Source organism: Chenopodium album, chromosome 2, assembly GCF_948465745.1.
Source record: "Chenopodium album chromosome 2, dcCheAlbu1.1, whole genome shotgun sequence".
NCBI classification, from domain to species: domain Eukaryota; kingdom Viridiplantae; phylum Streptophyta; class Magnoliopsida; order Caryophyllales; family Amaranthaceae; genus Chenopodium; species Chenopodium album.
This window is the reverse complement of record NC_137835.1, coordinates 6551630-6623718: the sequence shown is the minus strand read 5'-3', so window position 1 is coordinate 6623718 and position 72089 is coordinate 6551630. Positions and strand designations below refer to the sequence as shown.

The 72089-nt window shown below is 33.4% G+C and overlaps 2 protein-coding genes and 3 long non-coding RNA genes across 10 annotated transcripts; 3 read left to right on the top strand and 2 right to left on the bottom strand.

Moving 5' to 3' along the window:
* Positions 1 to 469: 469 nt before the first annotated feature.
* LOC145581241 (deoxyuridine 5'-triphosphate nucleotidohydrolase-like) lies at positions 470 to 1760 on the bottom strand. Its single transcript, XM_081638286.1, has 3 exons — positions 1436 to 1760; positions 1257 to 1348; positions 470 to 870 (listed from the first exon to the last, which is right to left on the bottom strand). Exons 1-3 carry the CDS (start codon positions 1735 to 1737, stop codon positions 626 to 628), a joined length of 639 nt encoding a protein of 212 aa, XP_081494412.1. The 5' UTR covers positions 1738 to 1760; the 3' UTR covers positions 470 to 625.
* Positions 1761 to 23167: 21407 nt separating this feature from the next.
* On the top strand, positions 23168 to 23779 carry LOC145581235 (uncharacterized). The gene is made up of 3 exons (XR_014099613.1): positions 23168 to 23215; positions 23447 to 23550; positions 23721 to 23779. It is a non-coding gene; the product is annotated as an uncharacterized LOC145581235 (long non-coding RNA).
* A 6557-nt stretch (positions 23780 to 30336) lies between these two features.
* LOC145594608 (uncharacterized) lies at positions 30337 to 45578 on the top strand. 3 transcript variants are annotated; one of them, XM_081650933.1, is made up of 23 exons: positions 30344 to 30489; positions 31481 to 31760; positions 32150 to 32218; positions 32301 to 32438; positions 32574 to 32691; positions 33890 to 33972; positions 34212 to 34307; positions 35030 to 35198; positions 35938 to 36080; positions 36180 to 36266; positions 36369 to 36554; positions 37291 to 37458; positions 38024 to 38144; positions 38229 to 38298; positions 39167 to 39254; positions 39342 to 39462; positions 39947 to 40140; positions 40247 to 40355; positions 40648 to 40803; positions 41997 to 42099; positions 43130 to 43303; positions 44840 to 44985; positions 45109 to 45578. In XM_081650933.1, exons 1-23 carry the CDS (start codon positions 30368 to 30370, stop codon positions 45297 to 45299), a joined length of 3132 nt encoding a protein of 1043 aa, XP_081507059.1. In that variant the 5' UTR covers positions 30344 to 30367; the 3' UTR covers positions 45300 to 45578. The 3 variants fall into 3 exon arrangements, with proteins under 3 accessions (XP_081507075.1, XP_081507059.1, XP_081507066.1); XM_081650940.1 differs by having other exon boundaries at positions 30353 to 30489; positions 31496 to 31760; XM_081650949.1 differs by lacking the exons at positions 41997 to 42099; positions 43130 to 43303; positions 44840 to 44985; positions 45109 to 45578 and adding an exon at positions 40966 to 41087 and having other exon boundaries at positions 30337 to 30489.
* Positions 45579 to 48340: 2762 nt separating this feature from the next.
* LOC145581231 (uncharacterized) lies at positions 48341 to 49562 on the bottom strand. Its single transcript, XR_014099612.1, has 3 exons — positions 49167 to 49562; positions 48911 to 49060; positions 48341 to 48829 (listed from the first exon to the last, which is right to left on the bottom strand). It is a non-coding gene; the product is annotated as an uncharacterized LOC145581231 (long non-coding RNA).
* A 13055-nt stretch (positions 49563 to 62617) lies between these two features.
* Positions 62618 to 65400, top strand: LOC145581212 (uncharacterized). 4 transcript variants are annotated; one of them, XR_014099610.1, is made up of 5 exons: positions 62618 to 62758; positions 63350 to 63412; positions 63722 to 63787; positions 64428 to 64573; positions 65128 to 65400. It is a non-coding gene; the product is annotated as an uncharacterized LOC145581212 (long non-coding RNA). The 4 variants fall into 4 exon arrangements; XR_014099608.1 differs by having other exon boundaries at positions 63350 to 63522; positions 64428 to 64555; XR_014099607.1 differs by having other exon boundaries at positions 63350 to 63522.
* The last annotated feature ends 6689 nt before the right edge of the window (positions 65401 to 72089 follow it).

Sequence of the window (72089 nt, the reverse complement as noted above, 5' to 3'; positions counted from 1 at the left end):
TCGGCAGTGTAGTGATATTTTATGGTTTTACCTTATTATTGCTCAGGCATTACTAGATTACTGTAAACCTTGCCTATAATAACCTGTATAAAGTGTATGTTGGCATGATTCTGTTGTCTATACAACAAATGGAAGACGAAACACGATTTGCAGAGTCTAATGACAATAATTATGCTCGTTTCTTATATTCTATAACCAGAAACAGCCCGCGGAAGTAGTGATTGTTTCAGTACTAAACAACTGAGAATCCGAAATTCAAAACACCTAGCTTGAAATGCAATTTTCAACCAGTGGCGAGACTGGTGACCTAAACTAGTGAGGCAATATTTGACACTTTCGGAACAAGTGTATAAACGAAGTTAAACAAGCACAATAGAGTAAACGAGTGGCGAGACTGGTGACCTGATATATGAGGCAATATTCGGAACAAAAGTGTAAACAAAGTTATAGAAGCACAATAGAGTAAGCGGACATTGGTAAAAATACTCGATTACGATGATCAATGCTCTACCATGAGCCATTACTAGAATACCAAGTTCAAAGGTACAATTAAACTAGTAATATACGCAAAATGGTTCACAGATTCACAGCATTCAGCAATTTCAATGCTAATTCCTAAGCCAGTTCAAACACCAGTAGAACCAAACCCACCAGCACCCCTGACAGTAGAGTCTAAATCTTCGACCTCCAAAACATCTGGAGTTATAATCTTTTCAATGATCAACTGTGCAATACGATCACCTATTTTCACCTCGAAATCAACATCAGAGTGATTGAACAGGATAACCCCAACTGGTCCTCTGTAATCTGCATCAATCACTCCTGCTCCCACATCAATGGAGTGTTTCCATGTCAGTCCTGACCTCGGTGCTGCAAATGTTACAAAAATTAAACAGAATTTCAGAAGATTTGGATCATGGTTGAATTGAATGTGGGCAAATAAAATGTGCCATTTAATTAGGTTAAATTTGGGCAAAATTGAGAATTTAAAATAAATACCAATTGAGGTCCAATTCCAAATACATACAATCATTATCAAACAAAACGTAAATCAAATTGGGAATTTTCGTTTATGCCAAAAGAGGCAAACAAGCAGTTGAAATGTTCGTTCTATCAAAAGAGAAGCAAGAAAGTTTATCATGCACACAATATGTTCGACGAAATGCTTCAAAGAATAACAACGGAAAACAGAGATGTCTTCAATCAAATTATCATGGGTATTTTCTGGGAAATTGAATGAGAGAGAAAAAACTTACCAACTCTGGCGTAAGTTCCTTGAGGAACAGCAATACTCAAATCAGTAGGAACCAGTGCTTTTCCTCTAGCAGGCACCTTCAATTCAACCGCACTGCAAAACCATTCAATAATTTCCCAGATTAAACAAAAAAATGGGGGTTTCAAATCAATAATATTATCCTAAAGAAGAGAGAGAAACCTGGAGAGATCGTAACCAGCAGCAAAAGGGGATCCTCTAGAAGGAACAACAGCCTTATCTGAGAGCTTCTTGACCTTGAAGAAAGAGGATTCATCGCCATTTTCATGGGGTTGAAGCTTTTGAAGCTTGGTTGAAGGTTCCTTGATTTCTGGGCTTTGGGTGTTTGAGTTGTTTTTTGCCATTTTTATGAGTTTGTGATGAATGAAGCGACGATTAATACGGAAAAGAGGGTTTTGCAGTTTAAATAGGGTTTGGGTTTGGGGAATTTTATTCCAAATTATGGCGCCAATATTTCCCGCCATTTTACCTGTGTTTTTCGGGAGTAGTTGGTATGTACCGGTTTTAACAAAACGGATACTGATGAGTTGTTGTTATAGGGGGCATAGGGATGACCGGCCGAGCATTTTCGAAATCTCCGATATTCAATTCCAATTTGAAATTTTTTGATATTTGATTGAGTATAAAGTAAGGAGCCTTGTTAAATTAGCTTATTAAATAATTAACTTTTATTTATTACATACATTAAAAGAACTACTTTACCTATTTTTTTTTTTAATTAGATGTATCACTATTTAAGAATAAAAGTTTCAAATTAAATGTAATACTTTTCCTTTTAGTTAATAAACTAGTTTGGGCTGGATGATCCCAGGTCAAAATTTCTAATGTCATTTTTTTTAAGTGATTCAATAATATTCTTAAACTAGTTTTTAAACCAAATTATCTCTCATTTTCTGTTTTCTGATTTGCATTTAGATATGGGGTACAAGTATTTTTTAGGGATAAATCATGATTTTATTTTATTTTTTGACACAAGGGATAAATCATTATTTTATTTTATTTTTCGACACAAGGGATAAATCATTCTACTATTCCATGTTGGGGTATTTGTAAGTTGTAACTTTATAAAAAAGATGACGGGGTATTTGTAAAATAATGTAGGTTAAAGAAATACAATAAGAAATCGGAGTACAATTAGATGTTGGATTGAACTAAACTAGTTGATTTATTTGGGCCAATTAAAGACCAGGTACAATTGGTTTATATGGCCCAGTAAACTTGTCCAACTCTTACAGGCTTACCACATGCAATAGGCCCCCTAGTTCACATAAATAACCAACAAAACCAAAAAATAAAAAAATAAAAAAACAAAAAGAGAGAAAAGAAAACATTAACAATTGTTAGGGTTTTTGAAGAAAGAGAAAAACAAGAACCGAAGAGAGAAAGAGAAACATTAACAGGTCGAAGCTAGGGAATCGCCGTTCACAATTTTTAGGGTTTTTGAGAATTTGGGGAACTCGAAAATTAGGTTAGTAATTCACTGATTTTGGGTTTTTTTCATAAAAATACGGGCCTACAAATTCTGTTGTAATACAAATTTTACATACGCGAAGAGCGAAAATTTTGGGAAATGGACTGCACTAATGAAGTTCCGGTAGAGTTGCTGGAAGCCGAGCTTCAAGATGTTCAAGGTTTTTTCTTTTCTTGTTTATTTTTCTGGTTTTATATTGCAGTATAATTTTGCATTTTATTTATGAGTAATTTAATTATTAGTATTTGGGTATATTTTTGTATGAAAATTTCCATCGTTCATGTCAAGTTTTGCATAACCAGAAAATGTGAAGAAAGAGTACATTTTAGTTGAAGAAGACGATGATTTTTGGGCAATTGCCTTTTGGGTTAATGAAGCTTAGATAATTGATAGAAATTAGTTTTGGGGGTATGGTTTTTTTGTGTTTGCAATTGTTTGCAAATAGTGTATAAATGAACATGTTAGAAGGACCCATTAAATAATTGGGGTATGATATGATTTCTGAATTTCGAAATTTAGCTCATTTGATATGTTTATATATATGGACTTATTCCAAGAACTTTAAAATGTACTCTAAATAACAAAAAGAAGCATTAAGATTCTTCCAAGTTCTAATATTATACCCATGTTAAGGCTTTGCTAGTTATTGCGTTGATAGTTAAAATTGAAGAATAATATTGCATTGGTCATTACTTATAGAGTGTTGCTATTTGATTTTGAAGTGACAAATATTGCATGATAGGAAAAATTGGGTAAGTAGACAGATAATGAGAATTGGAGTGAGTAACAATGACTAAGGTAATCATGAGGTTTTTTGTACGTGTAACCTAAGAGGAAGGGCCTCACAAAAGGCATTGTGTTACTTGTCTAACTGCTTGTATGATGATGTACTGTTTGAAGATTGGTAGAGTTTATTTTTAGAATTTGGTTTTTATATATAGTAGAGAGAGGCCTTTAGCACTGGCTAGAGACCTAAAGTGAGCAAGAGACCGAAGCAGTGTATCGAGCTGTTTTCGAAATGTAAAAAGAAGAAAGTGAGAATTTTATGCAGTGATGCTATATATCCCAAAGGGAAATGAAAAAAATCCATTTGACTCCTCCATCTTGTTTCTTGTAGTCTATCCTTGTCCATCTAGGTCTTGATTTGAATTTTGTAATATTAGCTTATCGGTAGGGGTGTTCAAAAAAACCCAACCCGATTGTCCCGTCCTGATTACCCGATTACCCGCAAAAAACTCGATGAGAAATTAGCTTTTTTTTTAGTTTTTTCCGGGTCGGGTACCCGGATTCCCGCTAATAAATTAAAACATAAAAAAAAAAAAAAAAAAAAAAAAAAAAAACCTGTTACTAATCTTCTCTTACTGCCCAGATTAGTAAAAAATAAAATAAAAAAAATACCCGGATTCCCACTGCCCAGCCCACTTCACTTACTCACTTTCACTTAGGAAGTTAGGGTTTTAGTTCTAACTTCTAATCTTCTCTTCTCTCACGCCTCCACTGCACCTTCCTCCCTAAAAAAAACACTCACCTTCTTCTCTATTCTCGACTCCATTCATCCTCACGAATTCGACTCGATCTAAGGTTAGTTTTAATACTGTAATTCGTAGTTTATTCTTGGTATTTTTGTAGTATTTTTTGTTGTAGTTTTGAATCTAATTATTTGATTTATCATCAATTGATAGATCTAAATCATTTCGTGTCTACTCTGCTCAATTTTCATTATTTCGTGGAGTCACGGTCACGATTCACTCATTCAAGTTAGTTTGTTGATTTTTTTTCATTGTTCACGATTCACTCAATTAATAATTCACGATTCACTCAGTTATTTGCATTGTTCTGGTTAAATTAATTCACTCATCTGTTTTCTTTTTGTAACCAGAGAATGTCATCATCAGATTCCGATGACTTGATGGAGACAAATTCAAGTCAAGCACCAGCACAAGATCACCAAATTTTAGGTTAAAAAAACTGATTAAAAATAAATGAAAATGAATCGGGTACCCGTGTCCCGTCCCGGATAATTCGGGTACCCGATATATATATATATATATATATATAAAACAATCCAACACTTCTAGAATTTTTTTTTTTTTTTTTTTTTTTTTTGAAAGACGATTGTCTATTTGAAATTTTTATTAAGGTGAAACTATGAGATCAATTATAACTTGATGTGATATATTTTCTACATTAGTTATCGAAGATAAAACTATAACAACTTTTTAATCATAAAACAATATTGAATTCTCTTATTTAGCATCATACGTGTTAGATTTTAGTCATATATACATATATTCTATGTTGCATGAAGGAAATACAATTATACAAATGCAAGTGGTGGGTTGATGATGCTATAACTTATGTAGTATAAACCATCAGACAAAGCTTTGAAGGTCATGAAATCAAATTTAACTAGAAACTTTTGGTGCAGTGATGCCAAGATTTCTTATTTATTATTTCTCCTCATTCTCAATGAGTGTGACTTCTCCTTAGCCTATAAAATATTATATGATGTATACGAGATTCAATCTAAACTAAACTACTTGTCATCTACAACTATAACGTGTTTCAATTCGGTGAATAAAGTAATGACATCTTTGTAACCTACAGTAGTAGTAAGCATTGATGTTCATTCCATGATATTTATAGTCAACATAATAGGTTTTAGTAAGTGTCTTAGGACTCCAGAGTTAAAATGTTGAGGTGCTTATGCATTTAAGGTGTTTATACACCGAGGGATAGGTTTTGAAGTGCTTGTGCACTTAGTTAAAGAATTCCACATAAAGATTGATTATATGGTCACTCATTATTAAAGATTAATTAATTTGATTTGCTTGAATCATTGTGTTGAGTATGTTAATGAATGTTTGTATTGGATTATGTTTAAGTTATGAGTCTCACCAATTAATTAAAAAGTAAATCACGTAATGTGAAAAAGGAAGACGCACCAAAAATTTTGGAACGTATATACCTTGAGTATGAACGTATAGGGCATATTTGACCATATATAACTTCTAAGGGGGTACAAGACATTGTACTTTCCTTTTTATATTATTATTAAGTGACATAGGTGCCTATTCGATTAGCTCCCAGGTAATTTACCCCTATTCTTTGGGGCAATGATTTGGATAGAAACCTGTTTAATGCATTATCTAAAATTATAATGAACTAATATTGAGTCAAGTGAGTCATGTTGGTGTTGTTTATTGACTTATTTGGCTACTAGGTAAGTTTTATTGATCTGATGTTGCTTAGGATGATGCATGTTATTGTATTTTTCTATGTGTTTATGTACCCAACTTTGTTGGTGAGTGCTTTATTTGTGTTTGTTGGCCTTGGCCTTGCCTTGTGATAACCCATTTGTGGTGAGCACAGTTTAAGGCTTTTTCAGGTATGTAAAGAAGCGTGAAGCATGTTAAGGGATTTTGGGTGGAGAGCTACTTGTTTTTACCAATGTCTTTAGAACTGTTTTATTGTATTGTTTATTGGAATTCTATCACTGGTACCCTCAAAGATTTGACTTTTATCAATGGTGCACATCATTAAGTTTTGATTATCAGCAGTGCTCCCAATATTTTCACTAATTTGCTCCAGTGATCATAATTGATCAAAATGTTTAGTAAACGTTAAGTGTGGGTATTTTGTTTTTGGGGCCATTATGGTTCCAATTAGTATTTTGGTTGATAGTTTATTTTGGTTTGAAGTTTGGTTTTGAAATTTTTGGTTCGAAATGATTTTAAGTCTTCCGTTGTGTTCTTTAATAAAGCCTAAGCCATTAACTCAGTGGTAGTACTAATACTTTAGACTTTCCTAATGTTTTTTAAATTTTTGGTTGGAAATGATTTTAAGTCTTCCGCTGTCGCTAGTCCATGAAGTCAACCTTGCAAGAGGAATATCACACTGACATTATTTCATCTGTTTGAAGGAAAAGAGGTGTTGAAAGCCATTATTAATGGCGATTACAACTCAAATAAAGTTAATGTCCTTCGTCACATATGAATTATGAATTACCAATTATAATAATGCAAACCAATAGCAAATTGTTTAAAACTAAAAATCACCAATTTCTATTCAACATGAACCTTAACTTTCATATTCAGAAATTAGCTAGTAATAAATCAATTAAAACAGTAACATAGTTACACTAGGATTGTTAATGTATTTAAATATTAGATATATACTATATAGCCATATTTAACACAATTATACTTGAATTTACGAGTTTCAATTTTGAAAAGGGTGTACCCCGTACGATGCACCGGGTTTTACTTTGAATATTAACAAATATTACTTGACCTATAAAATATAAATTATATAACAAATTAATAATTAAAATAAAAGTGAACAATAATAACTATATTTTTTTTGATAGGTAACAATAATAACTATATAACTAAATAAGTGCTCTCAAATTGATGTTTAATAAAAAAGTATTTAGTATATATTAATTGATTATAAATTTAATTAAAAGATAGCAAAGATGGTTAAAACATTAGTTTATTTCTTATTGGTCTTGTGTTCAAACCTTGTAATTAATATTTTTATTAAGGGTGCCATGTGACACATATTCCGTTTTAGAAATGCTTTTTAATATATAAGTAATAATTTCAGCAAAAATAAACATTAATTACCTGCCTAATTACATATTGTTTGCAAATTAATCTCCTTCTTCAATGTACCTTGTTGCTCAAATTGCTTTCCCAAACAAAAGACAAAACCCCTCAAAGATGGTTAAAACATTATTTGGCCGGTAGATTGTTAAGGGTTTTTTTTTTTTTTTTTTTTCTTTTTGAAACAATTGTTAAGGGTTTATATACACTCAAGTTGGAGGTTTTCGGTTAAACAAGGCCAAAACTAACCGTTATGTAGACCCCTAACATTTTCTTCGATTAAATCTGTCAAATGGTAATTAGAATAAAAGTTCTTATTTTTACGTGGTCAAATACAATAAAAATCTATTAAGGTGGTTTTTTACAAAAGGTAAGTTTTTTAAGATATTTTTCTTTTTTTGAGGGGAAGTTTTTTAAGATAGTTATTCAAATTTCCATTTTATATTCACTTTGTTGTAAAATTGGATAATTTATTAAAAATAAATAAATAAAATAAATAAATTGGCAAAGACCAAACCAAAAAAAAAAAGTGGGACCTTTGACCGAAAAGCGGAAGTTGACTCCAACAATCTAACGTTGACCAAAAAATGGTAATTTTTGGGAGGATGAATCCCCTACGACTTTGAGATCAATTGTTTTTTTTTTTTTTTGACAGCCTTGGGATCACTTGTTACTAGGGCTGTTCATTGGTCCAAGACCGAACCGGACCGAAGACCGAATATTAAATTTTAAGAACCGAAGACCGGACCGATTAAGTTAGGACCGAATTCGGACCGGACCGAAAGAATCGGTCCAAAACCCAGACCGGACCGCTTTGACCGATTTAAGATTTTTTTAAAAAAAGAATATTAAATTTTTAATAAAGTTAAGGAAAACACAAAAAAATTATTGAAAAAACTATATTGTAACGTCATTTTTACGTCTTTTTTGTATGTTTAGTGCAAAAAAACTTATAAATTTAAAGTTTACTAAGTTTATTAAGGATAATTTTAACCATTATTTAAAGTTTCACCCATATTTTTAATAAAAAATCGGTCTGGTCTAAAACCGGTTTTTATAGGGTTTTGGACCGGACCGAAAACCGAAAAAATGAATTTCAAGACCCGAAGACCGGACCGATTAATTCGGTCTGGTCCGGTCCGGGTGGTTCGGTCCATTTTTTTGATCCGGACCGATTTGTGAACACCCCTAATTGTTACTCAGGATTGCATTCTAGTTGATATGAATGTTATGAAAATGAAGCTTTCAAGGTTTTTTTTTTCTTTTTTCCACAAAGAGTACTACTCTCTCCGTTTTTAAATACTTGCTTCATTTTTTCATGTGCGGAGTTTTAGGAGAAATTGAATAAAGTAATAAAATATGGAGGTAGTGGGGTTGGTAGAAGAATATAAAATTAGTTCGGCACTGGAGCACCTAAGGACCTAAGGACCGCTTCTTGTGGAGTTTGGTATTCTAAATTTCTAGGGTGTGATGTCCACTCTGTCTTTGCAAGTTCGCCTTTGCAGGCAAAAGCTCTGGCAGTTTTATGGGGTTTGAATAGGGGTGCTTATAAAGCGAGTTGATCACGAGCTTAGGGGTGCTCGACTCAACTTGAAAACTTTTTACATGTACTCAACTCGTGCTCGCTAAAGTTTCGAGCAAATAAATTCTGCTCGACTCGTGCTCGTTAAAGTTTCGAGTCGAGTAGCTCACGATATGCTCTTTAAAATTTTGGTCCTTCTATTATTATATGCCTTTATTTATTTTTTGTTCAATTTATGCTGTTTTCCTTATTATATATTTATTAAAGATTTACTTTTTTTATATATATATATATAAATTAAGACTTAATAAGTGTCAAATTTGTTTAAACATAGTAACTTTGTTTGTAAATTCTATATTAATAATATATTATCGAGTTACTCACGAGCTTATCGAGTCGAGTTAGAACTTGCTCAACTCGTGCTCGAGTTGAGCTAACTCGAGTCAAGTTTTGACCGACCATTGACCGAGTCGAGTACGAGTTGCTCGTGAGCTGCTCAACTCAATTAGCACACCTAGGTTTGAAGATTGTAGATAGAGGTGTCAATTCGGATAACCGGATGGAGTTTGGGTCGGGTCTATTCGGGCCGGGTCTGTTCAGGTCGGATATGTTCGGATCAAAATTATCCTTTTAACTCGGATCGGGTTAAATTCGGGTCATGGTCTATCGAGTCCGGGTCGGATACGGGTCGGGTCAACTTCAGATCGATTCACTTTCGGTTCGGATATATTTGGATCGGGTTTAAAACGGGTTTAGCCGGGTAACTTCGCGTCAGATGAATTTGGGTCGGGTTGATTTCGGTTCGGTCAAGTTCAGTTCGGTCAATTTCGGTTCAATTCCTTTTTGTGTTTAGCTGAATTTTTTTTGGAAGTGCAAGACTTTTGTTATTTTTGAGGAAGTCGTACCCATAACATATTATTGGAGTCGAAACATTGCAATGATATTATATGCAGCGTATTTTGTATATGAAAACTACTGAAAATACCTAAGTTTGAATCATTGGATTATGTATATGTAATATATTTAATTATTATAATGAAAATGTAAGCGCTTGATATATCCTTTAAAACTTTATTTATTTTGCTTTCATAATTGTTTCTTATAGGTTGCATCAGACTAGTAGTAATGTGATTTATATTGATATTATTGGTTGTATGTGTTAGAGAAAAGAATTATTAGTTCATAAAATATAATAGAATGGGAGGAAATTCATTAAAAATGACAATAGGCTTTAGGCAGCATTTAACTAGAGCTTTACAAGCAAATCAATTAACTCTCGCTTATTTTTCGGGTCAATTTTGGATCGGGTTGAGCTCGGGTCGGGTCAAATCGGTTTGGTTTGAGTTCAGGTCGGGTCAAATCGGATTCGGGTTGAGTTAAGGTCGGATCAAATCGGTGCCGGGTTAAGTTTAGATCAGGTCAAGTTCGGATTCGGGTTGAGTTCAGTTCGGTTATAGATCGGGTTTGGGTCTTGAATTTCTCGGATCAAATCGGATCGGTTACAGTTCGAAACGGATTATTTTTTTCGGGTCGGTTCGGTTTTGATACCTCTAATTGTAGATGCTGACGTAGTCTTCACAAACAGCCGGCAATTCACAAATTAAATCTGAGCGTTTCAAGTCTTTCACATTTTGCAACATACGTAGTAAAGCTTCTGTTAGTTCGCTACTTTTTGTTAGCTTTAATAAGAAAAGGAGATTTAAGGAGCTCATGTTAGAGATAGAGCTAGGAAAGACTTTCTGTTGCATACATGCCTATGTGGTGTTGATATAGTACACTTGACCATGGAGACAGAAGTGTGCGTGGAGACTTTTTCTGTTCAATTACTTTTCTTTTGCCAATTACAAAGATTAAAGGTAAATTAGAGTACTACAACCTAGCCCGTCGATGTCAAAGTTGAATGTTTGGTGTCCAGCCGCATGTTGGCTATTACATGTCTCGCACTCTTGCTGATAAAATACACTCGGGGAGAATCCAAAGGAGCTACATAACCAAAAACATACACAAGCACTCAGATCATTGAATAATTAATATGTGGCAACAATCCTATATTATCATTTTGTAGAATGAACCTGACTAATAGAACAAAAAGAATAATGTAAACAATAATGACAATTGCTCTAATGGGACCCCGTAGTCCCATACTATAGGCAATAAAGGGAAGTTGAGGACTAAGTGGCAACACATGAACTTAACAATATGAGAATAATCATGCTAGAGAGACAGGCAAGACCAAAGAAATCAACCCCACCCTTGCTCACTGTAAAGTAACCTTCGATCCATTTGGTGGAAAAGATGATCTTTCGCCTCAAATGGTACCACCAGAGCCTTCGCAGCTCAATCTCCTAGATTCTTCCGTGAAGCTCTGTCATCAATGATTTTTCTGCAATCCATCCCTCCCTCCGTCCATCCTACCCACATCCAGTTCCTCACCAAACCTTTCATTCCTTTGCCCTCTTCTATCCATTTTACGTGCTCTTAGGGATTTTAATAGAGCCTTAGAATTCTGGAAACTCAACAGTGTCCGTCCCCCACTCCAACCCTCAATTCTACAGCGACGATCTCTCTTCTCAGCTAAAACACAATTTGAAGGATCAAAATGTCATACATTTAAAGACACCCTAGCACATTTGGTTTCTCTTTTGCCTATCGAGAACTTGGATTTGTAGGAACAAATGGGTTTTTGAAAGGGAAAAAATCCAAAGTTTGTCCAAGATTCACATTGGCTGATTCAAGAATTTTCCTACCTAAGTCCTAACTCTAACCCAAATCCTTTTTTGGACAAAATGCTGATTGTTTAGAAAAAGAACTAAACTGTGTTATCCTTGTTGAGTTGTTGATGCTTATTTCTCCCAAGAGACTCCATGGAGGTATAGCTGGTATATCAGTCTTTGTAAACAGGGCAATGTTTTGGACGATTTTCCAAAAAGTAATGAGGCAAAATGCTACAGCAACTCAGTTAAAGCAACCCAGCAAGCAACTCACAATTATGAATGATTCAAAAATCGACGCAGAGGGCATTCAGGACATGACATCTCTTCTTCATGCACATGGATTTCAGGGAACTCCTATGCAACCAACTGAAACTTGAATGGAGAAACATAGAAAGAATGAAAGAGGTGGATGTCATAGCTCGATCTACTAGAAAGGCAAAGATAAAGGAAGCTTTTTTTTTGTTATGTTTAATGAACAAACTCAATGTAATAATACTGACCTAATCCTTTTTTGGTCTGGTTCCTCAAAAGGTCAACCAGAATAGCACCTTTAAAGAATTACGATTAGCAAGAGACATTTGATGAAGCTTAATTCTATGAATACCATTAGTTGCACTTTTCTTTATGTATTCAGTTCATTTTCAACAACAACAACAACGATAAAAAGTCACTATCACACAAATCGGGAGTTAATAATACAACAATTACTTGCAATGAACCCATATATAGAACAATAGAAAGTTCATTAACAATAGAAAATAAAAGTATTAGGTTGGTACTTGAATTAGTACCTTTGAAATTCAAACTAAACTGTGTATTAAATTATATATGCACCAAACTTCAACTTTAGACTATAACACATATTTCACAGACAATACCCATTGAGAATGCAATTACAAGCACCGAGATCTTTGAATAATTAATATGTGGTAACAATCCTAAGATATCATTTTGTAGATTGAACCTGACTAATAGAACAAAAAGAATAATGTAAACAATAATTACAATTGCTCTAATGTGACCCCATAGTCCCATACTTTAGGCAATAAAGGGAAGCTGAGGACTAAGCGGCAACACCTGAACTTAACAATATAAGAATTATCATGCTAAAGAGACAGGCAGACCAAAGAAATCAACCCCACCCTTGGGCACCGAAAAGTAAGTATCGGTCCACCAACCCATCTGGTGGAAAAGATAATCCTTCGCCTGAAATGGTACCAGAGCCTTCACCAGCTCAATCTCCTAGATTCTTCTATGATGCTCTGTCATCAATGACTTTTCCGCAATCCATCCATCCCTCCCTCCCTCCCTCCATCCTACCCACATCTAGTTCCTCAGCAAAGCTTTCATTCCTTTGCCCTCTTCTACCCTCTAAGCCTTGTCAATAGAATGGAAAAACTTTATTCTATTCAAAGTAGTATGGAAATTGATTTCCTCTGACTATGTCATCACCAAGGTCAAGAAGTTACGTGTTCTCAGCAATGCTTGTAAATGGTCGATTTTGGGGAAGGGTTTTTACTCCATTAAAACATCTAAATAAAAGAAGTCTTAACAAAATTCCCAATTTCATCTCTGTCCAGCCATGGACACCAGGTTAAAGCCTCACAAGCCCTCTATAACAAAATTCCCGGCTTGATTCTTCTATCCAGAACTTCCATTGGACTTCCCCAAGATTATCAATTCCTGCTATCCATAGGAAGTGCAGTGGGGTCTTTTGTTAGAGGTGGAATAAGATGTTGGGGTAAGGAAAATTCAGAAAGATAGAGTCATGGTGATGATTGACTCAGAGTCCCCAATTCAAATATGTCTATGGATCGAATTTCTCAAACAGAAAATCCATTGGGATAACATCCCAACTTGGCTTTCTTTTTGTGCAAGTATTGATCATAATACTCTGCAATGTGGTACTGGTATGTGGTATCTATCCTGAAACCTGAAAAAGAGTAAGGTCTAACATTTATATGGGGGATAAGGTGAATTAGGAGAAAAGATCAACTTCATCGGCAAGTTTGTATGAAGATGGTGGGACAAAAGTTGGAAACAAGAATATGAAGAGAAGAATTCAATATTAAAAAGAAAATAAAAAATAATTGCTTTTATGCTAGGAAAATATCATCATTAATCTGTTAAAAAGAAAATAATCGAAATTTAAAATATTTTCAAAAGAAATGTACTTACAGTTTTTCTCTTGATAGTAAAAGGAAATTGGTATCTTTTGGGTTGAATAGCACTAAGATTATAAGTGTGGTTGATATGGCTACTTTTACTATTGGCGATGTCAGCTCAAGCTGCTCAACATTTTTGGTGGTTGAATCATTCCAAACTGTGGAAGCTTATTCTACTTTATTACGTGATAAATGGAGTAAAGATCAAGATTCCAGTTTGGGTGATGAAGAAAGTAAGAAGGTTATAGGTGAATGGTGGAATTTTATCAAATTTGACTTCAAGAAAATATTTCGGTATGTTTTTCTTGTTCTTATTTGAAATTTTGGAAAATATTTTATTGTAACATATATTTTATTGAATAATCTTTTTAATTTACAGTGACATACTAGATGACATAGTGTTTCTATACTCAAGAGATGTCACATGCGGCCGTTTACTATATGGGGCATTTGTCAATGCCAAGGGTTATGGAAGACTATTGTCGTCGACGGATTTGAAGGGCACCCATGATGACCCTTTTCATAATAAATTATTTAATATTGATTTTTTTTTTTGAATAGCTAATATTGAATTATTTAATATGAGAAATGTGATATAAAATTATTATTGATGTATCAAAATTAATAATTATATATATATGTATCAATAATGTCCAATATAATATATACATAGTTTCATGTAATTTGTTAATTTGTAATTATAAATAAATTACAAATGTAATTTGTTAATTTATCTATAATTATAATAGTAAGTATATACGATACCATATTGTTGCATGTCGTGTTTTAAATTACTTTAACTTATTAAAATTCTATGTTAGTGATGTACATTGCTAACATTAGATGATAGTTGGATCAACGTCTTACTTACCATTGTGTCCAATTAATAGGACATTGACATTGCGTTTAGATTTATATATTATGAAAAAAAATAATTACAGTTTCTAGTTAGTTTTACTTTTTTTGTTTCTCACATTAAACAAATATGTGAATCCACGTCTTACATTGTAATAACCACTATTATTTTATGTCACTAAATAGGCTCACTACTCTGGTGTTAATACAACAAATTAGTGTTCAACAGTAACACTAGAAAAATGTCTTTTCGTAGCGATTATTTCGTAGCGATTGTACATTCGCTACAATATGCAAGTCTGTTTGTGAAATAATTAAGGAAGTCGTATCATTTTACAATCGCCATGGTTTTCCCATTTAAAATCGATACGGAAAACATAATAATACATATCCACACTATTTTTACACATTTATATAATTTTGTGAAATCGTATCATTTACAATCGCCACTAAATCCTAAAAATCGATACGAAAAACCTTTTCAACACTAGATATATAAATATTGTTTGACAAAAAATACATACAATATGTCATAGATTATTGGTGAAACATTTAATATAAGAGTTTGAGGTTGCATGTTCGAATCTTGTAAAGATCATACGCATGTTTTTTTATTTTCTTGTAGTACAAAGGAACCACAATGCAGTGGCTCACGAACTGGCTGCAATTGGTTTGGAGATGAGTGTTGGCCACCGTCTGCACATGGCATGTCCTGAGAATATTAGGCCTATATACAATGTGGAATTGGCTGTCATTGCTGCTGCACAAGAGGAGGCTCAGGAAGTGCAGGTGGATGATTGAATCCCCCGCCAATCTAAATTATAACTGTAGTTCAGCTTTGTTTAATTTTCTGTTCTTTGCTGCTTTGCGGAGGGGCACTGTCTATTCAGAAGGATAAGTGTTTACTAGTTTTCAGTGGTATAGGTGTTCGTTTTCTTTCTTCTGTTGTATTAGCCTCAGATTTTGTGATCGGATTGAGGCTTTACTTACTAAGTTTGGTTGTTTGTGTTGTAAACACTATAATTAATTAATAAATCGTCTTTTATGTGTTAAAAAAAAGTAAACTTATACTAGTACAACCCAAATTATCAATTTGTTTAAAAATACACTTAGGGATTGTTCACATTTACTGAATATTTACAAGATTTGAACACGAAATACCACTCTAATTCTATAACTAATTATCTTACTACTTTTCTTCCATGATAAATAATTCGAGCGCTCCTGCTGTTATAGTGATGAAACAACAGAGTTTGAATCAGAATTAATGAAATAAATAAAATTGATTAGATATAATGAAATACACATGAACAAATTGATAATTGATTAAAAGTAATCTTATCAGGCTCAAGGTCTAAATCCATAGGGATATGTAATTCAATTATAAAATTTCTAGCAACATAATCGCTGGTTATGATATTTCATAATCTTAATATCTAATTCAGATTCATACACTTAGTCCACTGACAATTAAATTAAATTAAATTAAATTAGATGAAAGATAAACCCTAGATTGTGAAATTGATATGATGATTACTGAAAGAAACAACAATTTACCTCAGAAGCTGCTGAGAACCAATAATTTGTGATGAAGAACGTCAAGGCGATGTTGAGTGCGCTTCAATGGAAAACTGAGAGAGAGATGGAGAGAGAGAGAGAAAAATAGAGGGGAAGATTGGAGGCCTATTAAGAAAAACCCTAACTTGCCCCACTTATAAACGGGTCGGTTCCATCCAATTATTTAATGGGTCGAATCCATCCAATTATTTAATGGTTCGGGTCTTTATACACTTGCCTAATATTTTATTTCCGTTGTTCTTTTTTACTTGACCGGTTTTGACTTTTACACTATTTTTCACTTCTCTTTTAACCTTTTTTATTAATAATATGCAAGAAAAAATATATTCATGTAAGACTCTTTTGAATTCGTCTCTATAAGTAGTATCATAATATGTAAATTTTATAATTTTTACTTATGAAGAATTAAAATTATTAATCGTTAAAGTTTTGCATTGACAAACGTGATAAAAGAAACAGGCCAAGTAAAAAAGAACAAATGAAGTGTAAGGTAAGGAGAAAGTATATAACATCCACAAAGTATATACGGAGTAACATAACTTTTATTCATTCGGTTCCTAATTAATTTGTAAATATTATTTGAGTTTTGCGACCTATAGAGAATAAGGATATTGTACATTGGTACGTCTTAGGCTTCCATCACATACCATGTCAAGAGGATTTCCCCGTAATGCCAACAGTGAGTTTTTATTTAACTTGTTTTAGCAAGAATCCAATACTTACAACCCAGTCGAATTTCGAGAATGATCTAATTGTGTGCCCAGCTACTTAGCAATTGTGCCTTTTTGAAAAAACATATTAAGCTTAATAAAGAGAGACCATTGATGTATATAATATGATTGTGGTTCTTAACTTGTTGAGGTTTTGAATTAAGCTGTAATTTGTATAAATAAACAATTTCTCTATTTGAAGTTTTATTTTACTTGTAATATGATTGTGGTTATTAAGGTTTTAAATTAAGTTGTGTATTGTTACTTTCTCCTATGGGTGATTGAATTTTGTAATTGAAGGTTTTTTACTCGCTCCTTTTGTTTTGTAGAAATTCTCAAATTCTAAATTTTTTCACTGTAAAATAGCATACAGATAAAAAAGAAAAACATCGTAGATAAATAAAACCAATATAAATTTTCATAAAATAAAGTTGGTTTTCGAAAACAGAAAGAATGATTTTAATAAAAACTAACCGCAACACTTGACTTTTCACACTTTCACTTCATTCAATTATGGTTCGACGCGAAAGGTATTCATTACTGGGTTTGGTTTATGGGAGACACAAATGGGTGTTTACAATGACCCCGAGATATATCCGTTATGGTCTCAAGGCTTTTCGCCACCGGACCCCGAAACCTCAAATTTTCCTCAAAAAGCGTGGATTAGCCTTCAATTTTGTAAGTTTTTTGACCTTTTTTTCACCTGAAAATAAAAAGGAAAAATTGTCAAGAATATTATGACCTTTGCTCGGTATTCCGAAAATAAAACGACCTTTTAATTATTTCTTAATAAAACGACCTTTGACATGCATTTCTATATATAGGATGAAATCGGTTGGTGACCTGCTTAATAAGTTAGTGTGACACGTGTCACTTAGTGATTGATAGATTGTTTTTTTTTAATTACAACTAGCCTTTTGGCCCGTTCAACGAACGGGTTGTAGCTCATTTTATTGTTCTTGAAATGTGTTGCTTATTTGTTTTGTATGTGTCGGTGATTTTTTGTAATAATTTGCTTAATTTTCTTACTTATAATTTTCAAGTTAGGAATACATAAAGATTTTAACATTAAATAATTTGTTATTTTAACTTTTACATTAAAAGGGGTATAGAGAGGAGTACAACTTTTTTTTATAGTGAAAATGAAACACTTCATTTCGTACTCAAATTTGCAGGTTAGGAATACATAAAGACTTTAGCATTCAATAACATTTTATTTTATCTTTTACTTTGAAAGGGAGTATAAAGAGGAAATATTAATGGATGTGTTATGTGGTATATGAGTGAATTATGATGACATGTGTCATATAGGTGATTGTGGTTTGTCTTTTTAAATACTAAAGTATAGATTTTATATTAATTAAATGATATGATTTTTTTTTTTAAAAAAAGAAAAACAACTGCCCTACCCTCAACCACCACTGCAACCGAAGCCTCCACCTTCACCCCTACCATGGCCACCAACAACCGAAGCCTCCACCTTCACCCCCTCCATGTTTTTCTCTTTCTTCAAACCTTCTGTTTTCTTTTCTCTCTTTTTGTTTTTTTTTATTTTTTTAATTTTTGGTTTTGTTGGTTATTTATGTGAACTAGGGGGGCCAGGGTGTCAAAAACTTACCCGACCCGAAAGGTTTACTTGAAATCGAACTGTTTTCGAACTGGTTGGACTCGGATATATTTTATCCGAATTCGATCTGGAGTCGACTCGACGTTATCTCGAAACCGACTCCACCTGGTAATTTATGATCCAAACCCAATTTGAAATCGACTCATATTAAAACCGAAACCAATAAGACCCGATAATATAAGATCTGAATTCGATCTAGCTCGAAATGAAATCTACCTGTAACCATTTAGACCCGAAAAAATACCACTTTTTACCCGACCTTTAATTATCCGATTTAAAACTTCCTATGACCAAATTAAAACCGACACGAAATTACTCATAATTCAATTAAACCCAACTTGCTTTTAAACATATATAACTTTTTGTTCTATCTTGAAATCAAATTCTTTACCACTATACATTTGTGGTAGAGAATGGTTGATGGCTCAACCTTATAATCATATATCCTTACATTTGAGTTACGTTGTTTGATGAAGTCTTTCTTAAGTCAACATTCAAGTTGTGAATTATAGAAGTTGTAGAGAGAACAAAGAAGGGAGTCATAGAAAAAAATGATAATTGATTAATTGATACGGAGTATTATAATAAAATGGTAAAAGAATAAATAAACAAATGAATAGTAACAATTGAGATACCACAAAAGTAACGCAAAGCAATAAGAATATGTTTGAATCGAGTCAACATTATAGTAATAGTACATTGATCGATATATTAGTGAATTAATCCATGATTTTAGCACTCTAAAGTCAAAAAATCCAATACTATCATGATATACCATAAAATATACTTCCAATGGATAAAATTTGAAATTTATAATATAAATATATATGTATGATATATTAATGTAATTTGGTGTGTTATATTCACCTGATTTTGATGAATATGTATTTATTTCAGCTTAATTGAACTTCTAAATTTATATAAAACAATTCTAAATTTATTTGAATTTATATAACCGTATCTAAATTTATCTAAACTCATACTCTGTATCAATTTGAAACTATCTGAATTTATTGAAGTTAGCTGAAATTATTTGAATTTATAAGAAAATATCATAATTATATGAAATAATCTGAACATATATTAATTCATCTTAATGTATATGAAATTATTCGAACTTATCTGAATTTATTTAAACTAATGTGAATTTATCTGAACTAATATGAATTTGTATAAAATTATCTAAAATTATATGATATAATCGATCTGAACTTAGGGCTTGTTCACTTCAGATTAATTTCAGTTCAGTTCTAATCAGTTCAGCTCCTAATTTCCCAAATTTAAATTATTCGACCCAAAACCAAAACTAAAGTATTATAACTGAGAATGAGCTAATAATCGAAGCAACCACATTCAAATTTTAATCAGAACTGAAGTGATTTGAACCAAGATCTAATCAAATTCGAAATAACCCGATCCAAAGTCAAATAAATTCACTTTGACCCAAATAAACCCAATAAAATCCGGATCCGAGTTCATCTTAACTCGATATGACTCGACTTGAATTTGACTCGACTCAATTCGATTTGTATCCGACCATACTTGAACTCAACTTTAACCCGAATCTGATGAAGCTCAACCCAATTTGATTTGGTTTGTAAGATTAAAATGACCCATCATTACCCGACCCAAACGTCCCGACCCATCGTGGGTCAACCCAAACTCCATTTGGGTACCCGATTTAACACCTCTGCATGCAAATCCTTGTAAATTATGTTGTCCACTAGTCCTAGTCCATGTTTTTTTTTTGACACAATAGTTCTAGTCCATGATAATCTACATTCTACAATAATTGAGTAAGTTTTTTTGTGACTGCTTTGCTGCTTTTATTAAAGTTCCGATTTACATGCTTTGATCTCCTTGGATAACAAAAACCATGCTTTGATCTCCATTTCTTAATTATTTTTAAAATGGATGGAGCATTCAACATTTCGATTTATTAATTTGTCTCATTATATATACAAATAGTTCTTTTTTTCTAATCTATAACTATTAAAAGTTGGCAAGTTGGAAACTCCTTAGTAATAGTGTGGTGACTCTTTTGCCCCTCAAAATATTCAATTACGGTTTTACCCCTTCCCTTCTTTTTCACCTTTTGCTTTGCCCCATTATTCAGTATTCACTTTTCCTCTCAGCCATATGTTTCTCTGACCTTCATTATTCACCTTTCAGTTTTCCTCCTCTTCTCTCCTCTCTTTTCACGTTCACAAGTTTTAACCATTTGGGGAAATCCAAAGCTAGGGTTTCGACACCTTCAGCAACGATGGCGGTGAGTTTGAAACCACCGATCATCGTTGGCGCCTTCTTCCTCTGCTTCTTCGCTCTCTCTCTTTCCTCGCAGTGTGAAGTAGTTTCCTCCTGTTTCTCTATTTTCTCTCTGAAATAGGCGGAAGGAGGAAGATGGAGCAAGGTTTGCTCGATTCGAGTTTGAAGTGAATAAACTCAGGTATTATTGGATGTTCGACCTGTTTTTTTTATTTAATTTCTAGATTTTTTTTTCTGTTGTTGATGTTTGTGTTTTGTGGAATTGATGGAATTTCACTTTGATTTATTGAGAAACAAGATCAGTTGAAGTTAATGCAATTTTTTTTTTGTGAAATTCGAACAGATTTGTAGGAAGTATTATTGGCGTTTTTTTTTTGGGTTTGCAGCAAGATGACGAGACTTCTTTAATGGAAGCAAGAGGGTTTTATTTGTGCAAATTAAATTGGTTAGTGAAGTTTTCTTAATCTAGGGTTTTAAAAGGGATTTATGGGTTTTATTTTGGATTAATTTTGCCGTTTATAGGGTCAGCCTTTTGTCAATTTTTTTCAGGTATCAAGTTTCAGGAATTATGGCTCGAGTATAAGTCGGTAATCTTGATCTTCAAGTCACTGGACGCAAGCTTGAGTTAATGGTGTCCTTGGCAGGTCCTGAAAAACTGTCTTCTAGGAATTTTTTTAATAGTTTTTTAATGAATTTTGATCAAGGTCAGGGTTTATTTGGATGTGATTCTAGAATTGAGATTTTAAGTTCTGGTTGCTACTAAATTAAACTTTTTTTTTTTTTTTTTGGAATTGTTGGGATCTGAGTCATCTAGCTAGATATTGTTTTGTGTACTAAAACGTGTTTTGACTTTGGTTGTGTGTTGATTTATTGCTGAATTAGTGTAGATTTTATGCGTTTTCTATGAATTATTGATTATGATTTGGGTGGGAATTTTGGAGAATGTAGAATGGGACTTTTGATTTTAATCTTTCATTCTTTTCATCGTTTTATTTTTCAGGACGATGCGCTTCGGAAACAGTTCGAGGCTACACAAAATGACTGGTAGATATTCATCTTTTTTGAATCGTACTACAATTTTTTATGTGCTATTGGTGTGCTTATGTTGCTCAATCTTCAAGAACTGAAAATTGATGTCACATGCTTAGAGTTCAGACTCCCCACATAAAACATTCTAACTTTTATGTGTGTTGATTACTCTATTTCTATTTGAGTATATATTGTGCGATTGAACCTATAGCTTAAGTGCTTATTTTATTTAAAAACTTCTATAAATCAGAATTTTCATATAACTAACGAGGAACATTATGTTATTTCTACCAAGCATATAATCCAGGGTTGTGAAATTTTGGTGCCATGATTGATATATTATATTTGCATTGGTAATGTTCAGTTTTTGAATTGGGGTTGAAGGTTTATAGTAGGGACAACAATTTGTGGGTTTGATTGGATAATGATATTAATGCAAAGAGTGATCCTGTTTTTCAATATTGGTTGAGTTATTGTTGATGGTCTCATTTGTATTGCTGAATATTCTTGAGTAGTTATTTTTGATGGTCTCATTTGTATTGCTGAATATCAAGTAAATTATCCTTTGGAGGATAAAAAAAATTTGTTGGATCATAAGACTAGGTTTTTTGTTTCTACATGGTGATTTGGCATCTTGCTTTAAAATATTAACTTGGACACATCTCATGGCTATTCAACACCTGATGATAATCTGAAACCAATATTATGTAAGTTGAAGCTTGAATGAGTTCAATTAACTTGATAATTGTATAAAATAATTACTCTTTTTTTCGTGGCAACAATTTATATTATCTTGTACTTTCTCCTGTAATGCAAGTTTTACTGTATTGCAAGTTTTGCTTATTGGTCTTTAAGTCTGCAGTCTTTAATTCATTGGTTTTTTTTTGTAATTTACAGCAAGGGTCATCACTAAGAGAAACACCAGAAGGTCTAGGGGATTTGGGTTTGTCAACTTTGCAGATGCTGAAGCCGCAAACAGTGCATTTGTCTGCCATGGATGGCCAGGTGAGAACATGTCAAGAACCGGTTTTCTCACGCACAATAAGTAAGATTAATTAACACTAATTTAAGGCAAGCTTGAGTGCTTTGATTAATAATGGAAGGTTACAAGGGTAACAATAGCTTTGGGCTATTAATCTCACTGTAGCTTTAGGCTACAAATCTCAAAACCTCATACAGCGTAATCAATAGGTCTATGGAGATAGGAATGCTCCTACTGATGGTGAGCTTTACATTTTATTCTGGTTCAGGTAATTCAAAGTGTTGAATGACACCTTTTGTTGGATTGGTTTTCTGATTCATTGTGATTCAGGTTCAGGTAGGTTCGGATGATCTTTGTGATTCATTATAGGCTGGTTTGAAGCGTATTCAGAGTTATCTTTCCTCCATTAGAGCTGAGGTAAGTTGTTTTTCTTCTGTTTCTGTCAATGATGAACTGTAATGGTTCTAATTATTGAATTTTGTTTATATATATGTAAATTTAAATACTGAAACATAAGTTTGGGTTTTTGTATTAAAGGAATCTTTAGGGTTCTTCCACTTTTTGAACCCCTTTTGATTTCTTGATTATACATTTTTAATTTTGATTTGAATTTCTCTATTTTAATTGGTTTCTTATGGTCGTGGTCAGATGGCTTTTTGCTGCTGCTCATGGGACGACTCTGGATGTCTAACTTTTCTTACAATCCCGGAGTGATTCCTTATGGAAACCAACTGCTTGAAGAGGGAAAATTTGTGAGTCGTGAAGTAGTTTAGAACTATTTTATAAACATGTAGATTACCTAATTGATTTGTTTAATTGTGTTTTAAGTTTCTCAAATTTAATTGATTCTGGGTTTCTGATGAGTTTTGTTTTTGGTTTGCATCTTATGAGGAGCATTTCGGCTTTTTGTCTCTATACACAGCTGCTGAGTAGGTAGGCGGCTATAGCAACAATGGTGGTGGCTTCGAAAAGGGGAGAGAGAGAACGAGAGAGAAAGAGAGTGGGGACTAGGGTGAAAAATTATGTAGTAATAATCAGAATCGAACAAGTACAAGAGGAGGATAAAGCTTATGCTCGATTGTTTGAAGCTATTCAATGGTAAATCCTCAAATTTTATTTTTGTTTTTCTTCTCCTCTATATTACATTATCGTTATTGCTTGAATTGAGGCTTTCTTTGCCTTTCAATTTCACCAGTTTTAAGTTTCGTGAACTCAATTTTAGGGTTTCTTTCTTTTGACAGGGCGAATATAATATGATTTTGTGTTTCACAATTTTCTATTTTAGACTAAAGTCATTCATATAATCAAAATTTTAGGGGTTTGGAGAATGAACTTTTTTTTTCTCTCTTTGAATCACGATTATGATGTTACTGGGCTTGGGATTTTTTGAAGATGAGTCTAATTGTTGCTGCTCTAACTCAAAAGATTCTACTCCAATTTGATCTTGTGACTCGGCTTAGTCTCCAAAACCTCTGGAAAGGTATGCTTCTAAACTTAGTATTTAGAATTAATGTCTAAATTATTCGTTTCTTTCAATTCAAAATTATTCATGAATTTGTAATTTTAATGGCCAAGTATTATTAAATTATTAATGCTCATGATTAATATTTTGAAATTATTAATGGTTGTTTGGTGCATGAATAAATTTTAGATGACTTTGCTATGGTTGATTGATGTTATGGTGGTTACATGACCAAATTAAGTGTTATATTTTTTGCTCTTTTGGTTACTGATAATTGGTATTAAAAGAGGTGTTATTGTTAAATGTCCGTTTTAGAATTTTGATGATATTTGCTTGAATTTTGATCTGGGTTAGAGTTATATGATTCTATGGTGGCTGTTACTAGGCTGCATCCGAATCGTCTGGTTGCTGCTCATGTATGTTGTATGCTTTTGATGTCTGTAGTGTTTGCCGCAATTTGAGAGTTCAAAAAGTGGAACATTTATTATTGTAATATTGCATTATTGATTAGGATGCCTTAAATATGTACATTGATAGGGTTGAGATTATACCACCAATTCATGTTTTATAATTCATAATGAATTTAAAGACTTGAACGCTACTCAACATTGTTAGATTTTCAATATATAAGAGTAAGATATGAAAGGGACCATAACATTCACATGAGGGTGTTTGCAATTAGTTTAGTTTTAAAGTATTAACAATCATTGTCATGACTTGAGATGCTTTAAAGTGTAATTTGATTTTAATTTTGCAAAGTCGAATTATATTTTTAAAGTACATGTGTAATCCATTGTAAATTTGTTCTAGGCTATTTTGGTATTGCCTTTTACTTGCCTATATTAATGGGATTTTATTAGGAATTGATAATGTGATTGATTGCGTTTTCGATTTGTTTGATTTACATCTTGTACTTAATTTAATTTGTATGATAAGTTTGGAAAATATGGGGGATTATATTGAATTTTATGTGGTTGGTTTTAATATGATCTGATGGGTCTATTTGATTTATATGATTTGATGCGTTGAATGGGCCTATTTCATTATAGGATCTAATAAGGTATGTTTCCTTATATGATCTAATGGGTTTGTTTGATTTTATATAACTAGGCGGTCACGAGATGTCAAAATGGAGAAAAGAAGAGGTCAATGTTGAGAAGCTGATATTCGGTTATGTCGTGTTTGAGAAAGTGGGCTTCCATGCTTTTTTTAACTCCATTGAAGTAGAGATAATGCTTTAATGTTGTCGGCTATAATTTGTATACTTTGTTGTTTGGTTTTGTAATTATAACCATTACTGTGGTAATATTTTTAGTTAACTAACCGCATAGACCAATGTTCTTTATGAAAATGTACATGGATAAAATTCAATAGTCAATAAATTTGTAAAATATATAGGGTGAGCAAAATATATATATGAGTGAACAAATTCTTTAGATGTGTATAAAATATTTAGGGGTGAGCAAATTATTCTGTGTAGTGGTGAAGTAATTTGTATATAATTTTTAGAGGTGAGAAAATTTTGTAGGGGTGGGGACCGTAGGGTGAGTAATGAGCAAACTATTAAGAGGTGGATTGTATACTTGTACAATAACATTCGTAAAATTCCACTCACAAGGTCACGTGTAGATTGTAATATTGTATACTTCATCTATTTTTAGGAGTGTGCAAATTATTTATTGGTAAGCAAATTCTGTAAGGGCAAGTGAACTATTTAGGGGTAAGCAAGTTATTGAGGAGAGATCATTTATATTGGATTTTTAAGGGTGAGTAAATTATTTAAGGGGAGAACAAATTATTTAGGACAAAGCAATTTACTTATGGGTGAGCTAATGGTATACTTTCTCTGTTTTTTTTAGTTAATATCTTTCTATTATCACATTTGCCAACTGGTAGAGGAATAATCGGTCGTTGGACAATCACCCTCAAGCCAAACACTATTTCTACCTAAACTAACCTAAGACAAGTCTAGGGCAAGTAAAGGATCGTATCCACAGGGAATGGGTATGAGTACACCGAGAATATGAAACGGTTGTAATCTAGTTCGGTCACAAATGGGAGGTTTGATTAAATAACTACTATATGGAGACAAACACTAGGGGGAAATGGGAATCGACACCAACCAAACCAATGAATCAAAACAATAGGCAAGCATGTACACAAATTGAGTGATAGAAAGGGCACTCAACATTGTCTTCTTTCGAAGCCACCACACTAAGCATTCTTAAACCAAACTCAACTAGCAAGATAGGCCAACCAAGTCTTAACAATAGGAAGTAGACTACTAACTCGGGTTCGTCTTTCGATCGATTCGAGATAGTACTAAGGCACAAATAATTGGGATTTCTCACCTAATTATCGCAACTAAGACTACTACATCATCCAAACAAGGAACCGTAATCAAGATAGAAATTCGGTTTAATCATACAAGAAAAGGTTCACTTCTCTCGAAACTACAACACTAAGCATTCCTAAACTAAACTCGACTAACAAGATAGGCCAACCAAGTTTTAACGATGGGAAGTAGACTACTAACTCGGGTTTGTCTTTCGATCGGTTCGAGATAGTACTAAGGCACAAATAATTGGGATTTCTCTCCTAATTACCGCAACTAAGACTACTACATCATCCAAACGAGGTACCGTAATCAAGAGGAATTTAGCATAATCATACAAGAAATGGCTCACATCTAGACCTCATCTTTCAATGCAAGCATAGAAGTGAATACATGAGCAATAAGTGGCCATCCAATTACACATGCAATTAACCAATTCTTTAACAATCAATCATCAACCCAAAATGAACATGCAAACACAAACATCAATTAACCCATGGCTTGGTTGGGTCTCCACCCAACCCCTAGTTAAGAAACTACTCACTAAACATGGTGAAGAACATTCTAACAACAATATCTAAATTCAAAATTAATCTAACAAATTGAAGAGAGTAGTAAGAACAAAGTAGATTGAACATGCAACAACAATTAACCAAGATTAAGAGAGAAATCTACAATTCAAGGAATTAAAAACAGAAAATAAAGAGTAAGGGATAGAGGAAAGAGATTACTAATGAAGCTTCAAGGTTGAGAAAATGTTGAAAGGAAGAATACAAACTTCAATTAATCTACTTCAATGATAGAGTTTGAGAGAAACTAAGCTAATTAATAAGAGTTTAGAGAGTTAAGGGCCTAAGAAGACTAAAGGGAAGAAGGTGATCTTCTCCAAGGAAGAAGATCCAGAAAACTGAAGCCAAGGGTCGTATTTATACACCCCGAAATAACATTGTAAAATCCGCCCAAAAAGTCGGGTCTGCATGTAGGAGCGCCCGCTCCTACATAGAGGAGCGCCCGCTCCTCAGGCTGGAGCGCCCTCTCCTGTCTCTTGCGCGCCCTCTCCTCCTGCAGCGATTTGAGGCAGTTTGTGGAAGATCAGGGAGGAGCGCCCGCTCCTACTATGGTGCACGCCCTCTCCTAGCTGGGAATAAAGAGAGGCAGATTGTGGCGCTTGGGGTTGGAGCGCCCTCTCCTAAGGGGTTGCACGCCCTCTCCTCTTGTGCTTTGCTTCCAATATAGTTCTTCATGTTCATGCTATATGACCAATTTCTCCTTGCATCTACAAACACGAACACACACATAAAAAGGAATGGGGAAGCCAAAAGTTGTAATCATACACAAAAAGGAGTCGGAAAGGGGGGGTAAAGAGGGGAAAATGACAACAAAATTGTGCTAAAAATACCATGATAAGTGGACAAATAAAACACTTATCACCAACACATATTTTTACCGCTTAATAACTTCAATTATCAACATTGTATTTAAAATTATAAAAAGTGGGTATTAAAAAAATATACATATGTATGATTCAAACAAATCTCACGTGATTATATTTTATCGTATATATAAATCACAAAAGCGAATCAAAATGTAGTAAGTGAATATTGTATAAGTCAAAAGGTGTCAACTAAAAAAAAGGAGGAAATATAATTTTTAGGGATGATTTAATTATTTTAGGAGTTCGGTCAGGAGTTACTTGAGTAATTCGGTTAGATTTACTTAAAGAGTTCGGTCAGGGGTTACTCGGTCAGCGGTTACTTGAGGGTTTATTCAGGGGTTACTTGAAGAATTACTCAGTCCAAGTTTAGTCGGTCATGGGTTACTTAAGATAAAGGAGGAGAGGAAGGGGAGAAGGAGAAAAAAAGGGAAAGGGAGGTAGAGAAACAAGGGCCAAAATAGAGAGAATCATCAAGAGAGAGAAAGGGAACTATGAAAGCAAAGGGTTTGAAGAGATAGACAAAGAAGGGCTAAGAGGTAGGGCAGGCCGAAAGATAGAGTACCAGTTCAAAAGAGATAAGGGGCAGACTAGAAAAAGGGATAAAAGCCAGAAGGAAATAAAAAGTTAGAAAAAATGGGAAAGATAGAAATATGGGTTATGAAGGAAAGAGGATAGATAGAGAAAGACTAAAAAAAGATATAGGGACAGGAGAAATGCAAGGGGATTGGAAGAGAAATAAAGAGAGTGATAAATAGAGAATAGGACTGAGAGAAAAGGACAGAGAAAAAGTATATGATATAATAATAAAGGGCGAAGGAGAAGGCTCGAGGGAGAGAGAAAGAAAGGGAGTAAATGCGACCTATAATTTTCGATTATTGTTTTAACTGTTCTCACTTATTTGAACTCAATATTGTCACAACATATATTATCACACAACAACTTTTTGGTGCAACAAGCCACACCGTGTGGCGGGGGTTACCCGAGTTATTTTGTTAGGAGTTATCCAAGTTTTGCAGTTAGGGGTTACTCGAGTTACTCGGCCAAGGGTTACTTGTGGGGTTCAGATAGGGGTTACTTGAGAGGTTCACTCGGTTAAGGGTTACTTGAGGGATTACTGGATTAGGGGTTACTCGGTCAAGGGTTACTCGGTTAAGGGTTACGTGAGTTACTCGGTCAGGGTTTACTCGAGTTAATAGGTAAGGGGTTATTTAAGTAGTTCGGTCAGGGGTTTCTTGAGTAGTTCGGTCAGGGTTACTTAAAGATTTCGGTCATGAGTTACTTGGTCAGCGGTTACTTGAGGGTTCATTCAGGGGTTACTTGAAGAATTACTCAGTCCAAGGTTAGTCAGTCAGTGGTTACTTAAGAAATAGGAGGAGAGGAAGAGGAGAAGGAGAGAAAAGGAAAGAAAGGTAGAGAAACAAGGGCCAAAATAGAGAGAATCATCGAGAGAGATAAAAGGAACTATGAATAGATAAATATTTTAATTTTTAAAGTGCCATTTCTTATTTAATTTACACTACCCTTAGACCCCTTTTCTACCAAGGTATATTGACATCACCTATATTTCATTATTGATTGACCCATCAATGATGACTTGTAACACCAAACATATCCAAAGACCAAAAAAAAATTAAAATAGGATTGGCCTATTTAAATTGTTTAATTTCTTAATTATTAAATAAAGCCCACAAAGCCAAGTTCTTCCAACCTTGCCGCAAAATATTAGCTACCTTTTCATAATATAGGCCCATTAGTTGAGAATTTTGGTTGCAAATTTCCTTCTATAGATTTAAAGCTAGATTATGCTAAGCCCAATTTAACTTATCATTTTGTAATTGAATTATCAATCATATTTTCTAAATTTGATACAACAATATTATAAAGTATTACTCATAGATGACAAAAACATTACTAATCTATATACATTGATAGCATTGCATTTATGAATAAAATATATGCCCCAACAAATTAATTATGCATTTACATTAAACACTAGACGGTATCTTCCCGATTCACCATTCGGAGCGCGCGCATCGCGCGCGCGGCGGCTCGAAAACTAGTTGACCAAAAAATTTCAATAGATTGATTAATACTTGTATGTTATATTTCAAATTTTCCCCTAATTTCAAATTGTCTAGCCTACTAACCCGTTTCAAAAGAACTTCAAAAATTCCGACTCATAGGATCCTTTACCTTACCAAAAAAAATTGGTGTACTGTGTTTCAATTTCCCCAACAAATAAAAATTTATTTCCAAAAAAAGTAAATTAAAAAAAAAAAAATGAAGGTGACCCGTCAACAAAAAAATAATAAAATATAAAAAGATCCACCTACAAAAATGGCAGTTGGAGTTGGAGCAATTTCACTTACTGCTTCTTCAACCTCTTCCTTGAAATTGTGCTACTTCCATCATCGTCGTCATCATCATCGATCATCTTCATTTTGTTTTCCAAGCTCTTGGTGAGTTTCTCGCTCACATGTTAATGCTTTCAATTATTATTATTTTTTTGTTTATTTTATTGATGATTTGAATATCAATTTCACTTAATTAGGTTAATTTGATCGCTTTTCGCAATTTTTTTCTTCGTGTAATTTTCTTTGCTCATTGTTATTTATTTATATACTTATTATTATTATTATTTTTTTTTTGATGAATTTTGATCATTGTTAGTTGTTACTATACTGTACTGATGTTTTATGCTCTCAATTTAGGGTTATATAAGTTGGTTTTTTTTGTAGTAAATTTCTGAATGGAGTAGTTTTTAGGTCCTTTTTGGTTGAAAGAATTTGTCTGAAAAAGAACTAAGTGTTGAAATTTTAATTCATGGCCACAGATAGATGTTGTTTTCTTTTTTTTTTTTTTCAATTTTTTTTTTTCTATTATTATTTATCAAATAATTTTTATTGGAATGTTTGAAGTTTATAGTAATACGCGCATTTAAAATTAAAAATCATGTAATATATGTTACATACGACGTAACATTGTGAATGTGAATGCTTATTAAGGAGCTGTTACAATAGAAGTAAGTGTGATGATCAAGGATTGGTGTGTTTTTTAGCGTTTTTCAATGATTGATTCATTTTAGAGCATGTTAGGTATAGTGTGTGCCTGTGTGGTGAAAGTGGAGTCAAATAACCATTTTTTAACTTTCTGTTTTTATTTCATAAGGTTGCTAAGGGTAACCATTACCACCTTTCCTGGCTTTTTTGTTATGCTTTTTAACCTATAGTAACTAAATTGTCTCCCTTCTCAACCTCCAATTTGATACACGGGTATAGCAAAGTTTGCACTTGAATTGGAATGAAGTGCTCGAGTATAAGGGATTAGGAAGTGTTGATGTATTTGCCTCCTTTGTTTCCACGTCTGTGTTAAGTCTTCGTTATTAGTTACTCCGTGATTGAAAGGTTGTACTGCAAGGTAGAGATTTGTAAGAGATGCTTATCTTTGCAGGATAAAAAAAATCAGTTGCTATAAGCTTGCTTGTAGCATGGAGGGAATCGACAGGAAGGGAATGACAAGTGATGTCTGTTCCGGAACTATGATTTATGAGCCTATATTAGAAGAAGGCGTCTTTCGATTCGACTGCTCATCTGATGATAGAAATGCAGCATTTCCTAGCCTCTCATTTGTGGATTCTAAAGTCAGAGACACACCTCTGATGAGTGAAAAACTTCCTTTCTATATACCTACATCTGAGTGCACTCTAGGGCAACAAGTTGTTCGGCTTCAGGTTAAATCCTGTACTCACTATTTTCATGCTTGCAACCTGGGACATGTTTTTCTTCTTCTGTTCTATTTGAATGATTGGTATATTTTATCTGAACCCAAAAGTGAAACCATGTAGATGACCTTAAATAATTGAATATATTTTAATTTGTCATGCCTTCTCTTCTCTCTGTTGGTGTCAAACATTATCTTTATGAACTTAAATTTTGATGAACTTCTGCTAATTCTTCCACCTAAAGTTTTAAAATTTCTACTACACCCCGTCTCTGTTCTCTACAAGGTGAGTTATGAATTTATGATTCCACTTTGGTGCTTTTTGGTTTGTTTGAATTGTTATGCTCTTATTTTTCACTTTTACAACAGTTTGTTTTCGAACTTATTTCTTCACTGCAGCTTCCTGTCGGTACATCTTTTTATGGAACTGGAGAAGTCAGTGGACAGCTTGAGAGGACAGGAAAGAGAGTAAAGTTTCAATCCTGGCATTCTATCCTATGTGAATCACTTAATTTATATATTGGGTCTTCACTTATTCTTTCTGCATTAGGTCTTTACCTGGAATACAGATGCTTGGGGATATGGTCCGGGTACAACGTCTTTATATCAGTCACATCCCTGGGTTCTGGCCGTTTTGCCAAATGGGGAAACACTAGGTGTGCTTGCTGATACAACACAACGCTGTGAGGTAAAATCCTCATTTATGATTTTCTATTTGAAGTCACTGATTTTATAATGTATTAATGTTTACAGAAATTCATGAGTGGTTGCTTTTCTTGCATTTACTCCCTAAATGTTTATTCTAATCATCTTTCATGTGCAGATTGATTTACGGAAGGAATCTACCATAAAGTTTGTTGCACCATCATCTTACCCTGTTATCACATTCGGGCCATTTTCTTCCCCAACGCAGGTTCTGGTGTCTTTATCTCATGCAATTGGTAATCACTGTTACTCATATAAGACAATTATTTGATTGCATATTCCCACTTTCCCCCAATACTTCTACACAGCTGGATGATTGGCTAGCTTAGAATAAGAGAGAATTACAATGCAGGGCAAAGGGAGAATTTTATAAAGCCTTTATGGACATCTTTATTTAAATCTTAATACTTCATATGGTCAATATCTGTGGATGATGTACTAATAATGGAAATCCTTCATAAGTTTCAAAGAAAGGGAAAAAGGTTACATTCTTTTCAGTTAGAGAAGCATGACCATGTGTACAGGCTTGTTGCACTTTACACTATTCATCTCTACCAGAAGAAAAGGAAGAAAAAAAATCAGTAACGTACACCAATCTTAAGAGAATTTGCAAATTAGAATTACAACCTTTTGATATATTAAAGTTATGAATATATATTAAATATGCTTCTTGTGATAAATAACTTTTGCACCCCCATTACTTTCCATTTTCCTCCCTAAGGAAATTTGATATGTGTACACCTTTTGTCTTTTAATTCTTGCCTGGAGCAAATAATTGGCAACTTTGTTTTGCTAAGGCTAGGAAATGTACTAGAAACTATTTATGTAGTAGTATACATTATTATACTCAATGCTATGGCCATTTTTTCTAATTGAAATGGCCACCTTACCCCTTTGAAAACTTCTTTAAGACCCGGGCTTGTTTGCTACTTTATCATGTGATGATTACAGAAAAGGGAAGAGGGGAGGGTCAACTCTGCTACGCAAGTTATAAGAGGGGAGGATCACGTGGCTATTGATTGACCAATTTTTGCTTTCCTTGGTGTCTCAAACTAGCTACTTCATCTACATGCTCACCTTAGAAACAGTACAAGGCTAAGAGAAACAAGCATCTATTAATTTTAAATTGGATTTGAAAAATCTAAATCATCTTTGGGACATAGAGACACCATATGAATCTTTCAGAAATTTGATACACACCAGTGACAGCAGTATTAAATTAAAATGAGAGATGCTTGAAGCTATATTTCTCTGTTTTTGTTGAGTTTGTCTCAAATACAGAAGGAGCATTAAAAAGCAAATTCAAATAAGCTGTATTCTACGTTTTATTTCTGATATTCTGCCCATTCCATATCCCAAATGCAATTTGTACAGAGTACTAGTGCTTACATTTTTGTACAGAGTACAGACTTATAACCTATATTCTGGTTACAGGAGCTGTCTTTATGCCACCAAAGTGGTCACTTGGCTATCATCAATGTCGATGGAGCTATGATACTGATAAACAAGTTCTTGAGGTTAGTAGTTCTTAGTCCTTGAAAAAGATGAACTGAAATCCTATCTCTATTTGTGGTGCATACATAAGCATGTTAAACTGTTCATCTGTCATGTGAGTTTGGTGTTTGCTAAGTGATTTCTTGCTCATAGCTTGGACTTCCTTCCCTTTTCCCTAGCGGCATATCATATACTCATATCTATATTTCTGGTGTTTTTTTTATTCTCTTTGTGCGTGTGTAATTTTCTACTGAATATGCAGGTTGCTAAAACTTTTCGAAAAAAGGACATACCTTGTGATGTGATCTGGATGGATATAGACTACATGGATGGTTTTCGTTGCTTCACTTTTGACGGTGTAAGCTATTTCATTTATTTTCTCAAATGGTCATATCAACAATACTATTTTAGGAGTTGCTCCTTTGCAATAATACATATTGCAATTTTACAGTAATATCCTTGATTAACTCTGTATGATAGTTATCCTTTATACTAAAGTTAGGTTGGGAGAGGAGTCCCTCAATGACAAGATATGGGTGATTTTATAACTGTTATTCATTCTGTCAGCAATCTTCAGCTGAATTCAAAGAATGAACAACATGGTTATGTATGCTAAAACACTATTCTATCATAAAGACTGGCCTTAATGTCATATTTATTTACCTGCTCTTTCATTTTTGTAAACTCTAGTCAGTTATGTAATGTGGAAAGGTGAATGAATAAGGATTATTTTAATCTCTGCTCAAATGGGGTGTAAAGAAACCTGCCAAAGGACCTAATGGAAATGGGTATTGTTTACTTCTAGATTTGGATTTGGTTTTGTTTCAGTTTGGGTCCTTCCATAACCTTAGTGTAGCACTGGAAAAGTGAAAATTATCTGTTCTGGCCTCCATCTCTATCCAGATTTTGTTTAGCCTTTGTGCTAGTAAAGGCCCTGGATGATATTACTTCTTCCCACTATTCTAATTTGATTTGGATTATTTGCGGGATATGAGAAAATTTGTAGAATGCTACTGAATTTCCTTTTATTCTTTATTTTGATCATGAAGTTTTTCTTGTTTCACTAAAATATTGTACCAGGAGCATTTTTCAGACCCAAACTCGTTGGTGAATGATCTTCATCTTAATGGTTTCAAAGCTATCTGGATGCTTGATCCTGGAATCAAACATGAAAAGGGTTACTTTGTTTATGACAGTGGAACTAAAAACGAGGTCTGGATCAAAACTGCTGATGGGAAACCTTTTTTAGGTAAGGTTTTTTCTACGGATACTTGGCCTTGATAGCACTAGGATTTCTCGTACATGGACTAATCTTGCAGTCTGATTTTTTATAACCTATTTAATATCTTCTTTCTGTTGAATAAACGAGTTTATTGTTGACAAGTGGCTCGATTTGTTGGGGTTCAATTTCCAATTAAATCACTTAGACATAGCACCTAGCCGGCCACTAACTCCACATTTTTCAATAATTCTATGCTAATTCTACTTGTTTGATCTCATACTCTCACAAGTTGGCTGCTATCTTTTTTTAAAAATGTTTTGGCTTGAAATAAAGGTGACTTTATTCAGTCATATAGAGAGCCAATAAAAAGAAGATATCAAGTTCAGGAGTTTAGATTTAAAAAAGAAAGGAAAAAATATTTGTAATGGGCTGTGCAGCAGGATTTTTGGATAGGAAAAAACTGAAAGCGTCAGTGATCACTGATCAGTCTGGTGAAAATTTGTTTCTCTAGCCTCTTAATAGAGAAAGTCATTGTTGATGCATTGCAGCATTGTCGACTGACAAGATAAGTCATTGGGAGAATTTATTATCAAGATTGTTAGACAAAAGTATTACAAGTAACATAATTATGTACTCGTAATTGTTTGAAACCTGATTCTTCCATTAGTTATCAATGTTATCATCTTGAAATTCAATAGGATTATATGAAATTTTCATAAGCAATAGTTGAACCCTGTGGTTGTCTCATACTTTCTTTTATAATCAGGTGAAGTATGGCCTGGACCTTGTGTCTTCCCTGATTTTACACATTCAAAAGCTCGATTATGGTGGGCAGATTTAGTGAAAGACTTCATTTCCAATGGTGTTGATGGTATATGGAATGATATGAATGAACCAGCAATATTCAAGGTATTGAATTTTGACATTTGTATCCAGATTGCACCCAACCTTTAATCTTCTACCTCTCTTGGGTTGTAAGTTGGTTTTATCTTGTTACATGTTTATCAGGTAGTGACAAAGACAATGCCTGAGAGCAATATTCATGATGGGGATCCTGAGTTAGGCGGCAGCCAAAATCATTCATACTACCACAATGTATTACTCTATATTCTTATGTCTTTTGTTTTTCCTGCTCACATTTTTTGATATGATTGACAGAGCTTGATATATTAATATGAGATTCTGTTGATTTTTCAGGTCTATGGGATGCTCATGGCTAGATCTACATATGAAGGCATGAGATTAGCAAAAGAAGATAAGCGGCCATTTGTTCTTACTCGAGCTGGATTTATAGGCAGCCAAAGGTATGCTGCAACATGGACTGGTGACAACCTTTCAACTTGGGAACACCTTCACATGAGTGTTCCCATGGTACTTCAATTGGTATGGGATCTGGAGAGGTCTTTCTTATTTGTTGTTTATTATTCATTCCCTGTTATGCAGTAATTTTAATACTGTATAAGTTTTTGACTTAGTAAGGAAACCTGTGGTGCCATTCGAAGACAATTAGTAAAGTAATGTGGCTGTCATTCTATGCAACCAAAGGCACCATTCCTTATACATATTGACGATGCAAGTTCCTTATTGGTGTAACCTGATTTGTGGCACCACAAGGTATCAAACCCTTGTGTCCAATTGGAAGGTGAGGTTCAGCATAAATTGGGCTTCGCCCAAATTGAGTTTCATGGAGGAAAACCCTGTCCTCACCTTGGCCATCCTATATACTTACTCTGTTTTTTTAGATTTATCATATTTCTTTTATGATATCTACATGTTCATTTTTGGTAATTAGGTTTTAGGTATGTTAGAATGCTCTAAATGACCCCTTTTTGGCTAGTCACATGATTGGGCTTGTCGTTGAACAGCTGCCCTTAATAAAGCAACTAAAGAGAAATGGTAGAAGTTCTAAAACATAAAGTTAAAAAAAAAGGAAGTATATTGATACACACACTAGGGAATACAGTCATACACTAAGAATTGGAGTATTGGGAAAAAAACAATGTGTTTATATGTTTCTTTTTGTTTACTCCTATGAGTAGAATTACTGTTATCCTAAAAATCAAAGGTTTAAAAGATATGTGCTTAACTGTTCATTTGTTCCTCCCTTTTTGGGTTACAGAGCCTTAGTGGACAACCTCTTTCAGGTCCAGACATAGGTGGATTTGCTGGTAATGCCACACCAAAGCTATTTGGAAGGTGGATGGGTATTGGTGCCATGTTTCCATTTTGTCGCGGGCATACTGAGAAGAGTACAGATGACCATGAACCTTGGGCTTTTGGTGAAGAGGTATGTTAAAAATTCAGGACATAGAAGTTTTAATTTAATGTCGGTTGATATGCCCTTGTACAATGCTTAATGCTATTAATTAATTATTTTGTGCAAGGCTAACTTTGTCACAAAACTTCTATCAACCAATTCGATTGACTAGAGTTAGAAAGTAGACCTGTGGATATTTAAGAATATCATCTTCATGTCAAAGTTTGAAGTTTCTTTCACAGCTTTAGTTGAACCAAAGTTGCTGCATTCAAAATGATGATTGTGAATAATATGATATGAAAATCAAGTGCGTGATGAATTCTTATCCAGCCCACCTTTTGCGTATTGATGGCACGTTTGGTGCTTCATTAGTCATTAATACAATAAAGGTGTATTGCTTAAATAATACTTCCTTGTTCTTGTTGATTGCTAGGAGGTGGCACACACATTTAAGGAATTGGACAGAGATAGATATATAAAAAGAGGGATCATGTAATGGTTATGTAGCAGTTAATATGAAACTTCTAGATTAGGGAATTGTAGCAATTCGAAAGTAAGATTGAGGCTAACTGCTAACTTCACTTTCATTGATCAGTGCGAGAAAGTGTGTCATCTTGCTTTGAAGAGACGCTACCGGCTTATACCACACATATATACTTTATTCTATCTAGCACATACGAGGGGAACTCCAATTGCTTCACCAGCCTTTTTCGCAGGTGGTATAATTATCAATGACATAGCTTGAAATTCATCAATGATCCATCTACCATCTTAATCATTAAAGTCATTCATGTTTCTAGATCCAAAAGATATACACCTTCGTACAGTTGAGAATTCTTTTCTGCTGGGACCACTTCTTATACATACAAGGTTTTTCATCTATCATCTTATGCCTTCTTCTTTTTTATGTGTTGATTGCTATCTTCTGATTACACCATTGATATGTTGTTAGAACGTCTTTAATCTTAGTTCATTGTAATATGCATCAAGCAGACTAAATGACTAATTGCAGCTTAATACCCTTGAGGGCTTGCTGTCTTGTCGACCCATTTGGTAGGTGGTAATCATTGGTGATAATGGTAAGGAACGCAAATGTAACTGTAAGCAAATTCCCTTGTGAGTATTCATGGTAATGCTTGCCCACTCCCAAGTTCCAACTAGCTTTTTTTTTTTTCTTCATTAGTTTCTTGTGCCCACCATAATTACTTTAGTGGTATTGAGAGGGCATGGGAATTTATGAAGAAAACACATTCATAGAAGGGGCTGTATCTCCATGGACACTGACATGGGACTTTCCTTGTCAATCTATATAGTGGTTCATACTTCATAACCATTATCACTATTTATTACAGCCTACCAAATAGAATGTGAAAAGGCTCTTAAACTTTAAGAAATTAGTGGAGAAGACTGCTTCCTATATGAATATTGTACAAGACAATAGGTGCATGTAGGATGATCAGTTGAATATTATTTGCTATATGCTTAATCTCACCCTCTAATGATAAACATCGGACTCTTTATCAATTGAACCTACAACATCTATCTCTGTTTTATTGATGTGGTAGCAAGTTAGCAACTGCAAAAGCACTACAATCACTTGCAGTAAATGTGTTAAAATTGCAATACATTTTTGGCTCTATTGGATAGATTTTTCATTGGGATCATCTTTTAGTAACTAAGAACTAGGAGCTGACTTGATTGCATAAATTTGAACTAATTCCAGTGCTACTATATACAGTACTTTGCAAGATCAGGGGACAGACCAGATACAGCCAGTGCTGCCTAAAGGCATTTGGTTGAAGTTTGACTTTAATGATTCACATCCGGTATTTGGCAACCTTCCTTTAAGCGTACTTTGATGGCAAACAAGTTTACATGAAAATTATTGAAGCTTTTGGTCTTGTTTTATTTAGGACTTACCCTTGCTGTATCTCAGAGGAGGATCAATAATTCCCTTGGTCCCTCCACATCAACATGTTGGGGAAGCTAAGCCAACAGATGACTTAACACTTCTTGTCGCTTTAGATGAAAATGGTATGTTCCAGCATTGCTATTTAGCTTCAGAAATTGAAATCTTTAACTCCTTAAGCTATAGCAGATATAATAATTGGGTTGTAGCAGATGTGGTCATGTTAGAGATCTCAATGTCATTTTATGTATTTAATTATTTATTTTGTATAGAATATGCCATGATTTTTGAATTATACACATTATAAATATATTTTCTAAATCAACTTATTCACAAAATAAAGGTCATGTTACACTATTCCTGCAACTTCTTCCTTGTCTTCACCACCACTGTAGACCCTTTTTTCTTGGTCCACAAGCTGCCCTTTTCTTTGCTCTCATTTTTTTCATGATCTTCATTTACTGGAGTCTGTTTAATGGCCATTCTAAGATGGTGGCTGTTATATTCTATACTGGTTCATTGTTTGATTCTATTTTCCTGCTGTAAGGGAAGCCTTTTTTTGTGCTGAGGTTATCAGCAGGTGTATGACAGGCTTCCGTATAATTGCAGGAAAAGCTGAAGGTGTACTATTTGAAGATGATGGTGATGGATATGAATTCACTAGAGGGAATTATTTATTAACTTATTACACTGCTGAACTCCACTCTTCTGTCGTTACTATAAAAGTTTCTAAAACTGAAGGATCCTGGAAGAGGCCAAAACGTCGTCTGTGTGTGCAATTGTTGCTTGGTGGAGGTGCAATGGTCGGAAATTTGGTGGAAATATGACAATTTGTTAGATATTATTGCTATTTTGTTTCACAGATAGACCTGTTTTCATCTGTCTTCTGAGTTTGTTACTTTCATGCAGATTGATTCCTGGGCCACTGATGGAGAAGAAGTGCAGATTACCATGCCATCAGAACATGAAGTTTCTAACTTGGTCTCAGTCAGTCAGAAGCAGTATCTGACTCGTATAGGTAACTTGAAAGACATTGAGCAAGCTGCTACATGCTTTGAATTTTTGACTGCCTACTCCTTTGCAGTTATTTTGCTCCAGCTGCCTATACCTGGCATCAGGAATTTATCACTTTCTTCGTAATCTTGTGTTAGTTATGTAATACTTAAGTAGGAAATTTTTAATTGCCATTAATACTTCCATGTAAGACTTTTCTCAAAAAAAAAAATTTACCTTTAAAATCCCTTGCCGAAAATATAGGACCCTTCTTTGTGGTTAATTTTTGAGCTCAATTTTATATCTATTTTTTGCAGAAACTGTGAAGCGTATTCCAGAGGTTGAACATACTGCAGGAAAGAAGGGTACTGAACTTTCAATGACTCCTGTTGAACTAAAAGGTGGTGACTGGCTTCTTAGAGTGGTTCCCTGGATTGGTGGTAGAATTATTGCAATGGAGCATCATCCCACAGGTATGACTTTGTCTCTTTGATGACCATCTACTAAGCTAATATTTACTTCACAGGAAAAACAGAGGGTACAAGCTTTATCTAGAATGATTGGGCATAAATCTTTCATGAGTACAGCAGCATTTTAAGCCTCCTATAACATTAACATTTACTCTTCTTTACCAGAAACAGAAAAGCATAATTCATTCAACCGAAGGAAAATTTTCAGCTGCTTTTATCCACCTCAACTCTTTTGACTATTGTGGCCGAATTTATTAGCTAGACAGAAAGAGTTTTTTTTTTTTTTTTTTTTTTTTTTTTTTTTTTTTTTTTTTTTTTGAGAGAAGACAGAAAGAACTTTGTGGTGTTAGATTATATACTTATTCAAGGGTGAATAGTAAATCTTTTTCTGTTAATTCTTAAAAATTATTATCACCAATTGTCTGTATCGTTACTGAAAATCTGATGTTGACTCTTTGATTAAGAGGGAGTAATTCTCTGGAATGTATCATTCTATATATCTATTTCTCTATACATTCAAATTAAAAGTGGATAATAATAGCATTTAGCTCATAAAATCTATCAATCAAAGCCTTAATCCTATAAGTGGGGTCGGCTAACATGAACCAAATTTGATTATTTTGTGTAGTCATCGACATAAATCTTCCTCCTCCATCTCCTACGGTCCAATGCTTCATCCTTATGCAAATCCATATACCTCATATCCTTCCTAACTCCTTCCAACCAAGTCACTTTCGGTCTCCCTCTACCTCATTTAAGCCCTCCATGGTCCCACTCTTCCACTCTTCGAACCGGTGCACCCTAAGGTCTCCATCTTACACGCCCAAACCAACGCAGGCGATTTTCGCTTAGTTTATCTGCAACGCAGGCGGCTTAGCTCATAAAATATGTTTTGAAAATTTCTAAAGAACCTTGTCCTTTTCAGAGGAACTAATAGCCCAAAAAAATACTAGTAAAAAAAATGAAGTATGTATATGTAGGCATACATCACATAACAGAAAAAACTTAAGAAAGCATGACTCCTGATTTTGTGAGAAAGTAACATTCTTAAACTGACTTTTTTATGGTTTTGATCAGTTGTGCCACTCTTGTGGCTGGACTTCCTATCCAAACTTTGTTGCCTGATAATAATTCTTCTTTTGAATGTCATCTTCTGCATGAAATTGTTTAATGCTATGCACCTTCACTTGGTACAGGAATACAGTGGCTCCATAGCAGGGTTGAAATTGATGGCTACGAGGAGTACAGTGGCACAGAGTATAGATCTCCTGGATGCACTGAGGAATATACTGTCATTGAGTGAGTGCTCTTGTTAATGCTGGTGACTTGTGAGTCTTGACTCTTTAGTTTGAAAGTTGCTGCATGTCAAGATGCTAAAATATGATTAATTGATTAACTGACACCCATTTTATTAGTGAATTGAACTTGGATGGCCATTATTGGATCTTATCCAGATTTCCAGAACTTGTCTGAATTTATTTGCCTGGAACTCAAGTGCAGAAATTTTATTTCATATAATGCACATATTTAGCTGCTGAAGAAATCCTGTATTGATTTGCCCGCAATGAACACCAATGATGCTGAATATTCTACGAAGAAAAGATGATAATGTGCTTTAATTGTACCTATCAGCATTATTGCTTGCTTATTCGGGTAGCCTGACAATGTGTTCTGGATTTAGCTGTTAATGCTTTTGGAATTACTACTTAGTGTATGGGTATATTACACAATACTCTCAATTACACAAGTGAGCTTTTCTACAAAGAAAAGATTGAAATATTCTCTGATTGACTGAATGTACCTCATGAGCAATAATATTGCTTACAATTTATGCAAGCTTGTCATTAGTATTCTAACTTGTGTTCGTGATTTTGAAAATATGACTTAGTATATGGGATTATTACGCTTTATGCTAATTTGTATTTTCAAGCACACCACATATAGTTATATAGACTATTACAGCTGCAGTGATCATATTAAGTTAAAGTTAACACCTTTGCATTTTCTATGCATAAATGATGAAACATTATTTTGGCTGTAATTAACTAGTTCAGGAACTGTTGACTTGTTGAGTCTGAATATGTATTTGTATTTTCTCTGCACATATGATGAAACTTTATGTTGGCTGGAAATAATAACTGGATTTTTGGAACTGCCAAGTCTGAGCTTCTTCTTTGTAGGGTATTGAAGATGCCAGTGATCTCACTATTGAATTTGTCTGTGCATGACTGCATTGGGGATGCAGTTAATGTACATTATGTATTTATTTCTTTCTTGAATCTCATGACAATAAGTGCCTGTTGCCTTCTCCAAATTCTTATTAATGCAGGCGAGATCTTCAGCAAGCTGGAGAAGAAGAAGCCTTGTTAATGGAAGGTGATATTGGTGGAGGGTTGATCGTGGAGAGATATATATCTATTCCAAAGACTGAACCCAATGCTGTCCAAATTAAATCCAGTATCATAGGCCGAAATGTTGGTGCTGGTTCTGGAGGATTTTCAAGGTTTGTCCTTATGTTTACTCCAGGATCATTTCATTCACAACTCACAATTACTAATGATCAGAACATGCACTTGTATTGCACGGGTTTTAATGCTATAGTGTATTTGTTTACTTTTACATGGTCTGTTTATAAAATGAATTGGGGAAGGGCTTTCACAATTTCAGGTGAACATGCACAACCTAGCTTCAAATTTAGTTAGATCTACTAATTTTCACAGAAACTGGACATGACCTATATTGCCCGCTAAATTAGATTGGATAACCCCAATCAATGCCCAGACCCATTTCAAACTTCAGAAGGCTTCCCCTATGCTTGGGCTTTATGTAGACTATTGTATAGGTTAAGATGAAACTGAGGAAAGAATGGTGCCAATATGCAACTGTACAATAAATTAGCAACGTGAGCGAACTCTGCTGTTGCAGCTGAAGAAAATTGTTTCTAGAGGTGGCTGATTGATTAACAATTTGGGTAATTTATCTACATACTCTGGTGGTGCAAGGTGAAATCATGATAAGAATTTTCTATTTGCCCTGAGAAAGACTAAGGTTAATTATCATCAGAATATTAAAGTTTTATGCATTGAAATTATGATTTTATGATCCATTTGCATCTTGAACTGATGCTTGCAGCTCTAATTCCATTTGAATAGAATAGATTAAGTTAACTTGATTAACTTTATTACAAATCATCCAATCGATTTACAACTCTGGAGGTTGTATCTTCTAGTGTATTAATTAGCAAGACTGTATTTACTCATTACCTATTGATTCTAGAACAGCCTTCATTATATCTTTATATGCTAATGTAAACAGTCGGCCTTTTGTGTTGTACGTATAACTACTGGAAATTTATAATTATATTGCATACCTTAACTTTAAGAGATAGAATCAGAAATGAGGTTATTCGCAAGAAAGTAGGTGTGGCAGACATTGCAGATAAATTAAGGGAAAATCGTCTGCGTTGGTTTGGACATGTAAGACGGAGACCCGTGGGTGCACCGGTGCGAAGAGTGGAAGAGTGGGATCATGGAGGGATTAAACGAGGAAGAGGGAGACCAAAAATGACTTGGTTGGAAGGAGTGAGGAAGGATATGAAGTGCATGGATTTACGTGAGGATGAAGTTTTGGATCGTAAGGGATGGAGGAGAAAGATTTATGTTGATGACTACACGGAATAATCATATTTGGTTCATGTTAGCCGACCCCACTTTTGGGATTAAGGCTTTGATTGATTGATTGATTGATTGATTGCATACCTTAACTTGTGTAATTGTGGATTAGTAGTTATAATCTACATAATGATATATTGGTTAAATGTCTATAAATGTATATGTTTAGATGTTCTAATGCTTACCCAATTAAGCATGCAACTTAAAATGGTCATTCTGCAGTACATTTGCTCAATTCTAGATGATGGGATTATTATGTATGTTTCTTTTTTTTTTAGAATAGTATTTTTCTAGAGTCAATCCAAGCCTTTTTCTTTTAGTCTAAGTTATGCTCATACTCATTGCCTGATGATGGGAATTTTGTGTAGGCTTGTGTGCTTGCGTGTGCATCCAACATTTGCTCTCATGCACCCTACAGAATCATTTGTATCATTTACCGCAGTTGATGGATCTAAGCATCAGATTCATCCAGAGTCAGATGAGTTGTCTTACGAGGGTGACCAGCGACCAAATGGTAATTCTCAAACAATGATAATAGCATTTTTAGTAGTAGAAAGGTAGTAGCTAGTTTGATCATCTGATTTGTTTTAGCTGATATTTTCTTTGAATTTATACACTCAAATTTGTGAATTTTCAGGAGAATGGGCACTAGTTGATAAATGTCTCGGTGTTAGTCTTGTCAGCCGGTTTGATATCAAAGAAGTTTACAAGTGTTTGATCCACTGGGGTACAGGAACTGTTAATTTGGAGCTCTGGTCAGAGCAAAGGCCTGTTTCTAAGCAATCACCTCTAAGCATATCGCATGAATACAGGGTGAACATGACTTAGTACCTCGTATCTTCTCCGTAATCGTACAAAAAGCAGGAAAAGGATCCAGATATCAAGTACCGCTGTACCGAGTGGTGTGTCTGGTTTCATGCTCACAGCCTTTGCATTGATATAATGAAAAATGAATGTTTTGAAGTAACTAGATTTAATTAATTATGTTTTTTTGTAATAATGACACAAGTGAAAAGTGCTTAAGTACCGTACCTTACTTGGTCATTCTGATGAGCAAATTCTCTCTCGGATAGATATTTCATTTGCCTAATGCCTATATATAGTCTTCAAATATATAGATAAATTCCTAGTAGTTATAAATAATTAATTTTAGTTCAATAATTATAATTTCACTTTAGCAAAAATAAGGTGAAGAGAATATAGTGTTTATATAATCGTTAAACGGAGTACTAAATCAAAATATGTATTACAAGTATCTTTTACGGAGTAGTATTTATATATAATTGTTAACTTAAAATTAAAAATTGGCTAATTCATAAAGTGTAGCCTAATATCATACTCTATATCTAATTACCTGAACCCAGCCCACCATGTACATAATGCATAGACTCGTACCAGTCGTACGTCTTTATCTTCTTTTTTTTTTTTTTTTTTTTTTTTTTTTTTTTTTTTTTTTTTTTTAACTTGTCTTTATCTTGTACAGCTCATTACTTGCCCATTTTAGAAATTCTTACTTAAAGTCTTTTTTTTTTTTTTTTTTTTTTTTTGAAAGCATCTTTTTTTTTTGAAGGGCTTTTTGAAAGCTACTTAAAGTAATTAGATAGTATTAAATAATGAATATACTACAGTAATTAGTACGTAAAAGGCAAAATGCAAAAGTCTTTACTTTCTTTGAACACGGTCAGACCAGCCGAGCTGAAATTGTACAAGAGAATACATGTGAAGTACCAATGCCAGCCATACAAGTGCCAAACCGGAACATGCTGGTGTTTTATGGACTTCTGTGGGTACAAGTCTTTTTGTGAATGTATGAAAACTGGTATTCATAATCTTACAAAATGTCAACCCGCTGTTGGTGTTACTTACTATCGTTATAACACCTCAGACGCTCACGCTAGTTTGATCATATCATCATCTGTTGTTTTTTCATTTTTTATTGTTGTGTTGTTGCATTTTGTATGGTGATAAACCCTATTAATAATGATATTTGTTTCAATTTTAATCTCAATAATTGTTTCATAAAAGAAATTTGTTATTTGCCAACCAAAGAAGTTGTTGCTAAAAATATCTTTGGCAACAACTTCTTGTTTTTCACAATGACTTTTGCTCGTTATCCAAGATGCCGTTACCAAAGGTATCTGCAACGACTTACTTTCGCTACGATATTTGTTGTTGCAAAAGTTTAGTTGTTGCCAAACCTCAACAGTACCCTTGCTTGTGATTTAGATCTAGAATTCCAACTTGGGGCCCAAGGAAAAAGAAGATGATCTACTAGATCGATCATCAGTAAATAATAGGCCCAAAGAAAAAAAGGCAAACCAAACCAAATTGGGGCCCATGCAGCAGCTGAACGTAACCCGCAAATCTTGGACCAATATTACTAATTTTTAGTTTTTTTTTAAAAAAAAAAATAAAAATAAATAATTGTAACATAGATTTAGTTCCTGTTATCTTTAATATATAGATCAAGATGATAACACTATTTTAAGGATTGAGGATTAGTCCAAGATCATGCAATACTCGTGTCTTTTAGTCTCGCTAAATTAATCTAAGAATTGAAGTTCGATGTCTTTTGTAGTTACAAACTTACATCTAGTCATGTTTATTTTTGGCATGTTACTTTTGGGGATTGTAAGGGTTTTGGCTAGGGTCTTAATTAGTACTAATTACTTGATAATTATAGACATTTTGTAAAACAAAGGGGGGATATATGCTTTATGTGTACATTTTCTTTTTTTTTTTTTTTCTTTTTTTTTTTTTTTTGGTAACATTTGTTTATTCATGAAACGAATGAGAAAGTCGGAATTTATTATCACTTTTTAAGTGTCAAAAGAAATCTACGTAAAATGATTTAGTGTGATTAAAAGATAAATAGCATCATGAAATTTACATAATACACCAGGGTGTACCATGAGCATGGTACACTTTGCCTTCCACGTTGGATTTTACATCAAAAAAAAAAATATTTAAAAATAAAAACTTCCACAATTCATGCTAGCATGAAAAAAAAAAAAAAAAAAAAAAAAACTTCCACAATTCATGCGTGATTATCTCCATTGTTGTAACTTCCACAATTTAAATTGCACCAGGTTTTCAACTTTAATTATGGAGAGAGAATGTTTTGTTAATTTAAAATTAAAAAAAAATTAAAATTTATTAACATAAACAAAAAGTCCTAAAATAGCATCTAGTAAAAATTGAAATTACATAACCTACATTTTGGTAATCTAAACCACACTCCCATGATTTGTTTCCATTATAAGTTTCCATGTGACGCATGGTATATATGCCACAATCAACTTCATTATTCACAGTTTGCCAGGGCATTGTAAACAACCTCACAGTGTACGATGACATTTTTTCATGAAGTTTAATATTTTTCCGTCCAAGGTACATTGTAAACGCCTTCAACTGTAAAAAAAAAAATAAATTAAAAAAAAAGTCAAAAAAAAAGCAACAGTTTTTAAAGATTACTGAAAATGTGTCAGAAATAGTCATTAAGCAAAATTTTGGATATATCTTACTATTTGTTCCGGAAAGTCCTTATATTTTTTTGCCATGTCCATACCATCTGGAATTGGACTACTATCAATAATCTCGATTGTTCTTGATTTAGTGTTGACGACCAAAACATAATAATGATCAAACGCGTACACGGGAAAGAAGAACTGAATCATTAAAAAATATGAGTTATGGTTTGATATTTTAAAAGTACTATAAACAAATATATATATCAAAAGAACATGCTTCCTAAATAAAAAGAACATGCGTTCTAAATCAAAAGAACATGCTTTCTAAATGAAAAGAACATACCTTCTAATTAAAGAGAACATGCGTACTAAATGAAAAGAACATACATTCTAATTAAAGAGAACATGCGTTCTAATTACATAGAACATGCTAGTTGAAAAAAATAATATACATTTTTATAAAAACCTTACCAATTGGAAACCTTTGACTGACTTCATCTTATTATAAACCAACCAATCATCAATTGCTTCCTCAAACTTTTGTTGTTTCAACATAGGAGTGGCAACTTGACTATCATCTTTGTAAGCATCATTCATGCATAAGTAATTCTAAGCAAACATAATAAAAAATTGAATTTAAAAAAAAAAATACAACAAAATAAATTGATCATTACATCTGTGGATAAAATAAATCAAAAAATTAATTAACCAATACTTACAAATGCACTATTTGGGATGAAAATTCTCTTCTCATTTGATACAGAATTTTTATAATTAAGGTTAAACGACCAAGCATCCACAATTTCAATGAATATGCCCACATCATGACCAAGTGATTTGATTATCTCTCTTGTTATCATTGTATGACCATCATCATACAATAATTCCCTGAATCATTAAAATAATTTCAATAACTTATAAATTCTAAAAGAAATGCTGATCGAAAATATGATATAGAGGAAAGCTTACTCATCATCCAAATGTTGATCATATGCATATTCCAAAATAGCATTTTGGAGGTCGTCCGATTGTTCTAGTAGATGCGAGTATCTAGCCAAATACGGTGACTTGAATACATGTGCCAACTTTCTCAATCTTTTTGAAACTTTTGGTGATTGCCTAAATAAAATAAATGTTAAAAAAAAAAAAAAACCCACACCAGATAATGATGAAGAATAAAAACATTGAAAAACAGAATAGACAATTAACATAAAAGAACATGTACCGATTATGAACATCAATTTCCCCTCTTTTTCCATAGTCCTTCTCATATTTTTCTTTTCCTTTTTCTGCCATTACCTTTTTTCCTTTTTCTGATTCATTTTCCTCACGATCTTCAGTCTCTCTTCCTTGGACACTAAAAGCACACAAATACAATGTAAATAACAAACAAACAAAAAGAAAAAATATATTGGCAAAGGTCACAATAAGTACATAGATATCAACTAAAGAAAACATAATAAAAAGTACATCACGCATAATATAAAGAACATTATTGATTTTAACAACATATACCGCTATAAAAGAACATCATTTATATTGAAAAGGAACGTAAGTTATTTTTCACTCTGCGAAAGAGTAACTTAAGCTTAATAATAATACAATATATAATCAACTACAACAACATACATGCTCTAACATAAACCCAACAATTTAAATAAAAATAAGAATGTGAAATAATTAGTTACTCGGTCTTTTCAATATCAATTATTGGATCGCTAGACACATTTTCAACATCATCAAGGTGTATATGTAAATCATATGATGGTTCATCCACTAGAGCAGTTTGTGGTGTCTTCCATATGCCCCTGTTTTCTTCTTGCTTTCCATTCACATCTTGGGGTTGTACACCGTCACTCATCACCACGGTCTTGACAACATCGTCAATTATATTCCCAAACCAATCTGAAGCGAACAAGTCAGTGTCCTGACTCAAAATTGAAGCTCCTTCCACACGTTGATTTTGTGTGAATTGTTGTAATTCAGAAGGCAATTTTGCACCGGCACACTTAGACCACATGGCTGTAACATTGTAGATTGTGGTCTCCTCAACTAATGGAGTTGTATGGAACCTCTCACCTACTCTCAACAGATTGGATAGGTTGAGAAAATCATTGGCTATCCTCTCTGTTGCCTCTCGGAGCATTTCATTATATTCCTGAAATGTAAACAAGCATTCTGATATGGGCCATTCACAATCTATAAAAAGAACAAAGATTTAAATTAAAAGGAACATATACTTGACGATTTGATGGGACATTTTGCTGTTTAGGTTGTTGCTGTTGATCTTGTTGTTGATGCTGTTTATCTCCTGGATGTTGTTGCTGTTGGGCTTGTTGTTGGGATTGTTGTTGTGCTCGTTCTTCCTCTTCTCCAGATTGTCGTTGTGCTTGGTCTTCCTCTTCTCCACTTTGTAGTTGTTGCTCTTCATGCAAAACACCTCCCTCGACGTCTTGAACTCCAATAAGATCCTGTGGTATTGGGATGTCCACGACATCTGGTCTCGGAATTCTGTCCAACACTTTGCCAAGCCCAAACCCAGGCCCTAATTCTTCAACAATGCGTTTCTTGACGACGTCTTGTCTCCACTCTTTCACTAATGGGAATTCTCTAGGCATAAACGACGTATGCTTTTGGAGTCGATCGAAATAACATATATGCATCACATTTTTAACATTAAATATGACATCAACAACAAAAACTAATTGCACAAACAATGTAAGCACTACACACATATTGTGATTAAACTAGTTGACAAAACATGTCATGCATTACCATAAGAAATGGCAATGGCCCAGCAAAGAATGTTTTCGGTTTTTTCCTCCACTTGATTGTCCACTCTATCAAACTCTCTATTGCATAAGAAGACCAATCATATTCTGGAATCTTCTTGGTGTCGGTCGTTGTGCTCAAAAATCTATTAAAAAAGAACATCATTAACACAAAATAAATGAACAAATCATAGAATTACAAACAACATACAACATGCACGAAAAGAACATATTATGTAATCAAAATGAACATACTATAATAATGAAATTTTCATATTACATGAAAAGAAAAAGCTATATAAACCAAATAAGCTTATACACATTAAAATTAAGAATATAATAATATAATATAATAAAAAAGAACAATGCAATTATTTAAATATTGTTGTTTACCTAGATTTTTTACCTTAGATAAAGTTGTGTGCTTGTCACAGACTTAATACATGAATTGACAACTAAAACAAGGAAGCTCCTTCGCCAGTCATCATCAAGTGGAGTTGTTTCCAAGCATAGATGTATTGCCAAGTCCGTCAAAGTAGGCACTCGACCGCCATGATAACCCTTGAATTGCCTTACCAATTCATCATACTCCTTTTCACCGGGCTTAGCTTCTACTATTTTTTTTCCTCCTAATGGTACTCCATATACCAGATGGACATCAATTGCCTCGATACTTAAAACCTGATTTCTACCACAAACTATGCACATCTCATTAATCTCCAATTTATCTACCAGCATAGTAGCAAACTCGGGTGAATTCTTTGGTAGATCAAGGTGTAAAAATCAACCAAACCCCATGTTCTTTATTGCTTGCAGCTTATGCACTTGATTTTCTAAAGCAACCACCAAGTTCATTAAGGGTTGTATTGTATGCCTAGGCTTCACAACACCTCTACCATGAACATTGGATTTGTTCTCCTCATCCTCTTCTTCATCCTCATCTATTTTTGCTTTCTTTTTTCTACAAGTAGGTTTCACTTTTAACACCTCCTTTGGTATAACAACTAGTGATGATGCCGTACCTGATTGGAAAGCTGATTGTGTAACACCTACCATAGGTTTCTCAACAACCTCAAGGCTAGCCACTTCAATTGGTGCCCTCCTCTTCTTTAGCACCAATTTGTTTTCTTTTGGAGCAACATCTTTGAGTGCCTCGCTAGTAGCTGGATTCATTGGATCTGCATCACCTTCTTTTCTTTGTTTAGGATCACCTTTCTTACTGACAAAAAGAACATTGTATAATAATTTAAAGAACATACTTAATATTCATTAAGAACATCATATATAATTCATATGTACTTTGTGATTTGACAAATGTTAATTAAAAAAGTGCATATGAATTATATTTGAGAACATATAATTAATAAATAAAGTACATTTTTCATACATTAATACCTTTTTTTAGTAGCTATTTGCTTAAATCGATAATCTATTTTCTTTTTTGGCAGAGCCTGTTCTTGAGGTTGTGATGCCTTTTCGGATTTGATTGCATTGGGTACAACTTCGTCAACTCTGTATGACAGACTTACAAAATGAGATCTTGAATGAAAAAGGGATATATAGTGGTCATATAAATCTTAGCTTACTAGTTGATTTTTATTTTCAGCTTTAATTTAATAAAGTGATCTCAAAATCAATTCATACTGAACCTATCTCAATCATAACACTAATCACACTAAAATCAGATTTTATGGAATATGAGCATACAAATTCACCACACAAGTAGCTAAATAAGTAATACAGGATCAAAACACAAGGTGTGGACTATCTTGATAATGGATTCCAATATCCATATCAAGATCAATCACCGCAATAAAAATTCACTCATCTCAATATATAACTCCATGTCTCCATGGATTAAACGTCACTTTTCATTTCAACTTAAACTCAATTCTTTAATATTTTTTAAATTAGTTTAACTAACCAAATCAAGCTTATCAACAACTACACAGAGCAAGAATATCAAAGAACATGTACTCTTTTTAAAAAGAATATTATAACAAGACATAAAACAATATTATAAAAGAACATATACTTTTCCCCAAAAAAAATCATCATCACATTACAAAGAAAAATTAAAGAAAAACAATTAAAGAACATCAACATCTCACAAAGTAAACTTACGCCTAACTATAAGGCTTTAGATCATTAGTATTTTAATGACCCTACCAACAACAAAATCCACCATTTCTAATATATTACTGTGAACAAAACAACATGCAAAGTCTAAAAAGTAATAATTTTATCTTACTTGGAACTATCATCCATATTGTTTATGGATATTAAGACTGTCGGGTCCACAATTGGAACTATGTCATCTACACCGACTGCACTTTTGCTACTTTTTTTAAGCAAAAAATTAGCAATAGGTAGCTCGTCCTCATCATCTTCTTGTCCTACACTGATAAACAACCACAAGTATAAAAAACAAACACATCAGATCCAATAACAAAATATAAAAACAATTAAAAAAAAATAAACACACCACCAATAACAACGTTCAAAATATTCACAAAAACTAAAATTGTTTAAAAAAAAAAAAAAAAACCTATTCTGTCGATCATCTAGTTGTTCTTCTCGGACCACGAATTGTTCTTCAATACCTGGTTCTTCACGACTCATAGTAGCTTCACTACTTTGATTCCAAAAAAACCCAAAAACCAAGCACAATTAACGAATAAAAAAAATCAATTTCAATGCTACTAATACAAAATTACGGAATAAAAAAAGCATTAGATGAGTACAATTACTACTTACCTTTCACATAATTCGGCCATAAAATCAAATTTTAAAATTCCACTAGGGTTCTTAGATGAGAAAGCAGAGAGAATATTTTGAATAGAGAGAGAAAATTTTTAGAGAGAGAAACGACTTTTAGGGAAATGATATCAACCAAAAGATTTTTTTACAATTACTGTGGGCCATACGGGGGTAACTTTTCAAAATTCAGTAAAAACTACCTCCTAAATAGACGCATTCTTTTCCACATTGTATAATGTACTTTTTAAACAACATGTTCTTTATTACTTAACATAATGTTCTCTCCGCCTTTTATATTGTTGATTGGGCTATGCGTTTTACATAATAAAGGTTGTCGTTTTGGGCCGGGTGTACCATGCTCATGGTACACCCGGGTGTACCAATCAATAATTAATAGCATCATGTGAAAAGTAGATGCATTTTATTTTTTCTTCTTTTTGGTCCCACAACATTCTTCATATTTTACAAAAAGGAAGAATTCGTATGTGGAAGTGGAATATTTCAACTCATGAGATAAGAACATATAATAAGAAACAGGGTAGTACATAATTTGTGCAAATATTGTTGTGTTGTTGTTAATAATCATAATTAAATACAGATCCAATGATAATTAAGACTAATTCTTACCAAATTTTCCACTTTTGTTGTAAAATCAGGGAAGACACAATGTTGGTGCTGAACCCATTGCTGTCCAAATTAAGTCCAGTATCATAGGCCGTAATGTTGGTGCTGGTTCTGGACGATTTTCAAGGTTTGTCCTTGTGTTTACTCCAGGATTATTTCATTCACAACTCACAATTTCTAATGATCAGAACATGCACTTGTATTGCACGGGTTTTGATGCTATAGTGTATTTGTTTACTTTTACATGTTTTGTCAATAAAACAAGTGGGGAAGGGCTTTCACAATTTCAGGTGAACATGCACAACCTAGCTTCAAATTTAGTTAGATTTACTCATACAGAATCATTTGTATCATTATTTACCGCAGTTGATGGATCTAAGCATCTGATGAGTTAGTTGTCTTATGAGGGCGACCAACAAACAATAATAATTGCATTTTTAGTAGTAGAAAGGTAGCAGCTAAGCTAGTTTGATCATCTGATTTGTTTTATATATACACATGAAGCTATCTGATATCTTGTTTTAGTTTTCTTTGAATTGATACACTCAAATTTGTGAATTTTCAGGAGAATGGGCACTAGTTGATAAATGTCTCGGCGTTAGTCTTGTCAACCAGTTTGATATCAATGAAGTGTTAATTTGGAGCTTTGGTCAGAGCAAAGGCCTGTTTCTAAGCATATCACACGAATACAAGGTGAAAATGACTTAGTACCTTGTATCTTCTCAGTTGTCGCACAAAAAGCAGGAAAACGATAGATCCAGATATCAATTTATGCTCGCAGCCTGTGCATCCAGATAATGTAAAATGAAAAGTGTGTTTGTAGAATGAGGAATAAACTTAAGCTCGCTGTTGATAAAATGAATATTATTGTACCCAGAGTTGCATCAATGTCTCTGACATATATAATACCAAGTAATAACTATTACTGTGATAGCCTTTTGAATCATTTCATACTATTCGCGTGGTTTGTCATACGGGTTCAGTCAAGGAGGAAAAAAGGGGAGTTATCCACTTTTAAGCTAAATAGGAGGCACCATTGTAAAACTTGGGAGAAATAGGCTCACCAAGTTTGATATGTGTTCATCCATTTTGGAAGACCTGTTATGATTCACCTATCTTATTCCAGTAGGTTATACTAGTTCATGTCTTTAGCTTTTAATTTAGACAATATGTATGTGTCTTTAGCTTGCTATATATGTTAGTGGGTAACATTATTGTACTCCGCATTTATGTAATTCAGCGAATTTATTTCTACGCAAGTATATAATATAAATGTTCTACGGATTAAAATTAAAGTTTTTATTAAGGTGCATGTATATATCAATGTACTAGTAGCCTATCAAAAGTAATAAGAGTCTACCGATTTGATCTTATTAGTTCTCTAAAGAATATCGAGTATTGACCTTGATCAAGGCCCACATTTGTGATTTAATAACATGTTAATGTTAATATTAATTCACAAAAGTCAATTTTTTTTTACGAAGGATTCAATTGCATATATTGAAAAGTTGTTTAAGGAAAAACAATAATAACGAGGCCTATTAATTAAGACCTTTGCAAATTACAATAACAAAGCTATGATGAGCAACACTTGCTCTTTGAGGCTTGTGTTTTGGAGCCTAGTTTTTTTTTTTAGCTTAGTTAAATTAGCATGGAGCAACATATGGTTAAAAAAAAAAAAAAAAAAAAAAAAAAAAAAAAAACCATTTTTACGAGGTAAGAAATATACATAATATTCTTACATTTTTATATAATACTAGATGGAGCCCGTGCGATGCACGGTATGTTTGAATTATTTAAAACATTTTTTAAATTTATGTGTTAAAATTTATTACATATTTAGATAATATTCCTAATATCAAAAGATAATATTTTATATCTAATTAGTTTAAACTTAAAAATTTCATTCGTTAATTTTGCTTACGTGGCATTTGAATTATTCAATTTTAAAATAAAATAAAAATCTCTTACTTGATTGGATACAACTAAAATTTAAAATCTTACATGGCGCGCTTAAAAAATTAAATCCTACGTGGGTCTCTAAAAACTCGGGAAAAAACTCCCCTTTATATATATATATATTAGATTCTTTGGAAATACTGTAAGCAGTATCTATAAGATGTACAAAGAAAATCAACAATATATACCAGTATTTGTTAAAAATAGAATCTTGATAATCCTACATTATTATGGCATGCATAATAATAATACTAGGAAATAATATTGCCAGGCCATAATAGTATCTTTAAGATGCATAGTGGAAATAAATAATATATTAACAATCCTTTCAAATATCTTCTAAAATTAAAATTAACAGCCAATTTATATAATTGATTCAATTCCTTAATTTGCAATGACAAACATTATTTTGACAAGCAATTGAAATCACAAAGATTATAAAATCATATCATATCAATTATATAGAGGAGATCAGATCAAATAAGATATATTATTATTTTGCGAGCTAAGAAAATCTTAACGTTCCATAATTACAAACAAAATGCACCTATAAATAATTCGAGTTGAATATATGCAAGATGTACTCATTAATACTATCATTTACTCTCTATTCAATCAATTCAACAACAAAAACAATAATGGCATCAAGCACTTTTATTTTTTCAGTTGTCATCGTTTTCTCTCTTTTGATTATTGCAAATTGTAAGTCCCACTTTTATTTAATTATTATATTTTCGTGTTGTTTGAATATCTAGGTTTATAGCAATTATAATTATTCTAATTAATTAGCTATATATAATAATTCGATTTAATTCAATAAACAATAATATAGACTTGGTTTTTACTACATACTATAATTTTCTCATAATTTGTTTTCCCATAATTTGTAAATGTATAGGTGATGAAACTAAGTTGAATAACGCTGGAGATGAAGTTGGATTAATGAAGTTGATGATGAGCAGGAAAGCAAAAGTAGTTCCTGAGGGTGAAGTAATTGGCTGCACAAAAAAACAATGTGGTGCTGATACATGCTGGTGTTGTTTGGATGAGGCATGTTATAAAAACAAATCAGACTGCCAGAAAGATTGGGACACCAAACGTTGTCAAAACTAATTTTTTTTATTTATCCTTGATATATGATACTCCGTAATTGATAAATAATACTACCTTCGCTCCAAATTACTTGCAACTTTGAAATATTACGGAGTTTTTTTTTTTTTTAAATAAAATATTATGGAGTATTATACAATAATATATACTTTTATCTTATTGATTTAATTATTTGAGTTATAATTCGTGATGAGATATGTCTTCTATGGTTTATTGGCGTTTGCATCCTTATTTCGATTGTTTTACTTATTTTCAATTGTTGTTCTTAAATCTAGGGTTTCAATCAAATCCCATAATTATACTCCGTATACTCGTATTACAATAGTATGGTTCAACCTTAAACTCAAAAAATTATGATGGGATGTAGGTATAATTCTTATTATGAATTGATTTAAGTATGTATTACAATGGTCTTTTCTGATCTCAAGATTAGAATTTCGGTGCTTGGTTTGTTGGATTCAAACTAGTCGCAATTTTTATTACGGAGTACCAATGCTACCGTTCACTCCTACGGTCCTACTCCATTATAATTATATAATATAAATTATACTCTTGTTTTTAAATACTTGCTCCACTTTTCTTTTTCGGCCGTTTTTAAATACTTACTTATTTCCTTATTTGGAAAACTTTAATAATATTTAATTTATTTTTCTCACCTACTTGACATAACATAAGTCATATTTTATTAATTTCATATTATCTCTCCTCCCATTCTCTCCACTACTTTTGCTTTTTACTATTTTTTATTCTTCCACCCACCCCACTACCACATACGAAGTATTTATTACTTTGGAGAAACGAATCAAGTATTTAAAAACGGAGGGAGTAATATACAATATACGTAGTACATAGTACTTTAAAGGTTATACTATATGTTGCACGAAACGGGATGAGAGATGGCAAAATTAAAATTTCAAAAAACCGTATAAATTTTTTTGTCGTATCCATGTACCATAAATGTAATAAAGTTTTTTTTTTAAAAGTTACCATTAAAAAAAATAATAAAATAAAATAAAATTGTGTACTACTAGTACCACTTAAAGCGAAAAAAAAAAAGCGGAAGTGACTTCTACACCTACTGGACTCAATGGAGTGCATAATTGCATATACACTTCTATTGTAAGTGAACCAAAAAAAAAAAAAAAAAAAAAAAAAGGAGATTCGAAGAAAGAGAAATAAAAGGAGAAGATGAAGCAGAACAGAGATAAAAGAAAGAGAAACAGTTAGAGGTCCGGTCGCCGGTGTCGGGGTGTTAGAGAATTGGGGAAAATCGAAATTCAGGTTCGTAATTCACTAATTTCGCAGTTAATTGTTGGAGTAAATGATCCTATTTTACATGTTTTTTTTTTTTGGAAAATCTTAGGAAAATTACATGTTTTAATTATTTTGAAATTCATGATACTATTAAGCTATATTCTCTTGGAGAAAATGATCCTATTTGTGAATTGTGCATTATATTGAGTATTACGAGTAGTATGTTGTTATGTGAGTAATGCATAGATGTTATACTTGTACAGGGGAGCAACTAACGCTTTGCTTTTTCATGGATAGGACAAAGAAAACAATTTTAGTCAATTCAACGCTTAGGAAAAACAAATTAAGTCAATCATTATTATTCTCTTTGCTGTTATGAAATTTAGATTTTCATCACAAATATAATTTCTTTTTTCGTCACTTCATTATTAGTTCATTGTTTATTTCTTATACGTACGTGTAATCTTTGAATAATGTTTTAACTTACGATCCTCCCATATATATTTACTCGTGAATCATGATAGGATCGATGAATGATATCATAGGCCGTCCAGGGACGATAGTTAGCCTGATACTCAGGCTAGCACATTTTCTTTGTGTACTTACTGCCGTTACTCTTATAGCTACGTCCCCATCTACGCAAATTTCACTATTCAGTAAAGCAAACATCAGGTAATAATAATATTGCTAGCTTAATTTGTTCCATTCATGAATTCGATTAATTGGTTTTGTAATTGTTATTTTTTTTTTTTTTTTTTTTTTTGTTTCTAATTTTGTGTTTAGTGCTATAAAAATGATTATCGGGCTAGTATGCCTGCAACAGACAATTAGCCTGGTAGCTGCATGCGTGGACATTTTCACACTGATCAAGAAGTTTGATTTGCGATTGAGTCCTAGACTTCTGATGAAAATCTTCATCATCGATGTGGTATTTACTGACCTTTAATTTGTATACGATTAAGATACCTTAATTGAGAGTGAGGGATAGCTCAAGTGGTTAGAGCTTCCCTCCCGATCCTATGAGGACCTGGGATCGATTCTCACCCCGCCCTTGTGGCTCTCTAAACACCAAAAAAAAAAATACCTTAATTAAGATTGAATGACTAACAATACAGCAACTTTGGTACGTACAGGTGACATGTCATTTGTCGTTAGCAGCAGCAGGTGCATCAGCAGGAAGATATGTGTTCTATGCTTATGTTGCAGATGTTTGCAGCAAGTACGACATTCCTGGTTCGAGTTGTACTGTTTATTGGTTGGCAACAAGGTTTTTACTAGCTAGTTGCTTCTTTACTTTCTTATCTACCCTTAGTGGCTTCCTAATTGTAACCTCTGATAACATAGTTAACAATTAATTCTAACTTAATATGAATTAGAATTTAGATGTTACAACTTTACACAGTTTGATTAGAATAATTTGAGTGTTAGATCATTCTATCTTAGGAGTTTATTTTCAGTCAATTGTGTTTGGTTGCTTCTAGGTTGAGCTTGCATTGGGTTAATACCTTGCTTAAAAGCTTTGTAATCTATGTAATACAATGGGTGCAAGCTCTTTGAGTAGTTTAACTTCCTTGTTAATCTCATGTATATTTTGTTTGTTGCCTTAGTCTTATATGTTGAATACCGACGACTGAGTATATGAAATTAGTAAAATATTACTCGGTACAAAATAACCCACAAAGTGCAATGTTTTCCCTTCCCATGTCTACTTTTATAAACGCAAATTAACCCACAAAGTGCAAAGTTACATCGTACCATGATAAGGATAAAGATTTAACTTTTGCTATTTTTCAAAAAAAAAAAAAAAAAATAAAGGATTTAAATTTGCTAAAAATGCTAATATTCTTTTACAATACCATGACTCCCAATGAGCCTTCCCACACTCTATGAAATGCATCTATGAAAGCAAAGCTATCCCACCAATTAAAAAGCAAAGCTATCCCACTAATACCATTGCACACTAGGACGGCAGCTTTTGGTACTAATATCACTCAAGCCCTTAGTTTAGTACCAATGAAATTCTACAAAAGAATACATGTCAAGTACCAATGCCAGCCATACATGACTTTTAGTTTAGTTCAGTATCAATTTTACATGATTCATGTCAAATGAAATTATGAAATTTGTATCAAACTACGAGTATTATATTGGTTGTGCACTTGTGCTTTGCTAAGTTGTACTAAGATTAATTTATTGATTTAATGTCATGGTTCACTTACAAACGAATTCATGATTTCATATCTACCGATCTGCTGAAGTGATAAATTAGTTAATCTCGTTTGGTTGCTTATTATAACTAAACATATTTTGATCATTAATTTAGTCAAATTGTCGTTATATGATTTTAGTATTTGATAGAGCTGTCAATTCGGATAAACAGGTCGGGTTTTGGTCGGTTAAGAGTGGGTCAGGTCAACTCGGGTTAGGAATAATAATGCTTTGATCAACAATAATAAGGTGGTCTAAATTGCATTTAAGGTGATTTGAAATCGGGTTAGGAATAATTTGGGTTGAATTTAGGTCGGGTCAATAACAAGTCGTGTTACTTTCGAGTTGAGTTAGTAACAGATCGGGTAGAATTTTTGGGTCGGGTAAGTAACAGGCCTGGTAAAATTCGGGTCGGGTCAATAACAAGTCGGGTTAATTTGGGTCAGGTCAATAACAAGTCGGGTTGATTTCGGGTCGAGTTTGTTACATGTTGGGTTAATTCGAGTCGGGTTAGGAACGGGTCGAGTTGAATTCAGGTCAGGTTAGTAACAAGTCGGGTTAAATTCAGGTTTTGACGGGTTAGAGTCAATTTCGGTTCAAGTCGGGTTCGGTGCAAGTTAATTAAATTGGTCTTTGTAAACTGGTAAATCGGTGCAAGTTGTAAACCGGTAAATTGGCCGTTTAAAGGCAAATTGGATGGTTCCACCCACCCAATTGGACTCCCAGAGAGTATTAGGGACCATGATAAATATTTCAGCAATTTTTATTGCGGGCGAAAAAAGTCAAAATTTTCCAAAATTGAAGGCAAATGTCCACGCTTTTTGAGAAATTTTTGAGGTTTCGGGGCCCGGTGTCGTAAAGTCTAAAGATTTTAGGGAACATCCGGGGGTCATAAAATGCCGTTTGGAACCATATATGATCATTATATGTTGTCATAGATGTTCGTGGTAAGCTTGAGTTAATGAAAATCGGAGCAAGTTGTAAACCGGTAAATTGGTCGTTTAAAGGCAAATTGGATGGTTCCACCCACCCAATTGGACTCTCGGAGGGTATTAGGGACCATGGTAAATATTTCGGCAATTTTTATTTACGTGCAAAAAAAAGTCAAAAAATTCCAAAATTGAATGATAATATCCACACTTTTGAGAAATTTTTTAGGTTTAGGGGCCCGGTGTCGAAAAGCTTTGAGATTTTAGGGGATACATCTCAGGGTCATATAATACTGTTTTAAACTATAAATGATCATTATATGTTGTCATAAATGTTAATGGTAGGCTTGAGTTAATATATGAAATCGGTGCAAGTTGTAAACTGGTACTTTGCCATTTAAAAGAAAATTGGATGGTTCTACCCATCTAATTGGACTCTTGGAGGGTATTAGGGACCATGGTAAATATTTCGTCAATTTTTATTTACAAGCGAAAAAAGTAAAAAAATTTCCAAAATTTAAGGCTAATATCCACGTTTTTTTGAGAAATTTTGGAGGTTTCGAGGCTCGGTGACGAAAATCCTTGAGATTTTAGGGAATACATCTCAAGGTCATATAATGTCGTTTGGAACCTTTATGATCATTATGTGTTGTCATAAATGTTCGTGATAGGCTTGAGTTAATGAAATTTGTACAAGTTGTAAACCTGTAAATTGGCCGTTTCACTACACCAAAAACTAGATTAGAGATCGCAAAATATAGAACGGTTACCAAAGATAGGCGTTCTCCAGAAGAATATAGAACGTATTTGCATAAGAGGCGTTCTGTAAGTTAATTCATATGGAACGGTTAGCTTAGTTAACCGTTCTCTATTTCTTTCACCCAAATAATTAAAAATAATAATTAATTATTATAGAGGATATAGAACGGTCATCTTGATAACCGTTTTGTATTTTTTTAATTATTTTTTAGGAATTTACCCCAAATTAATCAAAGGCGGCTTTTTCACTTTCACTTCCATTCCACTAAATAATTCCTTTGCTTGATATTCTTAAAGAAATACTCCATACTTCTTGTTAACTGCTTCAAGTTACCGAAAACCTCCAATTGCATGCACCACCACTTACTATTTGCCGTGCCGCCGCTCCACCGCCGCACAATGTCTGCAGCACCACTACTTCGCTGAGCCACCATTACATTGAGGTAGGTTCGAATTTTATTTGTCATAGAGTAATTGAATTTTGATAATTTGTCAATCTAACCACATGAACCATTCGAAATATGAAGGAAACATAATTAAATTCATAGTTTTCATCTATCAAATTAATTTGCAATTCGAATTTAGGTGATTGAAAAAAAAAATCAAAGTTCTAGTTTTAGGGATAAATTCAATCGATTGTTTGTATGTTAATATTTCAGCCGAATTGCAGTAAGTTGAATCAAATTACCCTTAATTTTGTCGAATTTACATTTATTTCAATAGTAATAAAAATAATTTTAGCCAAATAATCTTACCTAAGTTCAATTTAGAACCCTAATCAGATAAAGAAAGAGGGGTAGGGGAAATTGATTACCACTGGATTATTGTGCTACATTAATTGTAAATAATTTGTAATATATTTTAGAAAATATTGATTCGCTTTGCTTTTCTTTCATAAAAGGGTTGGTTATGAGATCTTGTGATTGAAACTATGCAATGATAAAATCTGATTCTAGTAATGTATAAGACTAGTCATGGTTTTTACCATGCTTACAATGATGAGTAAGGAGTGTGTTTTTGTGGAATTGGTGTAGCTGATTGTGAAGAGAGAAGAGAAGGGAATCATAACATGTGGACTGTGGTACTGTTAAAGACGAGTGAGCACCTTATTTGTGCACTAACTTTGGCAAGTTCTCCTTTATCTGTTTCTGTAAAGGAGGCTTATGTCCTGCATTTGCATGCTTATGCAACTCTTACATCACCTCAGGTTTCATTTTCAGTATCATGCCCTCTTTTTTCAGTTTTTTTTAAGACCTCCTTTATGTCAAAAACTTCTTTCTCTGTATGCACCAGTCCCTCCTCGTCTTGATCTGCAAGTAGATGTTCTATAGTCCGTGCTTTCGGAATTATAACTTTTGAGTGTTGTGTTTCCAACATTTTTCATCTTAGTATTACCATCTATTCAGGGCTCAAGCATCCCGAAGAATAAAAAACAAAGCTCTTCTTCAGAGGCAAAGAAGGAAAAGAAAAAGGTTTTACTTATATTGTTTTATTTTATATATTCTCTTTTATTTTTTTCTAACATTGGATGATGTAGTCAAGAAAAGCCTTTGTATTTATGGGGCTTTAACTTGTTTGCTTGCATCACGGTGGTTCTCTCTGAGGTATGGTCTGTAGTTGGATATATGTTAGAAGCATTGTTCCTAGCTCTTCTAGGGGCTCATCTCAAGAGTTGTGTTTCTCTAGATTTCCCTATTCTGACGTAATTAATGACTGGAGCTTTCTTCATTTGCTTTCCGAGTCTCCAAATGCTTCCTTATTATAGTACACTTTCCTGTAGTGACTGGATACTACTGAGAATTATTACATCTATTTCAGATTCTAGATGCTGTTAATTGAGTTTTCTCATTAGCAGCTTTAATGAAATGAAGTACTGAACTTCTATCTTGCATCCCGCAGTAATTTACTTCTATATCTGTTATGGAACTTAGTAATTAATGATCATGTCTCTGTCAAATTTACTAATTTCTCTTTATCAATAAGTTTATGTTTCTTGTTTGAAAGTAATAAACAGAAAACTTTGTGCCGGTTGCTTCATTTTAAAATTTTTGTTTTGTTTTAGTAATTAAACTTTTGAGGTAACACATTCTTTTTGCTAATTTAATTTTGCAGCAGAATAAAAGGAAGAAACCAGCAGAAATGGACAAGAAACTTGGTGTCAAGTGATTAAAACTTACTACTATCGTGAAATAAAAAATTATTGCTTCTGTCGCCATTATCTCATGGGAAGATGCCAAGAGGTGGTTATATATCGCTATGTGAGTTTTTTTTCTCCTGTTCAATTTTTATTTGAAATTAGATTGATAGATTATTTATTTTCACATTTGAATCATTAGCATGCAGCTACATGTTTTATTTTGTTTACTTGCATTTGGTGGGTTATATAATTTTTACTATCACAATTGATTTTAAGTTATATATTGTGTATCTTCTGTCTTGATCTGCAAGTGGATGCTCTATAGTCCATGCTTCCGGGCTTATAACTTTTCTATCAGTAACTGCTTATTTCTTAAGATCGTCATGATTTCCCTTAAATATCTGTTTAGGTTGTTTGTAAGATGTATATATACTATTATATTCTTTCACTAATTGTGGTGTGGCATTGACAGAAACTATTATGCACATGGCTGTTATGAGTCTTGAGAGCAGCCTTTTTTTTTTTTTTTTTGATAAGATTGAGAGCAGCCTTTTTGGTATCAGCTGTTCTTCTTCAATTAGATCAAAAAAGATATACTTATTTATATTTAATTAGATGAATTTATTGTGTATATTATTAACTACTAATATGTATGTATTTTACATTGTTTTGTAGTATTTAAAGCAAGTTTTCCTACATATTCTCAACAAATGATCGACGAGCTTAGGGAAAGGTGGATTTCATATGTTACGGATATTATCAACCAAATGACGACGACAATGATATATCTGAATTGTAGATCAATATGGTATTGGTATATCTAAGCATAATTTTTTTAAATCAACATTAATTAGAAATGTGTTTTGATATTTAACTCACGTATTTATTTGTATAGAACAAATTTTGGATGAATGATTCAATTTAATTGTGGTTGGATGTTTTAAATTATATATATGAAGCATATTTTGATGTCTTTCGTCGTATTTGGAAATATTTTTGTTAATTTTATTATACTGAAGTTTATATTGCACGCATACAAGATCATGAGTTTATTTTACATAGGAAATGTGTAATTTTTCTTACAGGATAAATTTACAAGATAAAATACAGGAATACAACATATACAAGTCTAAAAATGAAATACAAAAATAATGCAAATTATCAAAATACAGGAATAATACAAGATAAAATACGTACATGGGTAATTTGAATTATCACATATATATATGGTTGGATTTTTTTTTTTTTTTTAAAAAAAAGCATTAAAGAACTGTTATCTAACTTAACCGTTCTCTATTGTAATGCATTATAGAACGGTTAAGTGGCCTAAACCGTTCTATTTTCCTTCCTTAGTGTACGATTTTAAGAAGGGAAAAGAGAACGGTTGTGACTAACAACCGTTCTCTATTTGTACATATATAAAACGCCTAAACGACCCGTTCTCTATACTTTATACATCGCTTAGCAGAAGAACGCCCCTAAGGCGATCTATAACGCCTATAATAACAGTTCTCTAAGGCCTTTTTTGTAGTAGTGTTTAAAGGCAAATTGGATGGTTCCACCAAGCCAATTGAACTCCCGGAGGGTATTAGAGACCATGGTAAACCTTTCGGCAATTTTTATTCACGGGTGAAAAAAAGTAAAAAAAATTCCAAAATTGATAGCTAATATCCACGCTTTTTGAGAATTTTTAAGGTTTCAAGGCTCAGTGTCGAAAAAGCTTGAGATATTAGGGGATAAATCTCGAGGTCATACAATGCTGTTTTGAACCATATATGATCATTATATGTTATCGTAAATGTTCGTGGTAGGCTTGAGTTTATGAAATCGGTTCAAGTTGTAAACTGGTAAATTGACCGTTTAAAGGAAAATTGGATGGTTCCACCCACCCAATTAGACTCTCGGAGAATATAAGGGACCATGGTAAACATTTCGACAATTTTTATTTATGGGTGAAAATAAAGTCGAAAAATTCCAAAATTAAAGGCTAAAATCCACGCTTTTTGAAAAAGTTTGGAGGTTTCAGGGCCTGGTGTCAAAAATCCTTGATATTTTTGGGGATACATCTCAGAGTCATATAATGTCGTTTGGAACCATATATGATCATTATATGTTGTCATAAATGTTTGTGGTAGGATTGAGTTAATGAAATCAGTGCAAGTTGTAAACCAGTAAATTGGCCGTTTAAAGGCAAGTTGGATGGTTCCACTCACCCAGTTGTAATCCCGAAGTGTTTTAGGGACCATGGTAAAAATTTCGGCAATTTTAAATTTCCGTGTCAAAAAAGTAAAAAAAATTCCAAAATTTAAGACTATCCATGCATTTTGCGAAATTTTGAAGGTTTCAATGCTCGGTGTCGAAAAGTATCTTAAAATTCTAGGCAATAATTCTCGGGGTCATATAATACCGTTTGGAACCATATATGATCATTATATGTTGTCATAAATGTTCGTGCTAGGCTTGAGTTTATGAAATCGGTTCAAGTTGTAAACTGGTAAATTGACCGTTTAAATGCAAATTGGATGGTTCCACCCACCCAATTAAACTTCTAGAGGATATTAGGGAGCATGGTAAACATTTAGGCAATTTTTATTTCGGGCGAAAAAAAAGTCAAAAATAATTCAAAAATTGAAGGACAGTATATACGCTTTATGAGAAATTTTGGAGTCTTCGAGGCCCGGTGTTTAAAAGTCTTGAAATTCTAGGGAATCCATCTTGGGGTCATATAATGCCGTTTAGAACCATATATGATTATTATATGTTTTCATAAATGTTTGTGGTAAACTTGAATTAATGAAATCGTTGCAAGTTATAAACCAGTAAATTGGCTTTTTAAAGGTAAATTGGATGGTTCCACCCACCCAATTGGACCCCCGAAGGGTATTAGAGAACATGGTAAACATTTCGGCAATTTTTTATTTAAGTAAAAAAAAATCCAAACTGAAGGCTATTATCGACGTTTTTTGAGAAATTTTGTAGGTTTCGAGGCCCGTTGTCGAAAAGTCTTTAGATTTTAAATTTTGTAGGTTTCCGAGCGAAAAAAGTCAAAATAAAATTCCAAAACTGAAGACTAATATCCACGCATTTTACAAAAATTTGAAGGTTTAGAGGCTCAGTGTCGAAAAATCTTGAAATTCTAGGGAATACATACCAGGGTCATATAATGCAGTTTGAAACCATACATGATCATTATATGTTTTCATAAATGTTCGTGGTAGGCTTGAGTTAATGAAATCGGTGCAAGTTGTAAATCGGTAAATTTGTCGTTTAAAGCCAAATTGGATGGTTCCACCTACCGAATGGGATTCCTGGAGAGAATTAGGAACCATGATAAGCATTTCGGAAAATTTTATTTCCAGGCATGTAGGGAATATTTCAAGCATTACCCCTAGCTTGAACTCCAGTGTGATCATACACTAAAGTACGGTGGCGTCCAAAGGGAAAGAAGATAGAGCAAAAGAGTCGCCAACAAGTTTTAGGAACTTGTAAACCGTTCACAGGGTGAAGGTTACACCCCTTAACGATCTAAGAGATCGTTAACTCCAATAGGTCTGGAACCATGACTGGTAGTTCGGGGATGAAGGTACAAATCCAACTTAAAAGAGATTGAACTTGCCCTAATAATAGGCCTCTACTTTATTCTGATCGTATTCATGTGCGCTTTCTGACTAATATGCAATCATTAGGTTTAACCCTAAACCTGTTTATCTATGTTGGTTGAATATTAATGCACAAATAAACTATTATTGGCGATCACTTGAATTATAATCAAATTAACCCTAAAAAGATGATTAATTATCTTATTAAGCGTGATTACAAGTACCAATTCCCTTTAAACATGCATAAAAGGCGTGATCAAGCAATAACAATAAATATATATCAATTAAGCAACATAATAACAATCATAATCATAATAATAATAATTCAATTATAATAACAATAATAATCATAATCATAATCATAATTATCATAATCATGTTCGTGTTAAAGCATAATAATAGCAAGATCCTAGACATGATACTAACAAGATTAATAACAAACCCTAGCATGTCACTAAACAATAAAAATCAAATCTTTAACCCTAACATGATACTATTAGGAAATACAATATAAGACATCATAGAAATCATAATTGACATTATATTCTTTACCCTAAACATGATACCAGGAACTTATTGTTGTCATTCTAAACATCAAATTAAGAAAAACATCCTAACATGATACTAGGAATCATAATAACAACCTAGACATGATTTCTATATCATAATATCAATGCAAACAATTAAAGCACTTACTTGGATGCCTCGTATCTCTTTCTAATAACAAAATACACATGTTAGTAACTTCAAGGAAAATATAAAACAATTAAATTAAATAATTGAAAGAGATATTTGGGACCAAACCCTCAGAAATTAAAACTTTCACGTCTAAGGAGAAGACAACTTCGAACTTAGCTAGGTGTTTCTAGTGCTAATGAATGCGGAATTGTGTTTGTAAAAAGCTAGGCTTAGAAAGAGAGAGAGAATCAAGAATTTCTTGATGAGAGTTGGTGAGAATTAGAAAGAATAAGAATTGATGAGAATTGATGATTGAAAACAGAATTTTAAGAGGCTATTTATAGATAAAATCACTCGGATGGATAAAAAAAACAAATCAGAGTTTCAACGAGAATAAAACTCGATTAGCGCCAGACGCTGGACATTAGCGCCAAGCGCTGAAGGTTAGCGTCAGGCGCTAATAATCAGTTTCACGCGTTTTTTTTTTTATCATATCTTTTGATCCGAAAGTACAAATAAGGCATATAATATGTCGTTGGAAAGCTCTTGAAGTCTACTTTCCAACCCAATTAGAATCAGATTAAAATATTTTGTAGATAAAAAGATATGGCCGAAATAGTAGGATGGGTGTCAGTTTTGGATAGAGTTTCATATCTTATTCATATCTTTTTCGTTACAACTCGGAATTAATATTATAATATATCATTGGAAAGATAATTTCAAGATCTATCCAACCATATAAAATTTGGATAAATATTATGAGGCACAAAAATAAAATCTGAATATATTCCACTTCGTACAAAACAAGGATTCTAAGAAGAAGTAGTTTTATTCAATTTCAAACTCTTTGAAACATAATTATTCACTAGGTGAAAAAAGGCCTTTAACAGCGGTTCAAACCCGGTCTAAGGCACCAGTTTGAACCGCTGCCTATGTGAGGGGTGCCAAAAACCAACTATTTGGCACCGGTTCAAAACCGGTGCCATAGGGTAAAATAGGCACCGGTTAACCGGTGCCTTAAACTGCTCTCCCGCCAATTTTTTTTTTTTGGTGGTAGATATTTTAGGCACCGGTTTCTGCCTAACCGGTGCCTATTCCCCATTTTTTTTTTGTTTTTTTTTCCAATTTTCGTGCACTAATATTTAAAAAAAAAAAAAACCTGTTTCCAGCAATAATAATAACCTATAATTCCAGAAATTATATTAAATATAATAATTAATAATATTATTATTATAATAACTAATAATAATAATATTATTAATTATTACAATAAGATACAAAAATAATATTAAAAACAAGAATTCAATTATATATATAGATATAAATATTCCCAAACGCAATACAAAAAAAAAAAAGTTGCTTACATATACAAATAATAGTAAGTACATATATAATGAATAATAAGTTATATAGTTCAAAAGTTAACATAAATAATTTACAATTACAATGCCATTTACATGTTGAAGGTGATAAAAGACGCCAACATGTCACGAACTTCATTAAGCTCCTTGATTGTCAACGGACCATCCTTTTGGACCTTGCAAAACTTGAAATACAAAAACATTATTTTAAAAATAATTAATTAGGCAAAACAATATGTATTTTATCAAATATTACCTATATGACTTCTATGTAGCCCATTTTCTACATTACTTATCAAATGAACTATTTATTTCTCATAACATGTCAATTTTGGGTAGTTATATGTGTGTAAGCCCTAAAATTGTATAGGAGAGCATTTTATTAAGGTTTATGACGCTTTTTACTCAAAATGGCCTGAATATGGCCTATATGACTTTACTTTGCCCATTTCCTACATTTCTTATTAAATGAACTTTATTTATCTCATAACATGTCAATATTATCTAGTTATAGGTGTATAAGGAAAGAAATCACATCAAAAGAGCATATTAACACAAAATGGCCCTAATGTGGCCCATATGACTTCTATTCAGCCCATTTTCTACCTTTCTTGTGAAATAGTTTTTTGTTTCTCATAACATGTCATTGTTGGGTAATATTAGGTGTCTAAGGCTAGAAATCACATCAATATAGCATTTCAATAAGTTTAACAACGCATTTTACTCAACATGGCCCAAATAGGGCCTATATGACTTCTATGTAGCCCATTTCCTACATTACTTACACAACTAGAAAAAGGCTGATTTCCGACGGAATTGTTCCGACGGACACAAAATTCCGTCGTAAACTTCGGAATTTTTGACGGATTTTTATTCCGTCGCTTATTTCCGACGGATTTTAACATTCCGTCGGAAATCCGTCGGAAATTTACGACGGAACAAAAATCTGTCGGTATAAATACACTTTCCGACGGAATTTTCCGTCGGAATATTTAATTTCCGACGGAATTAAAATCCGTCGGAAATTTCCGACGGCAAATTCCGTTGGAAAATTAATTTTCCGACGGAATCAAAATCCGTCGGAAATTTCCGACAGAATATATATGATTATATATAATAAAAAAAAACCCGGCATTTTATAATCTTCTAGGGTTTTCTCCTCCTCTCTCCAGCTTCTCTTTCATGCGCCTCCTCTCTCTCTCTCCAACTTCTCTTTCTCTCTCTTCCGCTCTTCTTTTTCTCTCTCTTCCACTTCTTCTCTTTCTCTGTTTCTCTCTCTCCTCCGCTCCTTCTCTTCCTCTCTCCTCCTCCATCTTCTTCTTCTTCTTCTCTTTCCTTATTTCTTTTCTATTTCTTGGGGTTTTTATGGTCAAAAATCGGAATTAATGGTTTCTTTGGTCAAATTCGACCATGAAAAGTGTAGATCTAGACTTTTCATGACCGAATTTGGCCTATTAAAACCAAATTTCAAGAATTCGAAGCCAATTTCAGTAAAAAAAAGGTATGTTTTTCGAGTCTTTTTTTTTTTTTTTTGGTTTTGTGGTGGCTTGGTGCCGTGGTGGTTTCGTTTTTATGGGTTAGGTGGGTTGGTCGGTTTTATGGGTTAGGTGGGTTGGTCGGTTTTATGGGTTAGGTGGGTGGTCGGATCTGGTGGTTTGGTTGGATGTGGTGGGTTTTATGGGTTAGGTGGGTTATAGTTAAATGGGTAAGGGTTAAATGTGTTAAGGTGGTGGTAGATCTGGGTTATTGGGTTAGGGTCGTGGTGGGTCTGGTGGGTGGGTTAGTTCGGGTTAGGTGGGTTAGGGTTGAATGGGTTAAGGTGGTGGTGGATCTAGGTTATTGGGTTAGGGTCGTGGTGGGTCTGGTGGGTGGGTTAGTTCGGGTTAGGTGGGTTAGGGTTAAATGGGTTAAGGTGGTGGTGGCGGCTTAGAGTTTGGCTTAGGGCTTGTGGGGTGGCAGTGGGGGTTGGACGTGGTGGTGCGTGGTGGTGTGGGGGTGG

Coding starts and splice junctions, on each gene's coding strand:
- LOC145594608 (XM_081650933.1), top strand. CDS start 30,368: ATGGCAGTTGGAGTTGGAGCAATTTCACTTACTGCTTCTTCAACCTCT. Junction 32,439..32,573: donor ATACAACACAACGCTGTGAG/GTAAAATCCTCA, acceptor TTTCATGTGCAG/ATTGATTTACGGAAGGAATC. Junction 39,255..39,341: donor ACTTTAATGATTCACATCCG/GTATTTGGCAAC, acceptor TGTTTTATTTAG/GACTTACCCTTGCTGTATCT.
- LOC145581241 (XM_081638286.1), bottom strand. CDS start 1,737: ATGGCGGGAAATATTGGCGCCATAATTTGGAATAAAATTCCCCAAACC. Junction 1,349..1,435: donor GCTGGTTACGATCTCTCCAG/GTTTCTCTCTCT, acceptor ATGGTTTTGCAG/TGCGGTTGAATTGAAGGTGC. Junction 871..1,256: donor AGGAACTTACGCCAGAGTTG/GTAAGTTTTTTC, acceptor TAACATTTGCAG/CACCGAGGTCAGGACTGACA.